Source organism: Theobroma cacao, chromosome 10 (assembly GCF_053813885.1).
Source record: "Theobroma cacao isolate CCN51 chromosome 10, ASM5381388v1, whole genome shotgun sequence".
Lineage (NCBI taxonomy): Eukaryota > Viridiplantae > Streptophyta > Magnoliopsida > Malvales > Malvaceae > Theobroma > Theobroma cacao.
Window position 1 is genome coordinate 22,553,784 of NC_142648.1, and position 66,830 is coordinate 22,620,613.

A 66,830-nucleotide genomic window follows, 5' to 3' on the forward strand; every position below is an offset into this window, starting at 1 on the left:
GTGAACCGTTAAGCACTTTGAACTCAAGAATATAAATTTCAATGTTTAATTTCTTAAAAAATTATGTTTATTTGACTTAATTAACTTGTCACGTTAAATTTTTCACGTTTAAGTCAATATTTTGACATTACTTATTTCACCTTTATAAGTTTTTACTTTAATTCTTACAAGTTTATGTTAAAGTATTTCAACAACTAATTTTCTCTATGATTATTTTTATTTTTACTATTATTCATTTATAAATTAAAGTTTGTAAACTGTTAAACATTTTAAATTCGAGAATATAAATTTAAATGTTTAATTTTAAAAAAATATTTGTTTGACTTAATTGACTTGTTACGGTAAATTTCACAAGTTTATGTCAATATTTTGACATTGCTTATTCCACTTTTATCAGTTTTTAGGTTAATTCTTACATGTTTACATAAAGGTTTTTCAACAACTAATTTTTTTTAAAAATTTTTTTTATCTTTACTATTATTCGTTTATAAATTAATTTTTGTAAACTGTTAAATACTTTAAACTCTAGAATATAAATTTAAATATTTAATTTTTCAAAAAATTATATTTATTTGACTTAATTGACTTGTACGTTAAATCTGAATGTTTATGCCAATATTTTGACATTACTTATTCCACATTTATAAGTTCTTTTATTAATTTTTAAAGGTTTACGCCAAGGCTTTTCAATTACTAATTTTCACTATAATTATTTTTATAATTACTATTATTCGTTTATAATTAAAATTTGTAAATCATTATACACTTTAAACTCGAGAATTTAAATTTAGATGTTTAATTTTCTCAAAAATTATGTTTATTTGACTTAATTAACTTGTTACGTTAAATCTCACATGTTTACGTCAATATTATGACATTGCTTGTTCTACCTTTATATGTTTTTACGTTAATTCTTACAAATTTACATCAAGGTTTTTTAACTACTAATTTTCTCTATAATTATTTTTACCCTTACTATTATTCGTTTATAAATTAAAATTTGTAAATCGTCAAACACTTTAAACTCAAGAATATAAATTTAAATGTTTAATTTCTCAAAAAGTTATATTTATTTGACTTAATTAACTTGTTACGTTAAATCTCATACGTTTACGTCAATATTTTGACATTAATTGTTCATCCTTTATAAAGTTTTATGTTAATCCTTATAGGTTTATGTTAAGATTTTTCAACGACTAATTTTCAGTATAATTATTTTTATTCTTACTATTATTTATTTATAAATTATTATTTACTAAACTGCTAAACATTTTAAACTTGAGAATGAAAAATTAAATGTTTAATTTTTCAAAAAATTATATTTAGTTGACTTAATTGACTTGTTATGATAAATCTAATACGTTTATGTCATTTCACATCTCATTTTCTAAAGGGATCGTGACCAACGCAAGAACCTACGTGGGTATAATGCACTAGGCCCAAGCAAGCCTAAACAAATAATGCATGAGCTAGTCATCCATCACATTCACATACATTTCCATTCATAGTAATGAATATACAAATAATTCATCAAATCCACATTACAAAACTTCTTAACGTAAGGTGTGATTTCTATCACATTTCATATACATATTTACATTGTTATAACAACTGTGGTCCAGCACACATCCCATGCTCATATTATTGTGGTTCACCCACTATAGTCTTAACATTCACATGCATTCATATCTAGGGATTAACATAATGTGCAAAAGCATAAACAAGTATGAATATATCAATATTTATTTACACAACTAGATCATTATCAATATAACATTTCAAAGACTTGACTTGACATAATACGGAGTGTAATGACACTGAAAGGCTAAAAGGGAGGCTTTACCACACCTACTACGAATGAGTTGAGCTACTACTCCATAAGTCACTTAGCTAAGAAAGCTATTGATTTGTGAAACAAAATAAGGGAAAATAACAGGTGAAGCGGAAAAGACTTTATGAGTGGATACGTGGAAGAAGACATGCCAAGGGGAAGAGTTTTTGAAATAAATCATACTTTACAAAAATAACATGATTATCATATACACCCACATTTCAACATTTTTCCATATTTGCATTTGAAATTCAACATGTATAAAAGGACTAAAAAACATTTATACCTCTACTTACAAAATGTTTGCAAAGAGAAAAAATGAGGGAATTTATATCAAGGATACATCCTTATACAACCCATACCTTGGGTATTACTTTCCACTTAGGGATTTAGGAAACGCTATATGAGTTTTCCCACTTGATAGCTCCATATCAACCTTTTAACACATAAATAAACATTTGTTAACATAACATGTCAGCGATATTCAATGAACATTTCCAACAATTTAACTTAGGCATGGATATTACCACCTCAACAATTGACATATCCACCTTGTCATCACAATTATAAACAGTGTGGTATGATGCCCTACATTTGGCTCGAGTGTTTGCAACGAATAACACCGCACATTTGGCCTTTGTTATGTGTGGCACTGATAACTCTATTATATAGAGTTATTTTGTCACATTTTAGGGCCTTAAGTAGCTAAGTCTTTGAGATTTTAGGTTCAAAATTGAGTATTTTATTTATTTTTCTTAATTAAGTCCAATGCATGTTGAGTTGTTTAGTTTAAGTTATTTTAGTTTAATTTTATATTAATTTACTTTAAATTACTTTAAGTTTAATTATTGCTAATCTCTTTATTACTTTTGTAAGAAATTTTATGATAAGGCCTTATTTGGTGATAATCTATGCAAGTATGGTGATAGCTTTATTTGTATATACTATAGTATATTGAGCATAACTCGAGTTACAAAAGTTCAATTGATGTGATTTTTAAACCATTGAAAAGCTAAGAGATAGGACTACCAATTTTATGTTTACCATTTTGCCCAATTCATTTGAAAGAAGGAAAATCGAGTTACAATATGAAGTAGTACAGTAGAGACAGCATAAGAGAAAACATCCCATGCCTTGACTCGAGAGTAGGGCACCACGACGTCAAGGAGACTGAGGCCATGGTGCTAGACGAACTTCCAAAATTGTGTTTTACGAGAATTTTGAAACTAAGGGTTTTAAAGAGTATTTAAAAGGCCCTTTTCAAAGATTTTCAAAAAGAGAAAAGAGCAACTATTATGGAGAAAAAGAACAAAAAACCAAAGCAATAAAACAAGAGAATTTGAAAGAGAATTGGGATAAAAAAGTTGCAAACTATTAGTTTCTCTCTCTACTTTTGTGTTCTCTTATTTTTTTACTTAGATTAATGGCTAATTTTCTTTGAATTATGTTTTTATTAGATATTATGAACTAAATTATTTCACTAGGATCGTGGTGGATTTTAACATGTAATTTGAATATTCGTTTCACTTTTATTTATTATGAATAGGTATGGTTTGGTTTATTCAAATTTGTTCGTATTACTTTTGATTGTCTAGCCAAAAATTGAGTGATCTGTTACTCTAAAAAAGACTTGATAGAGTAATTTTAGATTAGACTGAGATTTGAATAGTTTATGCTCACATCACTAGAAAATAGGTGATCTGATTCGCATGTAGTGTAGACATACATCTAAATGCCATACAAAGCCAAATTAGAACACTATCTTAATTAACCATGTTTAATTGATTACTCTAGACGTATAGTGGCCCGATTAAGTTAGGTATTTGTATAAGTATTTCAACAAAGACTTGTGCATCGATTTGGATTCTAGGTTAGAAAAACCACCCATGAATTTAAATATTGAGAGAAACAGATGTAAGATGAAGTGTTGAATTAACCCATAATCCTAGGTTTTAATTTATTGCTTCTTTAGTGAATTTTTAGTTTTCATTAATTAGTTTAGTGTTTGATTAAATTTAGTTGCAATTGTTTTATTTTCTACAAATTCGAGTTACTTGAATAAAATTAATTTATCATAATTTTAGTGCTTAGTGAAGAATTAAGAGCAAATCCCTGTGGGATACGATTCTAGTCTTACTATTTATATTACTTGTTCGGTACATCTACTTATATGTACTAAACTAACAACAAGTTTTTGGCGTTATTGCCAAGGATCAAACTCGGATTGCCCGCATGACAGGTGAGATACTTACCACTATACTACAATGACAAGTATATGTATACATTTTATGTGATTCACAGAAATCCACTTGATGATGAGTTTGCATTTGATATGAAACATAAACTTGAATAATAATTGTGTGCTACTTAGAGTTGAGAAAATGGATTAACTTATGAGAATATTAAAGGTGATTATTGAGTTGGTGCAATTTATTTTTAGTTAAGTTGTTTTCTTCATTTATGTTACTGCATTTTAGTTTATATTTTGTTTGAAGACTAGCAAAATCTTAAGTTTGGGGGTGTGATAACTCTATTGTATAGAGTTATTTTGACACATTTTAAGGGTTTAAGTAATTAAATCATTAAGATTTAGGTTCGGCTTCTAGTATTTTAGGTGTTTTTCTTAGTTAAGTTTAATTACATGTTGATTAGTTTAATTTAGTTATTTTAGTTTAATTTTATGTTATTTTGTTTTAAATTACTTTAAGTTTAATTATTGTTGATTTCTTTTATTATTTTTATAGGAAATCTTATGAGAGAGGTTTATTTGATGAAAAACCATGTAAGTATGGTGATGGCTTTGTTTATACATGCTGCAACATTTTGAGCATAACTTGAGCTGCAGTAGTCCAATTGACGTGATTTTTGAGCCAATAAAAAGCTAAGAAATAGGCTATAATTTCATTTTACCACTTGGTCCAATTCAGATCATATCGAGGAGAAAATCGCTTTAGAAGAGATTGGATTGTTGTAGTTTTTACACAAGGAAGCATTTAGAAGTGAAGGTTGCGGCCATGAATCACTCAAGGCCCAACCAAAGGGCATCAATGCTCTTATAGTGACTCAAAGACTACAGTGCCACATCACTAAGGAGACTAAGGTTGCGACATTGGTGGAATTAATGTTCCCATACTTCACCTTATAATTCAAGGTCACAGTGCCACAAGGCCAAGGTGCACCATACTACAAACTGTGAGCATGACATCGCAATACCAAGCAAGGTAGGGTTATGGCCCTAGACGAGATTCCAAAAATAAACTTGTAACGAGATTTTAGATATTAGGGATTTTGGAGCCTATTTAAAACGCCCTTTTTAGATGTTTTCAAGGGAAGATGGCAATCAACTATTATAGAGACAAAAAGCCAAAAACAAAGCAAGAAAGCATGATTATTCAAGGGAGAATTGAGATAAAAAATCTTCAAACTATTAGTTTTTCTTTATAATTTTTTTTTAATTTTTTTGATTTGAATTAATGACTAATTTTCTTTGGATGATGTTTTTATTAGTTATCATGAGCTAAACTGTGAGACTTTGACCTTTATAGATTTGTAGATAGAAGTAGACGCGATATCCCTGATCAGGGGTAATTTCGTCATTTTCTTAGTAGGTCCCTCAAAGTAAGATTTTAAATAATATTATGGCCTAAGTAGGCCTAAGGCATAAATGAATGATTAAATAAGGGTAAAATGATGAAGGGAATAAAAAATGATGATGATTTCCATGGTAGGGGTAAAATGGTCATTTTTCACCTTAGGTAAAAATTTTTAAGTTTTCATGAACCCAAGCATTTCTAGACCATTATGGACCTTATCCCAGTGTCAAAGGAGTAAAAAGATTGCATAAAGGATTGGAGGAGAACAAGCTAATTTGTGGAGGGGCATTTTCGTAATTTAAGTGAAGTGGATAAGCATGGGCTATAAATATCATCTTCCAGCAGCTTCTTCTCCCATTTTCTAGCAGTTTCTTCTTCTTCTTTCTTCTTCTCTTTCACGTTGCTTCCAACCTCCATGGTAGCTTGATATGAACCTTCATAACCTCCCTCAAAATAGCTCCACTTTTCATGCTTTTGGTGCACCCTTTCATAAACCCTTGTGCTTTTCCACTTTCTTATTTTAAAATCCTTGAAAAAAAAAAAATCCTACTTCCATATTCTTTCTCACTAGCTAGGTGTTTAGAGAGAGAAAGAGAGAGCTTTTATAATAGCTTGGAGATTTGTTGGAAAGAATTTCAATTTTACAAAGCTATCAAGGCGAGTAGTAAGTTAGAGTTAATTTCTAATGTTGAGAATGATTAGTGTTTAGACTTGGGGGTGATTTGGTTGTTGAGGTTGTTTATTCACTTTAGAGTGATTAGAATAGTGAATATAGATAGCCACTTAAATGACAATTGGAAGCTAGCTAAGAAAAAGCTTTTAGAATTTATAAGTATGTGAATTGACTTAATGGTGATGCTAATGTGATAATAGGTTCCAACAAAGCCCCATTGCCCCATTTGGACCATTAGAGAAGTAGAGTTGACTAAAGGTTTAACAAGATATCGGTGAATGGACTTGCATTTCAAACTTGTTTTGGGAATGTGATTGTATGTGTACAAAATATTCGAATGATTTTATCCAATTTTTCTTTGAAATTGTGTGCTAGGGAACAAGCCTTGATTAAATGTTTTCGATATTATGAGATGTGAGATGCGAATAAGGATAAATCCATGTGTTTTATATTATGCTAGCATGTATGTATATATATTATAAACATGTGCTATGTATTGATAAATAATGTTGGGTGATGATGTTGAAGTGTGCGAGTAGGGATTGCACACATGATCATGATGGAGTGTGCGATTAGTGAGTGCACACGTGATGATAATAAAGTGTGCGAGTAGGGAGTGCACACATGATGACGATGTATGTATATGTAAATGTGTCTGTTATAGAAAGCTCATGTACATGGTTTATGGATGAGATGCATGTGAAATTTTGCATGTTGGACTTTGGAAACTATAGGCAAGTTTAAGTTGAGCTTGTCTTTGCAGCTAAATGGTCTATCCTTGTGAGAATCAAAAGTTGTTGTTGGTATCCTGTTCTCGCTGCAGTGAAAAACTCTCAGGTTTATGAGGGTTGCGTTGGTTTGATTCTCGCTGCAACGAGAAAGCTGTTGAAGCTCCTCGCTGCAGCGAGATTCATTCTCACTGTCGTGAGAAATATTCTGTTTCTGCTGCCTACAACTCGCTACAGCGAGAATCTATTCTCGCTGCAGAGAGAAACTTTCTGTTTTGCAGCACGAATTTTGCTGCAGCGAGAATGGATTCTCGCTGCAGTGAGAAACTTTTTGTCTTGCTATTATCTTGTTCACTTGCTGTCCTATTTTCCACTTCCTTGATACCATAGTTGAACATGAACTTTCAATATTTAAGAATTTATTTAATTAAGTTTGAAATGAAGAGGTTTGGTGAGAAACCCTCAGACGGTTGAGAAACCCTCATTTCACTGATAACTTGAGTCCAAATTTCGTTGCTGCAAAAATTCATTCTTGCTGCAACGTGCCTTTCTACTGCAGCGAGGACCCGTCGTCTTATTTGACTTGACGTGCTTGAATGTTATTGAAGTTTTCACTCTTCAAATCCTTTGTGCTGCATGGACATTTATCGTTAAGTGATTAACTTATTAAGGGTTTAATAAGGGGTTTATTTAAAATGAAACTAAATTGCATTGTTTTGAAGTAAATGCATTATGATTTCTCTAAACTTTCCTTATTGTATACTTGTTCCCTTCTTGTTTACTCATTGGGTTTATACTCACCATTTTCAACTTCATGTTTTCAGATCAAGAGGCAGTCGGTAACTAGGTCGAGATGACCTCGTAGATTTGACTATTGGTAGGTGTCTTGGAATTCAGTAGCTGTACTTTCGCCCGAGTCTCTCCACTAGAAGTCGAGTTTTCTTTTGTTGTGTATAGACAAACCGATGTAAATTATTAAATTATATGTTTAGACAATATATGTACACTTTGATTGATATGCCAATATGAGTTGGAAATGCTTAGTATTATTTTGATTCAAAGTTATGAAATGTGACTTAGTAACTTTGATGGAATGATGAACAGGTCATATTAATAGGCTTGCTTGGGCTTAGTAGACTACGTCCATTGGGCCTATGCGTCGGTCATGGTCCGGAATTCGTGTCATGACATAAACTATTTGGTGGATTTCAATATATAATTTGAATATTTATTTCTCTTTTATTTATTGTGAATGGGTATAGTTTTACTTATTCAAATCTGTTCATAAAGCTTTTAATTGTATGGCCAACAATTGAATGATTTGTTAATTTGAATGAGACTCGACAGAGTAATTTTAGATTAGAGTAAGATTTTAATAGTGTATGTTCACGTCACTTAGATGATCTGATTCTCAATTAAGGTAGACATATGCCTAAATACCATACATAGCCAAATTAGAACACTAGCTTAATGAATCTTATTTAATTGATTACTATAGACATATAGTGAACCAATTAAGTTAAGTATTTGTACAAGCATCTCTATAGAGACTTATACATAGGTTTAGACTCTAGGTTAGAAAATTACCCATGAATGTAAATGTTTAGAGAAACATATGTCAGATGATGTGTTGAATGAACCCATAATCTTATGTTTGAATCTATTATCTTTCTCTAGTGAATTTTTAGTTTTCATTAATTAGTTTAGTTTTTGATTGAATTTAGTTTTAATTGATTGTCTAAAAAATCAAGTTACTTGATTAAGATTGATCTGTCATAACTTTAGTATTTAGTGAACAATTAGGAACAAATTCTTATGGGATACGATTCTAGACTTATTGTCTATATTACTTGTTTAATACATGTACTAAATTGACAATAGCCATCATCACCATGATTCAGAATGCAATTAGTTTGGGGGTTTTCCAAATGATGATCTAATGCCCACATTTCAAACTTTTTAGAGATATGTGACACTTTTAAACATAATGGAGTCACAAATAATGCAATTTGTTTGAAGTTTTTCCCTTTTTCATTGAGGGACAAAGCTAAGGTGTGGTTGAACGTGCTCCTTACTGGATCCTTCACAACATGGTATGACCGTACTTAGAAGTTTTTTGGCAAGGTCTTTCCTCCAACTAAAATAATGAAAATGAGGAATGATATCACATTGTTCATGTAGCTAGATTTTAAATCATTGTAGAAGGCCTAGGATCTATAAGTTTGTGGTACAACGCCCCACATTTTGCCCCTATACACATATGGTACGATGCCCTATCTTTGGCCCTTATACACTCATGGAAATTTCATACATACAACAATTAAAATTTATGATAATCACATTTTATCATTTCCATCCATAACACAATATCATCACTGGGTATTATTCCATTTGCCCAAAACCATCAAATGGTGGAGACTTACTCATCCTTCTTTATAATTTATATTCATGGACATTTTACTATCCATATTTAACAATCAAGCAGTGGAGATTTTCTCATCTACTCTCATAACTATATTTGTGGGCATTTTATCATCCACATCTACCTCCTCATAAAGGCATCTCATTCCACCCACAATAGCACGTAGTCTAGGGTGGTTTGTCTAATATTTCACATTCATACATAAATGGGCGAGTATGCATTCATCTGCCTAGGCTTTTACTGAGCTAAGCACCAATTGTGCAACATACATCCAATCGAGGAGCATTTGAATAAAATCGTTAGAAAAGGCTTGTCCCATCTTATTCAAAACTAATACATATTAGAGATATTTACTATATAGTAGATTGAAAACATAATTGAAAAAAACTTTTTTTCTCATACAATGTGATTTATCGAAACCAAGATAGTATCCATGTCATGCAAGGAAATTCCATCGACAAATCATGCTTAACTTTACTATACAAAGTACTTAAAAAGGTGCACCCACTCACCTTGATAAGAAGCGTATTCTTTTCCTAAGCTTCGAGTCACCAAAATCTTGTTTGTCAAAGGTCTTGAGCTTTAACAATGACTTAACAATACAAATCTTAACATAAGTTCCTAGTTTCTAGAAGAAATCCACTAGTAGATTTATAGAAAAATCCTTCCTTTAAGTTCCAAATAACTTCCGTACTTCGAGCCCAATCCATAAATGAACAACTTTAACTTTCCTTACCTTCAAAAGCTCCTGGAAAAGCAAAACCCCCAAAATCTACAACTCAAAAATGGATCTAAATGAATTGAAATTAGAAAATCATAGTGCTAGGTCATACCCATGAGATTTAAACTCCAAAATGCCAAATCTTATCTTAGATTTAAGTTGAAAAGTTGAATCTTTGTCCAATGGGGTCTTGAGAGGTTGGGAGAGGGTTTGGATGGTGTTGGGGATGAGTTGGAGGTTGGAAAAGTGTAAAATGAATTTTAAGGCTCGAGTTAGGCTTTATATATTTTCCACACTAGAGCCAAAGAATCGATTCTTGACTCCAAAGAATCGATCTTTCATGCACACAGACTTGCAAGAACTGACTTCTTGATTTCTTAGAATCGATTTTTTGGAATTCTAGACTTGCAAGAACTAACTTCTCAATATACAAGAATCAATTCTTTTAATCCAGAAGCTATTCTAACTTGCAAGAATCAATCTTTCCTTGCTTGAGGTCGATTCTTGAAACTTCTAATAGCTATCTAAGGTTCATATAACACCTTGGAATCAACCTTTCTTAGCTTAGAATTAATCCATCAAGCTTAAATTTGTACAAATTGCCTTTCTTTGGTCTTCATTGCATATCATGCTCTTATCCAATCATATTACATCAATTATAATGTCATCATAGCAAGAATTTCACACCATTATAAGTGGGAAAACTCATCCAACATCCTATTGACTCCATATGTTTTTAATGATAATAAAACATTCCTTATTCATTAATATCTAATCTTGTTATTTAAGTGTGCAGTACTTAATTTAATACCCCTAACAAAGTTGTCTATTTGAGGTTTTACTATTTGATTAAAGTTGATTTTAATCGGTTATGGTTGAAGGAAGTATAACTTCAATCAATTATGAGAAAAGCTAACCAATTAGAGAAAGACTTCTATGTAGAGAATAATGAAAATAGAAGGTTTCTAATCGGTTAGAGTTCCTGTAATAGGTTAAAGCAAAGAACTCAATAGCAAGACAATGCAAGGTAGAGAAGCTATAATCGGTTAGAGTTGCTTGGAGCCGATTAGCCAAAGTTTATCTCCCTTTTTGAATTTAAACACTAGGGGACAAAATAACTAAAAGTGTATCAGAGTAGTTTCTAACAGCTAGAAACTATCTCCAACAAAAAAATCTGACTCCTTAGGTATAAAATGAAGCTTCAACGGTTAAAGAAAGTAGATTTGAAGGGAAAATGGCCATTTTAAGCACAGAGCAAACTATCCTTCACCAAAACACTTGTTCTTCATTCTATATCCAAAACAAGTGCTTAAGCTTGATCGTAATCTGTCTAGACTTGTTAAGGTACTTAGTTGTACTTCTTTTTCTTCTTTTTCTTAGAAAATTAGAGTGTGGGAAGAGCTTTTAAGCTCGTTGTAAGGGATTAGAGCTTGGGTTAGAAGCTCATCTTGTAAAAGGTTGATAAAAGCTGTTAGTTCCATTGGTTTAGTGAAGTTTGGTTGAAAATCCTTGATTAGGAGATCAAGGCAGTGGATGTAGGTCAAAAGGGACCCAAATTTCAAGCTATGACCGACGCATGGGCCTAATAGGCATAACCCACTAAGCCCAAGCAAGCCTTTTTTTTTTCACAATCCCAATCATCATTCTTAACCGTCATTTCTAAAACAACATATTGTAATTCTCAATTATAAATATTTCAGTAACGTTTTATAGCAATCCAATATTCACATTTGTATTATGCTAACATAGTATCACTCATTTGCCACCTTATAGTGGCATCAGTAATCAAATATACATATTTGATTTTTAACATGAATCTTAGTGGTCTTCATTACTTATACATGTACACAAGCATAAGACTCTTGACCGTTAGTGGAGTGACTCTAGGTGAAGATACAGCTACTGAGTTGCTATAGTACTTACCTAAAAGACGAGCATACGTGGACAGCTCAATCTAGGTCACAACTGCCTCTGAATTTGAAAACATGAAGTTTAAAAAAATGTGAGTATAAAACTCAGTGAGTGAACATAAGAAGGGAACAAGCAATCGATAGGAAGAATTTAGAAATCATGATGCACTTGTTTCAAAAACAATGCAATTGATTAAATTTCTTACTAAAAACCCCTCATTGCAAACTTTGATTAATAACCTCATAGTGTTTCAAAAACTCATGATCAATCCATGAAGTTAAATGGGTGAAAATATGTCAAAATAAAGCAAGGTAGCAAGCATTGCAGCAGCGAGAAACAGTTTTAGTTTGCATATGTTTCAGTTTTTCTAGTATATTTCCCACTACAAAAGTCCAATTGATCTGTTTTTTAGACCTTTAGAAAGATAAGAGGCAAGGCTATAACTTTGATGTTTACTACTTTTCCCATTTCTAATGAAAAGGTGGTCAAACTCTTTGTTGAATTGAAAGCACTGCATCAGAACCTGAGAGTTTCTCGCTGCAGCGAGATTTATTCTCGCTGCAACGAGAACCAGGCCATTGTGACCCCCAAAACCTGAGAGTTTCTCGTTGCAGTGAAAATGAATCGCACTACAACGAGAAACAGAACATTTTTATTGAAATGGGTTTTATTACATCAAAAGCCATTTTCTTGTTGAAATGAAAAGCAATTTGGGAGCAATTAACAATGCCAACACACAACATAATCACAATTATTTTCATAAACTTTTTATAACATATATATATATATATATTTTTGCATATACATACATCATCATGCATACCATCCCACCACACTCAGCTCATGTGCATCCCCCTACATCGTGCACATAGCTAGAGTCATCGTGTGCATCCCCCCACATCGTGCACAAACAATATCATCATCCATACTCCCATACCCCGTCATCACTAGCATGTGCATCCCCCCACATCGTGCACACGCATGGTTATAATTATCACACAATATCAACTATCAATGCACAACATATATATATATATACCAACACAATGTAGTAGTACAGGAATCCATAACAGCCACATGTCACAACATAGAGACAATTTATCAAGGGCTTGTTCCCATGCATAATTTAATGAAAAGTCAAGTAAAATCATTTAAATGCTTCATCCCAACACATATGTATTCTCAAAAAAACACTTTGATGCAAGTTCACTTACCGGTCTTGTTGATTCTTTTGCTTGACTCTAACCTCAACTAATGCTCCAAATGGACATGTGAGGCATTGTTGGAACCTTGGTGGTTTTTTGTAGTTGAATTCCTTTTCAAAAACTTCCAAGCTATTGTGGACAATCTCCCTCTCTCTCTCTCCACTTGTCTAGCTAGTGAGAAAATATACCAAGGAAAGACCTTTAAGGGCTTTTGAGGTGTAGAAGAGAAAGAGTATGAAAAACCCTATGAAAAGGTGTAGAAAATCACAAGGTTTAGGGTTACGATGGGAGGCTTCCATGGAAGATGAAGAAAACATGAAATGGAGAGAAGAGAGGGGAAGAAGAAGAAGAGTTGCTGGAAGCTGCTGGAAATTTGCTAGAGCTTTAGATATTTATAGCTAAAGTTTATCCATATTTCACATAAATTACCACAATGCCCTTAACATGGTGACTTTGTCTTTCTCCCATCCTTTGTGCAACCTTTTACTCTTTTCACACTAGGGCAAGGTCCATCATAGTCTAAAAATACTCGTGTTCATGAAAACATAAAAATTTAGACCCGTGATGCAAAATGACCATTTTGCCCCTACCATGGAAATTATCATTATTTTTATCTTTTTCATTTATTTACCATCATAAACATCATTCATTCATTCCTTAGGCCTATTTAGACCTTAATAACATAAAAAAAAACTCACTCGTAGGAGCTCACCAAGAGAAATTATGAAATTACCCCTTATCTGCATTATCTCGTTTACTTCTAGTTATGTGTCTATGGAGATCGAGATTTCATAGGTTCACTTCTGAATTACCCTTTTTAACTTGGTAATTAACCTTAATTAGCATCTGTAAACTTTATTAGCTACCACATCAAAATACGAGGTGTCAAACCCTGCTTTGTAAAATAATTATAACGTCATTTACATGCTCGATAGAATGTTTGTATATTTAGGAAGTTCGAGAAATCGTTAAATGATGATATTGCTCCTAATGGTACCATTGAGTCGATTAAGCCTCGAACTAGTTCAAATAGGAATTTTAAGGTGAAATTGAGAGTTTCACAGTTCAGGGATGACTCAAAATGGTAATTCGGAGTTCAAGGATCAATTCAGAGTCAAATCGAAATTTTCACTATCTAGGGGCAAAATCGTAATTTTTCCACCTGTAGACAAAATTTGAGATTTTGAGAGAATTTAGATCACATTTGACAAATTGGAGAATGGTATGAGTATAAGGGATGAAAAATATGTCTATCGGCAATTTTTCAGTTTTTGGGGTAAAAATGTAATTTTTCACTTTACGGGGGCAAAAGTGTAATTTTTAAAAATTTGCTCCACCAAAACTTTGAAAAAGTCTAGAAATTTCATGGAAGACATGGATAAGTGAAGAGGATTGAGTGGTAGAAAAACAAAGTCAAAAAGATGGCTAGAAAAAAATAAAATAATAAAATATTCAAAAGGTAAATAAAATAATAATATTTTATTAAGCCTATTAAAAGGCTTGAAAATTCCAGAATTATTCATTGGGAGGGTCAGCCAAAACCAGCAGGAGAGAGAGAGAAATAAGAACAAACCCTAGAGTGAGAAAATTCAAAGAAAAAGTGTGATTTTTCAAGGAATCAAGTGTTTAAAGGTATGATTTTTCAAGCTTAGCTTAAAATTTATCATTTCCATGCATTTCTCCTTATTTTCCATGGTTAAATTATGTGTTTTGATGATGAATTCAAATCTGATCATATGGGTTTAGAGAGAGAAAGTTGTTAGATTAATTTGATTTTGAACTATGTTACTGTTTAGTGTTAGTTTAGCATGTTTATGAGTAAAACAACAAGAAAAATATTCATTTTCTCCATGAATTTCTCTAGGCCGAATCTAGCCAATGGTGTGTCAGGATGAGGTTGACTTTATTTTAAGAGAATTAGATGGAAAAATGATGAATTATGAGGTTGAAAATTAAATGGGAATTTTTGGTGTAAAAAAAATTGAAATTTTTACCCACTAGGGGTAAAAGCGTAATTTGTGATCCGAACTGATAAATTGGACCACATTCACAGTCATTGAGGTATTGTGGATATAATTGGATAATTGAAATTGAAATGGATGGAATTGGAGTTGAATTGGAGATTTTAGAAATTTACACCGTGTATATGCGAGTTAGGTCGGACACTGTGATTTAGCGATTGTCCAAACATTTCACACCCTATCTAGTGCATACGCATGGATAAGAGCCTGAAATAATTTATATTGATTTGACACAAATTATTGAATTTTTTATGTCATGTATTGTGGATAGGTGGTGAGTTATCTGATACGGGTAAAAGACTACACCCGAAAATCGAGAATAGGAGTATATCTACTCCTATTATAGTGAGTAAACTTACTATCGTCTTAATTATCTAGAGTAGATTTATTTAATTGTGTGATTTTATGAAAAAATGGTGTAATTGGAAAATTATTGTGTTTTATGAGAAAATGAGATTTTATAAAATAATTTTATAAAATTTTTGAAAATTTAATAATGATTTCAAAAATAGAGTAATTGGAGACCTATACTATGATTGTGTTGTTTATCAATGATTTTACATTAAATGGCTTATGATAAATGTGGGTATGACTGGTTATTTTTATGATTTTAAGAATAAGTGAACTACTTTGATTTGCCTTGAATGTGTTAAGTGAGCCATGTCATACTATTGTGATTTTATTGATTGGTGGATTATAAAGTGGGCACTGCAGTGACGGGGGTTCTGTGGGCCAGCCTAATTAGAGGGGCACGGTTCCCAATTATTGAGCTTACCTCGATTGGAGAGGCGTGTAGGATAACTCCCGAGGTAGGATTTGAGTACACTTCACGTTGGCCACCACGTGAAATTGGGACTCAACCAATGCCAAGGAACGACTGTGTTGTTAGAGGTGAAATGTGTTTGTGTGTGTGACAATAAACAGCCTTGGCGGTCTTGGTAAGATGCCTTCGCGGGGTATCCCCGAGAATGGATTTTTGGCAAGGGTCAAGTTTTTGAAAAGTGTATAAGCCATAAGCCATGTTGAGTAATTGAATGAAATCCAATTATTTATATGGGTTGGGATGAATTATTTTAATTATCTTCTATTACTCGGCTTTAGATTATTTTGATGATGTCTGTCTACTCACTGGGATTTTATAATCTCACCCCTTCTTCCTATACATTTTTCAGGCTCAGGACAATTTGTTGATAGTTGATTAAGACGAGAGTTAATCTCGGAGTTGCATCTTAAAAAGTAAAGGTTCGTAGCCCTACATCTTCTTAGTCAGTTGAGGGCCCACGTGTCACTGTAAAAGTAATTTTATTCTTCAGTTATTTAATTTAAAATATGTATGAATATATTTAGCTTTTACACCATGTTTTTGGCGAGTTTTGGTATTTTCAAAGAAAAATGACGAAAATACCCTTATGAGCCAGAAAGTAATATTTTATTGTTTTGATTTGGAAATGACTTATGATTTTTTTTGAAATGTGAGATTTAATAACTGTCGCTCACTAGGGAGATGCAGAAGTTGATGCTAAGCCTTGCGGGGTTTCGATCGACATTCGGAGTAATGAGTGCCTATCGGGACGTCGCGGCGGTTATCACGGGCTCGATGGGAGTTCCGGGTCGTGACAATTCGATTGGTATCAGAGCAAAGGAAAAGATAACCCTATTCCTGGAAACTCTCGCATATGATCTATGGCGAAGTATGACTCTCCGCCCAGGAGCTTGGAAGAGGAATGAAGGGACTACTCCGTAATTCCCTAAGTGGTAGCCGGAGTGAAGTGCACCTCTTGCCGAGTGCTCTGTAAAAGTAATTCATACATCTTCTAGCCGCAATTCATACATCTTCTTAGTCAGTTGAGGGCTCACGTGTCACTGTAAAAGTAATTTTATTCTTCAGTTATTTAATTTAAAATATGTATGAATATATTTAGCTTTTACACCATGTTTTTGGCGAGTTTTGGTATTTTTAAAGAAAAATGACGAAAATGCCCTTGTGAGCCAGAAAGTAATATTTTATTGTTTTGATTTGGAAATGACTTATGATTTTTTTTGAAATGTGAGATTTAATAACTGTCGCTCACTAGGGAGATGCAGAAGTTGATGCTAAGCCTTGCAGGGTTTCGATCGACATTCGGGGTAATGAGTGCCTATCGGGACGTCGCGGCGGTTATCACGGGCTCGATGGGAGTTCCGGGTCGTGACAATTCGATTGGTATCAGAGCAAAGGAAAAGATAACTCTATTCCTGGGAACTCTCGCATATGATCTATGGCGAAGTATGACTCTCCGCCCAGGAGCTTGGAAGAGGAAGGAAGGGACTACTCCGCAATTCCCTAAGTGGTAGCCGGAGTGAAGTGCACCTCTTGCCGAGTGCTCTGATAGGTACCATTTAATGCCATTATGCCTTGAGGGGTTGAGTCGAATTAAGTTGGTATCAGAGCATGGTTTAAAGATCAAAGATTTTGGTTTTAAAGATATGGATTTTAAAGTTTTTGGTTTTAAAGTTGTTTTAAGAAATTCACACTGACACTGCGTGGCCCCGAGTTAAGTTAAGTTGAATAGAATGCATGAGTCTGCATATAGAGACCTATTTATTTTCAGGGTGTATAAGAGATTAAGTGATTGTCGTTAGACATTCTCTCCCAAGCTGTGGGAGCAATGTAAGTAAATGGCAAGAGAAGAAAAATGGAGAACTTGAAACGGACTCGAAAAAGGATCAAGATGATAATGATCATAAAGATGTTTAGTGCCTTGTTAAAGCTTGTAATACTGTAATCCTAGGTAAATGCAGTATAAGAAGGATAATAATCCCCAGTATAAAAGTCTTAAGAGTTGACTTTTGTCTTGTATAATATAAACGGATGATGGAGTAGTTGTTTAAAGGACAGAAGGAGTGTAAAAATCTTTTAGTATCACAAAGGTAGATTAGTAAAATAAGTATTGAAGGTTGAAATAGGAAGCCATTAATGGTTCGAGCAATTATTGGATTTAATAACGATTAAACCTTACAGTACTATGAATTGATCACCAGTTAACGGGGTTAAGTCAAGGATTATAAATTTGAGTATGGAGGGAATTAGAAAGTGATACCGTAAAATTTTAAGATGAGGAATATAATCGGTTACGACTATGAGAATAGTGGGATACTATCAATAATGAATTATTAGGCGTGTGATGAAGTTGTGATCTATTGAACCATATGGGAAAACTGTCCTAAGGTGGGACATAGGACATGAGGATTTTTGGAGATGCTTATAGAGGGAGATATAAATTGTAAAGTATGTTTTTCCCCACAAGTTTTAATTTATTTGAGAAATTATCCTGGTAAAGATATGTGAATATTGGTAATGAAATATGTCCTAAAGGATGACGGTGGCATATCACATAGATAATATAGATATGTTGGGGTCAGTATCCCGATCATGCATCTGTGATAGAAAATTTACTTTGCTAATTGTGGTATGGACTCAAAGATGAGCCAAGCCATTGAGAATGACTAAGGTAGTAACTCTAAAAGTAAAAGATTTGTTTTAATTAAGTAGATTCCAACGGCTACATTGAAATAAATTACCTTGTGGAGTATTAAGATCAATAATGTATTGATCAAAGTCAAATCTTAAGAAATAAAGAGGATGAGAGATTAATGAGAAGGGACATCAATGTTAAGTAACGAATTTGTGAATAAAGGATTACGACGGTGGCATAGAAAATGAGTACTATAAAGGATTACTATGAGGATTTATAATTCTTGTATTAACTCAGTTGAATGAAAAGTGATTAAATGAAGCAACTCTTGTGGTAAACAGCGGAATAGTGGAGTTGATGTAGAGTCTTGTTTATAGTCAGTGACTGCAGCACCGATTATAGACAGGAGGCTGCGTAAACTCTTTATCTTGGGAAACCACTTAGTATAATCCTAAATGACATAAAGACTCATGATCGAGAGGATTATTGCTGATCAAATTCTAAAGGATAATAATAGATATAAATGAAGTATTCAAGTTGAGTTGGAAATAAATACGAGGAGAAACTCAAGATTCCCTATAAAGGAGATAACAGGAGAAGTTAAGCATCGAATAAAAGATAATACCCCACCTTTTCTTTGAGTTGATAAGTGAAATTTTGAGGACAAAATTTTATTTTAAGGGGGGTAGTGTTGTCAAACCCTACTTTGTAAAATAATTATAACGTCATTTACATGCTCGATAGAATGTTTGTATATTTAGGAAGTTCGAGAAATCGTTAAATGATGATATTGCCCCTAATGGTACCATTGAGTCGATTAAGCCTCGAACTAGTTCAAATAGGAATTTTAAGGTGAAATTGAGAGTTTCACAGTTCAGGGATGACTCAAAATGGTAATTCGGAGTTCCAAGGATCAATTCGGAGTCAAATCGAAATTTTCACTATCTAGGGGCAAAATCGTTATTTTTCCACCCGTAGATAAAATTTGAGATTTTGAGAGAATTTAGATCACATTTGACAAATTGGAGAATGGTATGAGTATAAGGGATGAAAAATATGTCTATCAGCAATTTTTCAGTTTTTGGGGTAAAAATGTAATTTTTCACTTTATGGGGGCAAAAGTGTAATTTTTAAAAATTTGCTCCACCAAAACTTTGGAAAAGTCTAGAAATTTCATGGAAGACATGGATAAGTGAAGAGGATTGAGTGGTAGAAAAAGAAAGTCAAAAAGATGGCTAGAAAAAAATAAAAGAATAAAATATTTAAAAGGTAAATAAAATAATAATATTTTATTAAGCCTATTAAAAGGCTTGAAAATTCCAGAATTATTCTTTGGGAGGGTCAGCCAAAACCAGCAGGAGAGAGAGAGAAATAAGAACAAACCCTAGAGTGAGAAAATTCAAAGAAAAAGTGTGATTTTTCAAGGAATCAAGTGTTTAAAGGTATGATTTTTCAAGCTTAGCTTAAAATTTATCATTTCCATGCATTTCTCCTTATTTTCCATGGTTAAATTATGTGTTTTGATGATGGATTCAAATCTGATCATATGGGTTTAGAGAGAGAAAGTTGTTAGATTAATTTGATTTTGAACTATGTTAGTGTTTAGTGTTAGTTTAGCATGTTTATGAGTAAAACAACAAGAAAAATATTCATTTTCTCCATGAATTTCTCTAGGCCGAATCTAGCCAATGGTGTGTGAGGATGAGGTTGACTTTATTTTAAGAGAATTAGATGGAAAAATGATGAATTATGAGGTTGGAAATTAAATGAGAATTTTTGGTGTAAAAAAAATTGAAATTTTTACCCACTAGGGGTAAAAGCGTAATTTGTGATCCGAACTGATAAATTGGACCACATTCACAGTCATTGAGGTATTGTGGATATAATTGGATAATTGAAATTGAAATGGATGGAATTGGAGTTGAATTGGAGATTTTAGAAATTTACACCGTGTATATGCGAGTTAGGTCGGACACTGTGATTAAGCGATTGTCCAAACATTTCACACCCTATCTAGTACATACGCATGGATAAGAGCCTAAAATAATATATATTGATTTGACACAAATTATTGAATTTTTTGTGTCATGTATTGTGGATAGGTGGTGAGTTATCTGATACGGGTAAAAGACTACACCTGAAGACCGAGAATAGGAGTATATCTACTCCTATTATAGTGAGTAAACTTACTATCGTCTTAATTATCTAGAGTAGATTTATTTAATTATGTGATTTTATGAAAAAATGGTGTAATTGGAAAATTGTTGTGTTTTATGAGAAAATGAGATTTTATAAAATAATTTTATAAAATTTTTGAAAATTTAATAATGATTTCAAAAATAGAGTAATTGGAGACCTATACTATGATTGTGTTGTTTATCAATGATTTTACATTAAATGGCTTATGATAAATGTGGGTATGACTGGTTATTTTTATGATTTTAAGAATTAGTGAACTGCTTTGATTTGCCTTGAATGTGTTAAGTGAGCCATGTCATACTATTGTGATTTTATTGGTTGGTGGATTATAAAGTGGGCACTGCAGTGACGGGGGTTTCGTGGGCCAGCCTAATTAGAGGGGCACGGTTCCCAATTATTGAGCTTACCTCGATTGGAGAGGTACGTAGGATAACTCCCGAGGTAGGATTTGAGTACACTTCACGTTGGCCACCACGTGAAATTAGGACTCAGCCAACGCCAAGGAACGACTGTATTGTAAGAGGTGAAATGTGTTTGTGTGTGTGACAATAAACAGCCTTGGAGGTCTTGGTAAGATGCCTTCGCGGGGTATCCTCGAGAATGGATTTTTGGCAAGGGCCAAGTTTTTGAAAAGTGCATAAGCCATAAGCCATGGTGAGTAATTGAATGAAATCCAATTATTTATATGGGTTGGGATGAATTATTTTAATTGTCTCCTATTACTCGGCTTTAGATTATTTTGATGATGTCTGTTTACTCACTGGGATTTTATAATCTCACCCCTTCTTCCTATACATTTTTCAGGCTCAGGACAATTTGTTGATAGTTGATTAAGACGAGAATTAATCTCGGAGTTGCATCTTAAAAAGTAAGGGTTCGTAGCCCTATATCTTCTTAGTCAGTTGAGGGCCCACGTGTCACTGTAAAAGTAATTTTATTCTTCAGTTATTTAATTTAAAATATGTATGAATATATTTAGCTTTTACACCATGTTTTTGGCGAGTTTTGGTATTTTCAAAAAAAAATGACGAAAACGCCCCTGTGAGCCAGAAAGTAATATTTTATTGTTTTGATTTGGAAATGACTTATGATTTTTTTTGAAATGTGAGATTTAATAACTGTCGCTCACTAAGGAGATGCAGAAGCTGATGCTAAGCCTTGCAGGGTTTCGATCGGCATTCGGGGTAATGAGTGCCTATCGGGATGTCGCGGCGGTTGTCACGGGCTCGATGGGAGTTCCGGGTCGTGACACGAGGTACTACAAAACTATTATAAATACTCTTGCATTATCCACTTCTCTTTACCCTTCCTTACTTGGTGTCTTATAATTCTTACAAGTTCTAGTCATTTCCTTCATCTAGTTGATTAAGTTCTTTTCAAGCTCTAAAGGGCTGAACACAAAATTTGTAGCGCTATTCACCCTCTTCTTACATTTTAAAGGGACCAACAATTGGTATTAGAGCTATACTCTCAAATTTAAGGCTTAACATCTTTAGGGAAGAACCACATGGCTTTACAAAAGTTAATTATTGTTGAAGGTCAATCCATAAATAGGTCTCGTCTATTTGATAGATCAAACTATGCTTATTGGAGCATTAAGATATCCATATACATTAAAGTCATTGACTATGAAATATGAGATGTTATCACGGAATGACCCTATATTCTCACCTCACTTAGTTTTGTCACTGGTGAGAAAATGCTTAAACCAAGGGTTGGATGAACTAAAGCTGAAGTTAAAAAGGTCCAAACGAATTTTAAAGCCATTAACACCCTTCATTGTGAATTGACTCCCTTAGAATTCAACAAAATCTCTAGTTGTACTACAACCAAAAAGGTATGGAAAAAACTTAAAGTCATTCATGAGGAGACTTCACAAGTAAAGGAGTCCAAAATTGCCCTGTTTACCCATAATTATGAAATATTTAAAATTGAACTGAGTAAAGATGTCACTACCATATTTGATAGATTCACCAATATTACAAACAACCTCAATCAACTGGAAAAAACCATCCTTGAACATGAGTTAGTTAAAAAGCTACTTAAATGCATCCCAAAAAGTTGAAAACCAAAGGTTACTGTTATCTGAGATGGCAAGGATCTCAATGTGGTCACACTTGATGAAATTTATGGCTTTCTTCTCACACATGAACTTGAAATGAAGGAAAAAGAAAAGGAAGAAAAGAAAGAAGCCAAAGAGAAATGGAAAAACCTTACACTTAAGATTAGTTCACTTGAGGAAGAACTTGAAGAATTATCAAGTGATGATGATGACGAAGAGTTAGCAATAATGGCCAAAAGGTTTAGGAAGCTAATGGGAAAAAAGGGCAGAAGGTTTGAAAAGAAAAATTACCAAAAAGAGCAAGGTCACTCTTAAAAAAATAATCACAAGGTTGTCTCAACAAGAATGATGAAATGATCTGTTTTGAATGTAAGAAACTAGGACATTTCAAATCTAAATGTCTAATGTTGAAAGAAGAATAGTAAAAAAGAATGAAAAAACCAAAGAAAGTAATGGTAACAGTAACTTGGTCCGATAGTGACTTTTCAAGCTCAGAAAAGGCAAAAGAAAAGCTAAAAGAACCTTTAAAGAAAAAAAAGAAAAGCTAGAAAAAACAGCCAATTTCTGCTTAATGGTAAAAAAAAAAAGAAATTGAGGTAATTATTAATTCTTGTGATATCTCCTATGATGATTTGCAAGATGAATATGATTGTCTATATGCTGAATTTGAAAAACTTGCTTTTGAATATAAGACTATGAGGAAAAAGGCTATTACATTGAATGAAGAATTAGAAAAAATCAAGCATAAGTACAACTCTATTTTTGATCAAAGGAACATGCTTCATATTGAAATTGAACAATCCAAAATAGATTTTAAACTTTTAAAGCTTCAATTGGAAAGCAAAAATTTAGAATTACAAAGAGTTGTTGATGAAAATGTTACACTTAAAGTTGATAGAGAAGAAAGATCAAAACTAAAAGTAAAAGATGAAGAAGAGTTTAAAAGGAAAACAAGCTTTAGAAGGAAAATTAATGTTGGTTCATGTCACTGCTATGTGTGTAGTGAAAAAGGTCATTTGTCTTATGAATGTTATCATTATAATGGAAACTTTCCTAAAGCCAAATTGGTTTGGGTTCCAAAAAGATCCCATGTGATTGCTAAGCCCCAAAGACCTATCAAAGTATGGGTATCTTTAAAGAAAAATTGAAAATTTGTTTTGTAGGTTGAGTAAAGACAAAAGAACCAATGTTTTGAAGCTTAACCAAATGAGAGGTAGCCTTGGTACTTGGATAGTGGCTGCTCAAGGCACATGACCAGGAATGAAAACTTGTTTGTCAAACTTGATAGGAAGAAGAGTGGTAGTGTTTCCTTTGGTGATGACTCCAAAGGTATTATCCAAGGAATTGGAACCATTGGCAACACATTTAAAACTTAAATCAAGCATGTCTTATTTGTTAGAGGTTTAAAACATAATTTGCTAAACATTAGTCAGCTTTATGATAGAGGTTTTAGAGTATGCTGTGATTCCCATGCATGTCAAGTGATTGATATTAACACCAACAATGTAACATGCATTGGCAAAACAATTAAGAATATGATGTCATTTTTCTTGATGAAATTAAGTCTAATGTATCTTGTTATTGCCAATAATGTTTGTGATAGTTGGTTGTTGCATAAAAGACTAAGACATGCTAGTATGCACACAATTTCAAAACTTTTGAGAAAAGACTTAATCATTGGACTACCAAAGCTATCATTTGAAAATGACAAGGTTTGTGATACATGTCAATTTGGGAAACAAGTTAGAAGTTCTTTAAGATCTAAGAAAGTCATATCAACTTCTAGGCCACTTGAACTATTGCATATTGACTTGTTTAGACCAATCATTGTTGCTAGTCTAGGAGGAAAGTCATACGGCTTTGTTATTGTTGATGATTACTCTAGATACATGGGTATATTTTCTTACTCATAAAGATGATGCATTGTCAATTTTTGTTAAAACATTGTCAAAGAGTTCAAAATGAAAAATGCCTTACCATTGTTAGTGTTAAAAGTGATTATGGTGGTGAATTTGAAAGTGATAACTTTGAAATATTTTGTAATGAAAATGGTTTTGATCACAATTTTTCTGTTCCTAAAACTTCATAACAAAATGGAGTTACTGAAAGAAAGAATAGGACTTTAAAAGAAATGGCAAGAACAATGCTTTGTGAAAATAACTTGCTAAAATATTTTTGGGCTGAAGTTGAAAACACTGCAGCTTATATTTTAAACAGAGTTTCCATTATAGCCATGATTTTTAAAACTCATTATAAGCTTTACAAAGGAAGAAAACCAAATATTTTCTCACCTAAGGAGTTTTGGATGCAAATGTTTTGTCTTAAATAATGAAAAACACACATTGGGAAAATTTGATGTTAGGAGTGATGAGGTAATCTTCTTAGGTTATGCATTGAACTCTAAAACATATAAAGTATTTAATAAAAAAACTCTAGTCATAGAAGAGTCAATTCATATTTTTTTTATGAGATTAATGCTACCCAAAGAAAGATAGTGCTTGATAATGATGATGTAGATGACATTTAGAAGAAAATGGAAAAGTTGAGTTTAGATAGTAAAGAAAATGATGGAGAAAGCTCAAAGAAGAAAGATGATGGTGAACCATTATAAGAAGACTTGCAAAGAATTGAAGAACAGCACAATGATCTTCCTAGAAGTTGGAGCTTTGTAAGGAATCATCCTCAAGAACTCACCATTGGTGATCCCTTGGAATGTGTCAAAACTAAAAGGAGATTAAAGGAAGCTTGTCAGTTTCTAACATTCATATCACAAGTGGAACCAAGGACTTTCAGGAAGTTGAAAAGGAAGAAAGTTGGATGATTGTTATGCAATAAGAGTTGGGCCAATTTGAAAGGAGCAAGGTTTGGACCTTAGTTCCAAGGACAACCAACCATATAATTGTTGGTACAAAATAGGTATTTAAGAACAAGATGGATGAGTTGTGAAATGTGGTAAGAAATAAAGTAAGGTTAGTTGCTCGAGGTTATAATCAAGAAGAAGATATTAATTATGATGCAACGTTTACTTAAGAAGCTAGATTAGAAGCCATTAGACCTTTACTTGCCTATACATGCTTTATGAATTTTAAATTATTTCAAATGGATGTTAAAAGTGCATTTCTTAATGGCTTTATACAAGAAGAGGTTTATGTTGAATAGTCCCCTGGTTTTGAACTATTTGATAAAATTGATCATGTATATAAATTGCATAAAGCTCTCCATGGAATAAAACAAGCCCTTACAGCTTGTATGAAAGACTTTCTAAGTTTTTAATTGAAAAAAGATACTCTAGGAGAAGTGTAGATAGTATTTTGTTTATTAAGAAAAATGAGTTTGATGTAATTGTTGTTCAAATTTATGTTGATGATATTGTATTTAGTGTTAATAATGAAAGGTTGTGTGAGAATTTTGCTAAGGAAATGTAAGGAGAATTTGAAATGAGTATGATGGGAGAACTAAAGTTCTTCCTTGGTCTACAAATCAAGTAATGTGAGGATGGAATATTCATCAACCAAGAGAAGTATACCAAAGAAATGCTGAAAAAGTTCAATGTGATAAATATGAAATCAATTAGAACTCCTATAAACCCCTCCACAAAGCTTGATAAAGATGATAAAGGGAAAGATGTAGACCAAAAGCTCTACAGAGGTATGATTGGTTTACTTCTTTATCTTACTGCAAGTCAACCTGACATATTATTTTGTGTGTGCCTATGTACAAGATTTCAATCATGTCCCAAGGAATCACATTTGACTGTAGTGAAAAGTTTTTTTAGATATCTCTTGGATACTCAAAGCTTAGGCTTATGGTATCCAAAAGGTTCATCTTTCAACCTTTTTGGCTATTCTAATTTTGATTTTGCTGGTAGCAAAACTGATAAGAAAAGCACTAGTGGTACTTGTCAATTCCTTGGAAACATGCTTGTGTCTTGGTCTTGCAAGAAATCAAATTCTGTTGCTCTATCAACTATTGCAGCTGAGTATATATCACTAAGTAGTTGTTGTGTACAAATCCTTTGGATTAGGCAGCAACTAAATGATTTTGGAATGGCTACGCGTAAACTTCCCATTTATGGTGATAATATGAGTGCCGTAAATATCTCCAAAAATCCTATTCAACACTATAAAACTAAGCACATAGAAATAAGACATCATTTCATTAGAGATCATGTTCTTAAAGGAGATATTGAAATAGATTTTGTAGATACGTTGCATCAATTGGCTGACATTTTCACAAAACCATTGAATGAAAAACAATTTTGTAGAATTACGAGAGATTTAAGAATGATTGATGCCAATGAACTCTATTTTCTGTAGTTTAATCATGTTTTTTATAATAAGTTTTGTGATAATCTTGATCATTTCTTAACATAATTGATTAAAGGATGATTGTGATGAGTTAGAGGAATGGTAAAATAGAAATAAAGATCATTGCAATCAGTTAAGACCACCTTTTAATCGATTAGAACATTTCTGTCATAGGATAACTAAGCAAGTCAGTAAGTTCATAATCAGTTAAAGGTGTTCATAATCAGTTAAAGAAAATCTGACCCTTTAGAAAACCTTAGGTCAGAAATGGAGTAATAGATTAAGACATGATCTAATCAATTAGAAGACCTATGGTAGTTAAAGGACTATGGCACGATAAATTTTGGAAATTAAAAAAAAAAACTGGGCAAGTGGTATGGGAAACCATCCACTCAGAACGAGGGCAATCGATTAATAGCCTCTCATAAAAGACCACCCACGCATTGAAAACCATACCTTGAGAAATCAAAAGTCTTAAGAAGTTCCCAATTCCCTTTTCTCCTTATCCCTTTGAAACCTAAGAAAACTTAGAAAAAGAATCCCATGGCAAAAACCTCTTTTACTCGCAAATTAGCTGAGAAAGGAAAAAGAAAGAGGAAAGTTGATGACTCTTCTACACTTTCCTTTAAGAAAAAAAGAAAAAAGAAAGAACCTTTAGACAAGAAGATGAAGGGAGGCAAAACAAAAATGACAAAGAAAGGGAAAGGATTGGTAGATGCAAAAACCACTACAGGCAAAGGTACTGGTTCCTCTTCTCGATTTCAAAATCACCTGCATGCTGATAAGTTTAGAAAAATTAAGAATGCCACAATCATTTGTGGGAAGTTTTTTGATTAGGATAGTTTTAGTGATTTACTAGCAGTGAAAGAGGATCTGGAAAGGTATTTTGAAATATTGAAGCTAAGGTATATGAGTGCATTTGAAGATAGAATGTTTAGTCCTTCTTTGGTTAAGGAATTGTATTTTAGCACTGCTATTGACAAAATTGAATTGGAAGATCAAGAAGGATTTACGGAGAATAGCTTGAATGTGTCCTATATGGTAGAGATTTTCAAATCAATGCTCAAGATCTAGGAGAATTTCTTAAAACAAAATTTGAAGTAGAAGAGTACAAGATGCTTGAGAAATATAACCCAAGCCATCTTTGGGAGATTGTAACTAAAAAAAGGGAAAAGTTTCCCTCTAGAAGTTATGTTAGTGAGATTAAGAATGCTCAGCTTAGGATCCTACATTATTTCATAATAACCATTTTGCATGGAAGAAGTAGCAGTTTTAGCTACGTTAGTGCACAGGACTTGTGGCTGATGGAAGTTGTTTTCAATGAAATTCCACTAAATGTGGGAAGGTATATGGTAAAAAGAATCAAGGCAACCCTACTATGGGATAAAGCAAACTTGCCTTATGGCAACATTCTTACAGCTTTGGTAAAGAGGAAAGGAATTTGGAATGTAAGATTTCAATCTAATTTTACAAGGAACAAAAATCAAGGGATATTTCTAAGAAATGTACTGAAAAAGGAATACAAGATAGATAGAAATGAATGCATTAAAGTCACAGAAGGTACACCTCTACCCCCTTTAATTGGAAGTCCTTCAACACCTTTCACTAGGGCCAGTCAACCCCCTCTTCAAAGTGACATGATGTTTAATATCTTCATGAGAATCGATGGGAAGACAATTGATCAGGCTGAGAAGATTGAAGAGAAACTTCAACATCTTAAAGCCCTATTACATCCAACCAAAGAAACAAAATCACTTGAAGCCCCAACCACTGTTACAAGTCAGTCTAGTGAGAGAACAACTACAGAACAGTTTGAGATTGCTACTTCAGATCATGAAAGGGAAGCTGAAAAAGAAATACTTGAAAACAAAGATGTGAATCAGAATGAAAATGAGGATTTTGAAAAAGAACTAGCTAAATAAGAAGAAAGGAAAAGGAACCAACTATAAAAGAGAATAAAAAAGAATACAAAGTTAAAGTTGAACTGGCAGATGAACCGGTCAAGTTGAATGAAGAACAATCACTAGCAGAAAAGAGGAAGAATGACTCTCCCATAGATTCAAAAGAAATTGAGGTGTCCAAGTTTATTGATGATATCTTAAAAGAGGCCAACGCTGATCAAGAAAGAAAAAAGGAAAGAATGGAGAAAAAAACTCAATTGGCTCAAAAAAATTTGAAAAGGCTGTCAAGCAAGCATCCAGGATAAAGGGAAAACTATAGTAGCTAGCCAAACCTCTCAAAGACCTATTGGTAAAAGTAGGAAAACTATGGCCACCAAGACTAAAACCTTCAAAAAAAGAAAGTTTGCTAGACTGGCATTGACTTTCACTCAAAAGCCTTCTAACACTACAACCCCCCATCCCATTTCATCCACCTTATCCTCATCATATGACTTTTCATCAATCTCCTTTCCTAAACCCTTTAAAGTACATTTTGGCACTGATGAATCCTCGCCCTTCTCGAACTTAGATTAAGATCTTTTTTGGATGATGCCACAAAAAGGGGAGAAAGATAGAGAGGTAGAATAATAGAAGTTAGGAGAAAAGTCGGTAAGAAAGATAGGAAAGTTAAATCAATTTTTTAAGATATGCTTTTATTGGTTCTGTTTTGGGATATTTTATGGTATGGTTTATGAGACAATGTTTCATGCTTTAAACAATGGTTGAATGCTTATGGTATTATGATGGAATTATATTTATGTTTACATAGTTTATATTGTGTTGAGATTTTATATTTGTATGTTGAAATTATGTTGAATGGTTGGACATTGATGTATATATATATATATATATGTTCTTGTGATTGAATGTCTTTACATTGGATAATTTTGTTAGATAATATATTTAGGGGGACTAATCCCAAATTTGCATATAAATGTTTTTTACAAATATTACATTCTTAATTTAGGAGGGTTTTGTCGTTATCAAAAAAAGGAAAGAATGTTGACTCCATATGTTTTTGTTGATAACAAAACATTTTTCATTCATTAATGTCTAATCTTGTTGTTTAAGTGTGCAGGATTTAATTCAATACCCCTAACAAAGTTGTCCATTAAAGGCAAGTTAAGAAGCTTGCTAAACTTAATGCGAAGTTATCAGTTAAATAGGGAAAGTGCAAGTAGTGAACAAAAGCAGAACCTTAGTAACTGATTAACAAGGGACCTTAATCAATTAAGGCATGGTTGTGTGATAAGCTGAAGCAAAATAAAAATATACTAATCGATTAAGAAGTCTGGTTAATTGGTTAGAGCATTAGGTCTTAGTATATTTAAGCACCAAAAACAAGTTTGAAAATATTATTGACCATTGAAAGGAGTCAAAATAGAGAAGTTCAAAATTCAAAGTTTTTTTAGTTGATTAAAGTTGATTTTAATAGGTTATGGTTGAAGGAAGTATAGCTTCAATCAGTTATGGGAAGAGCTAACCAATTAGAGGAAGACTTCTGTGTAGAGAAGAATGAAAATAGAAAGTTTATAATCAGTTAAAGTCTCCCGTAATTAGTTAGAGCAAAGAACTCAACAGCAAAACAATGCAAGGTAGATAAGCTATAATCAGTTAGAGCTGCTTGTAACCGGTTAGCCGAAGTCTGTCTCCTTTTTGAATTTAAATATTAGAGGACAAAATAACGGCTAAAAGTGCATCAGAGTTGTTTCTAACTTCTAGAAACTGTCTTCAACAGAAAAATCTGACTCCTCAAGTGTAAAAAAAAGCCTTAACGGTCAAAGAAAGTAGATTTGAAGAGAAAAGAGCCATTTTGAGCAAAAGCAAATATCTTTCACTAAAAACACTTGTTCTTCATTTTATATCCAGAAAAAGTGTTTGAACTTGATTGTAATCTATCCAGACTTGTAAAAGTACTTAGTTGTACTTTTTTTTCTTCTCTTTATTGAAAATTTAGAGTGTGAGAAGCACTCTTAAGCTTGTTGTAATGGATTAGAGTTTGGGTTAGAAGCTCACATTGTAAAAGTTTGGTGGAAGCTGTTAATTCCATTAGTTTAGTACTCTTCAAGCTTTAAACAGCTGAATAGAAAGTTTTTAGTGTTATTCACTCCCAATCTAGCACTCTAACGAGACCAAGACATCCAACATGCACTACAACATTTTTTACCTTTAGCTATAGAAAAAATTGCTGCCATAGGTGAACAATAAGCTACCTTAGGTTAAGGCTGTGCTTAGAAAACGTGCAACCTTAACTGATATATGGAAAAGTTTAGTTGCATTTTTAATGGAATTTCACAACAAAATTAATATGCAACCATAGTGTATATGGTTGCAATCTTAAATCATATGGCATCATTTAAAATGTGCAATTAAAAAGTATATGATGGTAATACATATAACCTTCTAATATGTAACAAAAAGGTTTAACTTTTACAGCAATCTAGAGAGTCTAAATCATGCAAATTTTACAAAAATTTATAGCAAATATATATTTTTTTGAATGGCAATCTATTATTGAATAAAAAATAGAGCCAAAGTAACTGACAAAGAAACAAAGACAGCAAAACCTAGAAATAAAGACAACATCCAGAGCACAAAGCTCAACCCCAAGAGATATGAACAAGGTACCAAAAAGCCAAAAAAAAATGAGGAACATAACAGAACAACCATCAAAAGGAAGCACAGATCAAATTCAAAATAAAAACAAAGCAAGAAATCCAAGGGAAGCAAGAGAGGGGATCGAACAAATATCACCAGCTAGAATCACAAAATAGTTTGTTGCCATGTGGATAAGAATATATTGTAGAAGAGGCATTACTTGGTACCCTGCAAGTTACAATATTAGTCTAGTTGGGTGTCTAAAGGAAAGTAAGTATATTGATCATAAGACATTTTAAAAATCCAATATCATAATTGACAAATATAAGTTAACAACTAATAAGAAACTAGTGGCAGTCATCATTATCAAGGCAGCTTCTTTAATCACGAATGCAGTCCAAGCTTTATTTTTCTATACATTTGAATCCCAAATGAAAAGATATAAAGTGACGTTGAAATCTAGATTTGTCTTTTGGATGCTAACCTTTGTTTAAAAACCATGATTTGAGAAGGAGCATGGGGGTTTGGTGATGGTGTGATCCTAGGAATGGTTTGTTTTATTTAGAAAGCTAAATAAAACAAACCATTTCTATCTCCATCCAACCTAATTTTTTTTTATATGTAACTACACCCAAAATAAAAAAATAACCAACAGAAAAATAGAAAAAAATGCCCATTCGTGCTCAATGTAAAATGTGTACTTTATTATATAATACTATTTCACAACTATTAACATACTGATTCACCCACTTATATTATAATAAATTAATAATATAGCTAGCATTAGAAGCTCAAGTTGTAGAAAACAAAGAGTAATTACCTTTGGAAGTTCTTTTAAAACAGCTTCCTTTGCAGTAGCCTTAGCTCTTAGAAATGTTGATGGAGATGACAGAGAGGACCCTAAGAAAGAAACTTTAATAAATTTCATGATACTTATATTCACAACATAACTTATTTTCAATTTTCACTTACTATAATTATTTTCTACAAAAGAATAAAACGTGCCTTGTGTTGTAAGGTATGGTAAAATGAATTTATGTTATAAGTTAAGATTTTGATTAAGTATTGTTGGCAAAGATAAACGTAAATCACACAAGCATAAACAATTTACTTGGTTCAGGGGGACAGTGAACTAATACTAGTATCCTCAGAAGGTATTTATTAAATTTGGAAAACAAGCACAGTAAAGAAATATAGTAGCAACAAACAAATGATCTCCTTGCAATAAAAGAAAAATCCAAATCCTCTATGAGAAATGAATCAATGAATTATAAAGCAAGAAAAAATTAAACTCGGCAACTTAATGCAAAAGTTAAATTATTTTCAACCTAATTAAGCAGAAAAGAAAAGGAAAAAGAATAGAAACATGAATTAAAGAAAATTATTAAAAGCATGTCATAGAACAAAGGGCCAAAATAATTATGGTGAGGGCAAGATGATGAATTTATAAAAAGAAGTACTTGGCTCACTAAGGCAATGAGATGATACTTCATCTTTACAAGGTCTTTGTGCAATTTGGGAAGCAAGCACACTCAAGAAATATAACAACAACAAGCAGATGATCTCTGTGAGAAGAGAATAAATGAATTTGACAAATGTCCTACATTAAGATTTTCACAACATTAATAAAAGTTTATAATTTAAGAAGTGAATTAGTCCAACCAAAAATTGAGCAATTATTTTCCTTTTGTTGATAACAAAAGTTTGATTATGCACATAATGAAATAAGTTATGATCTCCTAAATGTAGTACAACTTATAGGTGCTTGAATATATATATATATATATATTTAAGTCCCCAGTCTTGAATTCTTTTCTTGTTGCTGATAATAAAGGTTTGATTATGTTCAGAATGAAATGGATTTTGATTATAGCATACAAGGCAATAGGGGAACTAAGTGACTGCTGGTATTTGGTGCCTTTAATAAACCTTAGCAAATGATACAAATGATATAATTACGTGGAAAGAAAGCTGATAAATTTATGTTAAACAGTAAATACAAGGTCAAGTGAGGCAAATGAGCTGGTACTTGTATCCTTAGAGGGCCTTAAGTTGGTGAAAGCAAGAAACTAATATCTCTTTCAAAATTTGTCAAGAAAAGAGCAACAAGCAAATCTCTTCCCAAACTATTTTCTAGGAGACTGAGAGAAAGTGAACATCCACTTCCAAAGTTAAAGTGGCATAACTAACTTGTGAACTCTAAAAGGTTTTATAAAAGTTGAAATCAACAAAAATGCTTGAAAAGAACGTATAAATTAAAATTGGTGTTGATTGGAAAAATATAAATATTTCACAAGTAAATGCAAACCAGAAAAGTAAGAAAATACAGTTAACCAAAATTCACCTTGAGGTGGGTCTTTCTCATATTTTGTCTTATTTGATGTGTCAAAAACTCCCTTACATATTTGATATCACTAAGAAAGGGGAAACAATAACAATCAAAGTGCAGGATGAGGCTAAATAGAAACGACTACCTAAAGTTCAGACAATGGAAAGAAATGTGCTAGAAACTATAGGATTCGCCCACAAAATACCACATCATTTGCCTATAATGTCAACTTTCGGTAAATTAGAAAAATAGATAAAATCTACATTTCAAGATAGGCATATCCAAATCAAAATAAATCTTGTATAATGCCATTAATTACATCAATAATTAGCATTAAAAAATATTTTCAAGAATTATAGAAAAATTATGTAATTATCATAATTAATGTAATACCAATAACAAAAAATTTGCAAATTATACTTGTAAATCTTTTTAAAATATAATTCAACCTCAACTGCTGACAATTGTTAAGATGGATTGCTTCTGCATATTTCTAGAAACAAAAGGATCAATATTATTCAGATTCCAAGAGATAGAAAACCTTACAACATGAAAAAGCAAAGGCATCAACTAGACTATTATAGCTCCTTTGATTGGTTTTCCACTAAATAGTCATATCAGATTACTATGTATAGCCACTAAGTCAAGTGAAGTAATGATTTCCGAGCAAGAAAATAACCATAAGCACATCTCCTTGCAAAATCCTATATAAAAACTAAAAATTAGCTACATATCATATTAGTTGCAAAATCCACAAGTAAATATATCTAGGCACATTAGCTATAGCCCTTTCATACACCTCCTTAACCCTCTCTTTACTCACGTGGTAGAAAAAGAAAAATAAACCTAGTTGACTTGTCATTCCATTATATCTCCATATACATAATAACTTTTGTTCATTTAGACTCTTTGATATTCCATTATATCTCCCTAAAATCAAATTGTTTCTATTTGAATCTTTCCATCTTATGATAGAAATTTATTAAAAAAATAGGATAAAATTAATCTATTAAGGATAATTAAAAGCCTACATTATCATAAAAATTAAAAAAATAATAGAGAAAAATAAAACAGAATCGAAGAAGTTACACACATATCACTTGAATGGAAGAAGTAATCAAATCTATTGGGGTAATCAAACCTTCAAAATTGAAGAGGAACACAGAACCGAACCTTCAAAATCTGAATACAAAATCTCAAAGGGAAAAACCGTGAAAGGGAATAAAAAAGAGGAAATGGGAAAAAAGAAAAGAAAACTGAAGGATTTTGAAAATAAACTCTGTGGGAAGAAGGAAAAAGAAAATTGATGAATTGGGAAAAAGAGATTTACTTGTCTTAGAAAAATTGAAAGTAGTAAAATTTTAAAAAATTTGGAAGATAGTCTATTTAAGCAACTGGAGAAAGAGAAAGGGTGATTTTCCAAGAAAAAAGCATTGAACGTCAAAGGTAAAGGGCTTTTGTTTTTAATACTATTTCATGGGCCATTGGTTGCTTTTATTTTGTGGGTTTCTCTCCTCTTAATTTATTTTATGTGATTACATAATGTAATTAAATGTAATGTATTAAGTGTAATATGATGAATTTAGTTACATTAAAATAAATGCAGCTAAAATTATGTAGTAAAAGAGTAAAAATGTTGTAGTGATGGAATTAAATCATAATTCATTCATATAATCTACAAGCTACCATATTAAATCCAAATCAATATCTATGAGTTCTTTTTTCACCCATTCTTGCAACCATCATTTTCCCACAACTGATACTCACAATATGAATAGATTGAACACCAAATGACAAGAAATTTTCATTAATAATCATCACAAATGTATAATACATAAAAGTTCAAATCTTTATCAATTTTCATCATAAGAAAAATCGAGGTTTCACACATCAATATTGACGTAAACTTGTAAGAATTAACATAAAAATTATAAAGATGTAACATACAATATCAAAATATTGACGTAAACTTGAGAGACTTGATGTAACAAGTCGATTATGTCAAATGAATATAACTTTTTGGGCAATTAAACATATAAATTTATCTTGTCAAGTTTAAAGTGTATAACAATTTACAAATTTCAATTAATAAACGAATAATAGTAAGGATAAAAATAATTATAGAAAAAATTAGTAGTTGAAAATCTTGACGTAAACCTATAAGAATTAATGTAAAGATTTATAAAGGGGAATAAGTAATGTCAAAATATTGACACAAACATGTGAGATTTAACGTAACAAGAAAATTATATCAAATAAATATACTTTTTTTTTAAAATTAATTATTTAAATTTATATTCTCAAGTTTAAAGCATTTAACGATTTACAAATTTAAATTAATAATGAATAATAAGAAGGATAAAAATAATTATAGTGAAAATTAGTAGTTGAAAAGTTTTGACGTAAATTTATAAGAATTAACATAAAAAATTATATAGATGGAAAATACAATGTCAAAATATTGATGTCAACGTGTGAGATTTGATTTAATAAGTCAATTATTTCATATAAACATAGTTTTTTGAAAAATTCAATTTTAAATTTATATTCTCCATTTTAAAGTGTTTAATGGTTTACAAATTTTAATTTATAAGTTAATAATAGTAAGGATAAAAATAATTATAGAAAAAATTAGTTATTAAAAAATTTAGGCGTAAACCTAAAAGAATTAACATAAAAAATTATAAAAATAAAAAAAGCGATATCAGAATATTGATGTAAACGTGTAAGATTTGACATAATAAGTCAACATAATGTTTTAAAAAATTAAATATTTAAATTTATATTCTTGATTTTAAAGTGTTTAGTAGTTTAAAAATTTTAATTTATAAATGAATAATAGTAAAGATAAAAATAATTATAGTGAAAATTAGTAGTTAAAAAAACTTTGACATAAACTTGTAAGAATTATCGTAAAAAGTTATAAAAATGAAATAAGAAATGTCAAAATGTTGGCGTAAACGTATAAGATTTGACATAACAAATCAATTATGTAGAATAAATATAATTTTTTAGAAAATTAAACATATAAATTTATATTCTCAAGTTTAAAGTATATAACAGTTTGTAAATTTTAATTTATAAATGAAAAATAGTAATTATAAGAAAAATTATAGTGAAAATTAGTAGTTAACAAACTTTAAAGTGAACCTGTAAAAATTAACGTAAAAACTTACAAAGGTGGAATAAGCAATGTCGAAATATTGACATAAACGTGTGACATTTAATGTAACAAGTCAATTAAGTGAAATAAACATAATTTTTTGAAAAATTAAACATTTAAATTTATATTCTCAAGTTGAAATTGTATAACGGCTGACAAATTTTAATTCATAAATGAATAATAATAAGGATAAAAATAATTATAGAGAAAATTAGTAGTTAAAAAATCTTGAAACAAACTTATAAAAATTAACATAAAAACTTATAAAGATGAAACAAGCAATGTCAAAATATTAACATAAATGTGTGAGATTTAACATAACAAGTCAATTATGTCACATAAATATTATTTTTTAAAAAATTAAACATTTAAATTTATATTCTTGAGTTTAAAGTATTTAACGGTTTGTAAATTTTAATTTATAAACAAATAATAATAAGGATAAAAATAATTATAGTGAAAATTAATAGTTAAAAAGCCTTGACGTAAAATAGTAAGACTTACATAAAAAAATTATAAAAGTGAAACAAGCAATGTCAAAATATTGACATAAATATGTGAGATTTAACGTAACAAGTCAATTAAGTCAAATAAATACAATTTTTAAAAAAATAAATATTTAAATTTATATTTTTGAGTTTGAAGTGTTTAGTTAACAACTTCAACCTACTTGTTTATATTTAAACATGCCTTTGCAAGTTCCATTGAAATCATCTCATGATTATTCCATGTAAGGTGGTAGCACACCCTCTTGCCCATACCAAAATATATTCTCGGTGTGAACTGTATTTTGAGCAGCAGCAGTCTTTTCAGTGGTGTTCTGCTCCACCAGTCCTTGTGTCTTTTTAAAAAATTGATGTAGTGAAATGTAAAACAAAAGTATTAATATCTCATGTAATTATGAGGGCAAAAGGTCATTAATTTATAAGCAGTGAAAAATAGGCACATCATAATTTATAAGCATTTTAGGCCAAATTTATTAAAGGTCATGGAATCATTTACTAAAGGTGATCAAAAGGCCTTCAATGAGAAAAATGTTCAGCTTCTGTGAAGCACACTTGACAAGTATATTTGAAGCACATGCTCTGTTTTCATGATGTTAAAGATGAAGTGGTCCTTAATTTGTCTTGAATGTTAAGGTTGTCTTTCTATTAAAAGCGAGAGTGATAATGGGAGAGAAAGCGATGATTCATGAAGGAATTAATGGCAAGCGTTGGCTTGACAACCTCCGCTCTATTTTTGCAGACAAGCTAAGAAAAATACTTTCATGGGCAAAAGGTGCATTTAAGGAGTATGGCCATGTGGTGGACGTGATCATTCCAAGGACAAGCTCATAGAACAAAGCAAGAGCAACAAACATCATTTTCATTAGGTATAAGGAGAAGGTAGAGATGGAAAACACTTTGCAATGAAGGGATCACCAATTGATAGACCAAAAGAGAATTTTGGTCAAGAGAGTTGTTCCATTACCTTTGTCAACCTTCGAAGTCGACGTGGGAAAAAGAAAAGTTAATGCTAAAGACAGAAAGTTGGATTGAAAAACCCTCAAAGAGGTTGTCAAAAATGTTGCTAAGAATCACAAAGTAAGAGAGCAAAAAGAGAAACGGGTTGAGTTGGAGGCTCAAATGAGAAATAAGAAGGGAAATAGAAGCTGTATAGATGAGGGATAAAAGCTAGAGCAAGGGGTTAAAAAGATTGAGACTATTGCAAAACAAGTGTTAGATGTTATTTCAGAGTCAATCAAGATGACCATTCTTGAAGTTGATATGGATAGGTTGAACCGTAGTATTGTAGGGCACCTTAGAGCAAAGGTGGCTATAAGTTGCATTGAATTGAGGCTGTTTAAGGAGGGCATAATAGCTTAGGTTTAAGTTGTTCTGAATATGTTGGTCACCTTTGGGGAAATGAAAGTGTTATTGGAGTATTACTAGGTTTTATTTTTAACATGGTTTTAGGAGCTGAACCCATACTCTAAGGCCCTAAGAGTGAGGAATATAGAGCTATGGATTAGACTCAGTGAAGTCCCATAACATTTTTGGCACCTCAATACATTTAAATTGATTGGTCAATGCTAGGGTGAGTTATTGGACTTGATAGTAGCATACAAAAGCATGAAAGGTTTGATCATGTTTTTATGATAGTGAAGGTCAAGAGTAGTGCAGTTATACCCAATCAGATGTCTATTGAAGCCAATGGGGAGATTTTTATCATCAATGGGAGGGTTGTGTGGGAATAAAAGTATTACGATGCTCAAATTATCTTTAAAAGAGAAAGATGCTTTGTGTTCAAAAATAGAAACAATGTCCAAAGAGAAGAGCTGCAATGCTCAGGGAGGCGAGATAGCTACAGAGATGAAGGGCCATGATGGTGATAATTGTGCAACATCGGGGAACATAAGAACAAGAATTGAGATAGCAAGAAAGTATGAAGTGTTAGAAGATTTCAAATTAAAGCTAAGCCAACTTAGTGTTGTGTGTAGTGGAAAAAATGAAGAAGGATGACAACATAAGGTGTCCAAAAATGTGAGAGTTAGTGGTTGATGGGACAGGGCAAGGACATGCTAGAGAAGAAAGAAAGAGAAAAGTTAGAAAAAAAGTTTGACTAAAGATTGAAAAAGGATGTGGATAGTGAACAAGAGGAAGAAATGAAGGAGAATTTGGAAAGAAAAAAGATTAGGTTGAAAGTCTTTCAATTGGAAACAGGCTCATGGTAGTTGAAGTGAAGTTGAGCTCTCGGGAAAAGGTGAGTGACAGTGGCCCCAAAGGATCAATCAGTTGGAAAGAAATTATAGAGAAAAGAACCCAAGAAAGGAAGAAAGAGTTGAAGTTGAAATTAGAAATGCAAGCCCAAAGGAAAACTCTAATGAGTCAGGATGGATTAAAACAACAGGCCTTGAAAGTTACAGAAAGGCATTGAGACAATTAAAACCAATAAAGGTAGGTAAGGGAAGTGATATGATTGATGCTAAGGACAATAGAAATGAAATTAATGGGAAAGTTGAGCAACAAGTATAGATACATGAGCAGGAAACAACAAGTTCTTTGAGATGAAAATCTATGGCAAAAATTGAAGAGAGGCAGGTAGATAAAATGGTTAATCGGGAGAGAAGTACTCAAGGTGCGAGATCCTCACCATTGGTCTTAAGAAGAGAGAGAGGGAAACTAAAGAGATAAAGTTGGAGTCTGCCTCTGATAAAGATTCAAATTATGCAAATTAGGGGAAAGTTTATCTTAAAAAAAGCACTACATGGTGACATATAAGTAAGAGATTTTCACGTAAAATTAGAGAGGGATCGAAAAGCTCAAGTAGAGGAAGGGAAAGTTCAAAGAAGAAGAAAGTTAGGAAAGGAAGTAAATTTTGACTTCAAAAATGGAATCATTTAGTACAAGGAGGAAGGTTAAGGACCAATTGGAAAAAGAAAGAAAATTTGGGAATTTAGACAATAAACTGTAGGAAGGGGACTCGGTGTCAAATACAGATAGCATAAAGAAGAATGCCCCAATTAAACTAGAAGTAGTATAGACATGGGAGCTTACTAAGGCATTGGGGCTTTTGTTCAAGGAAGAAAAAGAAGAGGTAAGTCGAAAGATTATAGAATTGAAAGTAGTAAACAGAGAGCCAAGCTCTAAGAGCTAATTTAATAAACCCTAATAGGTTTGACTAGTGATTGATGGCTTGTGTGTTATTTTTGGGTCGTTATGAAAATTATTACTTTGAATATTAAAGGACTAGGAAGTAAGGAAAAAAAGAGAACAACAAGGTAGTTGGTAAAAAATGAAAAATTAGGTGTGTTGTTTTTGTAGGAAATAAAATTAGATAGAATTGATAGAAAAATTATTAGAACAGTTTAAGGGTAGAGGAAGTGTTTGAGCATGAAGATGATGGTCGAGGGGACGTAGGGTGGTCTGATGACTCTGTGGGATAAAAAAGTCTTTTAGATGGATTAACAACTTGAGTCGAGATGGCATTTATTGGTTGTAGGAAAAATAAAAGATCAAAATTGTAGGTGTGACTTAGGTAACATTTATATGCCAAACATTGATAAGGATAGAAAGACTTTATGTGGTATGCTTAAAAAAGTGATGAGAAAGGTTCAAGTACCATGGTGTCTAATGGGAGATTTTAACATCACCAATAGTGAAGAAGAAAGAATAGGTATGTCAATCAATCTTAGGGTTATGGTGATCTTTAAAGAGTTCATTAACGAAATGGGGTTGATTCATATGCCATTAGTGGGAAGGATGCTTACATATCAAAATTTTAGGGAGGAAGAAGCTTTTAGTATATTAGATGGATTCTCAGTTAATGATGAGTACATTAAAATTTTCACCACACTAGTTCAAAAAAGACTTCTAGCATCCTTGTCTGACCACAACCCTATAATGTTAGAAAAAAGTGATTAAGATTGAGAATTAAAGCCATTTACGTTCTTTAATCACTAGCTCAAGGAAAAGTCTTTTAATGATATGTTCACAAAATCTTAGGAGGAAACTTAGATGAAAGGGGCATAAAAGGGGACTATAGAGTAGACTTGGGAAGTTAAATGAATAATTAAGGATTGGCAACATAATAACCTTGGAAATACATAGCAGAGATTAGAAGCAATTGAAAAAGAGATAGATTAGGCTAAAGAGATTATTAAAAGAGGAAATATGGAGCAAAATTGAAGAAGTGTGGCTGCAATGAAGAAGAGTGAGCTTTGAAAGATCTAAAAATAGGAAGAAAGATAGTGGCACTAGAAATTAAGACTGAAATAGGTGTCGGAGAGGGATAAGAATACTAAGTTTTTTCACTCCATAGCATCCTCAAGATCGAGAAAGAATTATATTATTGAAGTTAGAGTAAGGAGTCAAGTGGTTGATGAACCAGTGAAGGTCAAGGAAAAGGTGGCAGAATACTTTGAGTCAATTTACAAAGAAGAGAATGTGGCAAGTGTAAGGAGTTTAGGAGGAGAGTTTAAAACCTTGAGCTATGAGAGTAGAGAAGGTCTTGATAAGAGGTTCAAGGAAGGTAAGGTATGAGAGGCGATATAGTTGTGTGATGGGAGTAAGGCACTACGCTTTGATGGATTTAATTGAAATTTTTTCAAAAAATAATGGAATAGCTTATGCAATTTATTGAGAGGTTTTTTTACAAATACAATATAGAAGGGCATTTAATTACATCCTTTATCACATTGATCCCTAGGTGCTTGTCCCTTTAGAGTATAAGGGATTACAGGCCAATTAGCTTGGTAAGAAGTGTATACAAGATCATTGCTCAAGCTTTGGCTAATAGGTTGAAAAAGCTTATGAGTAAGGTAATAGGGAATTAACAATTTGCATTCATAGCTGGAAAGTAGTTGGTTGACTATGTGGTAATTACGAATGAAGTGATTGATGCTATGAGAAGAGAAGGTAAAAGATGGGTATTTTTTAAAGTTGACTTTGAAAAAGCATATGACACTGTGAACTAGGATATTTTATATGTTGTTATGAATAAAATGGGTTTTCGAGATAGGTTAGAGCTTGTATATTTATAGCTAAAGTGTCAGTTTTAGTCAATGGGGTCCCCATTAAGCAATTTAAGATAAGGAGAGGACTTAACAAGGATGTTCGCTGTCACTATTTCTTTTTAATAATGTAACAGAAGGATTAAGTGCCATGATGAGTGAGGCGATGAAAATTGGTGTGTGTGTTAAAGGATTGAGATAAGAAATAGAGTTCTAGTTTTATCGCATTTTCAATATGCCAATGATATAGCTATGTGCAAACCTTAGTGGGAGTCGATGATGGCGGCTAGGAGAGTGCTTAGGTGTTTCCAGTTAGTTTCAGGCTTTCAAATTAACTTTTAGAAAAGTTTTATGTTTAATGTGGGGGTATAGGATAGTGTGATTCAGGAATAGGTAGATTAGGATGCAGAGTTGACAAATTTTTGACAAAATACTTAAGTTTACAGTTATGGGGAAGAAGTAACTCAAAAGAAATACGAAAGCTAGTAATTGAGAAATTTGAGAGAAGATTAGCAAGGTGGAAAGGTTGAATGCTTTCGAAAAAGGGCCAAGTGACTCTCATTAAGTTAGTGTTAGGAAGCTTACCTAGTTTTTTTATGTCACTTTTTAGGATGCTAGTGAGAGAATGAGACAAGAAATAGAAAAAATTCAAAAGAGATTTTTGTGGGGAGGAATAGTGAAGGAAAGAAAGAATCATTATGTGGATTGGGGATTTATATGCACATACAATGAGTATAGGGGTTTTTGATGGGTAAACCTTGAATTAAAAAAAAACTACTATATTCAATAAATGGATTTAGAGATTTGGGTAAGAAAAGGAAAATATGTGGAAACAAATGGTAGTTGAAAAGGGAAGAGGGGACCATAACGCTTTGGTTCCTAGCACTAGTAGGTTGAGAAGAAGGTCGATGATGTGGCAAAACTTGAAATGGGTGTGATGGGGAATAGATGGGTGAAATTAGGTTTTAATTTAAGTGATGGGAAAAGCTTAAATTTCTGTTCTAATGAGTGGATTAAAGTTATGGTTTTATAGTTTCATTTTCTAAGGATTTTTTCCTTGTCTAATAAGAAAGTTGGAAAAGTAAAGGAGCTCTGTGACTAGAGAAAAGATGAGTGGTAGTGGAAGATAGACTTAAGGAGAAGTTTATTAGATTGAGAGAAAGATTAGTAGGACAACTTGATGAGTTTATTGGCAAATAACTCAATGGTTGAAGATTATGAGGACAAAATTGTTTAGAAATGGACACCTAACGGTGAATACTCAATCAAATCTTTTTGTAAGGTAATGGCAGAAGAAGTAAAGGTCCATAGTGAGCATTGGAGGAGGTGTAAAATGGGGCAACCCCACTTAAAGTTGAAGTGTTTTGTTAGAGAGTGCTACGAGGTAGAATAGTAGTCAATGCTGAGTTAGTTTAAAAAGAGCTTCTCAAGGAAGATATGGTTGTGTGTGTAGTGTGTAGGGAGGGTGTGGAGATGGTGGATCATTTTTTCTTAGAGTGCAAGGAAAGTTGAAAATTGTGAAAGGGATGGGGTAGTCTGTGATGAGTGCAATGGGCTGCCAATGCTAGAGCAATGTCTTTTTTCTAACATTGAATGATTTATTAAAAGTTAGGGATTAAAAAATGTGGAGATTGGCTTTCTTTGCCATTGTTTGGACTAGTTGGCTTATGTGTAATGAGATGGTTTTTCAAGGGAAAATTTGGGATGGTAAAGAATGCTTAGAATTGATAAAGGTTAAAATGGCCTAGTGGACTAAGGCCACATGGTCGAACGAGAATAAACAGGTTGAGGAGATGGTGAGATGTTTCTTTATAGGTATGATTACAAAGGAAAAAGCACGAGTCAAATTGGATAAGCCCACTAAAAAAACCCTTAAATTCAATGTTGATAAAGTTGCTAGGGGGAACCCAGGAGAATTACCATTAGAGAGGCATTTAAGGATGAGCACAGTGTGGTTAAAATGATGTTCTTTAAGGCGTTGGGTGTGGGGAGTGTAAATAAGGATGAAGTTAAGGCAATTAAAGAGGTGTTTCTTTTTTTAAGTGTGTCTAAGTGGGCGGAGAAGTACAAATTGGTGGATGAGAATGACTTTAGCAATGTTGTCATGTGGGTGATCTAGCCAGAGAAAGCACCTTAGAAATTAAAAAGATTGGTTGTTGACATTGAGGGGATCAAGAAACGAGTGAAGGAATGGTGAGTTAGAAAAATTCCTATGAAATGTAACGAGGTCGAAAATAAACTAGCCAAGAAAGGGCTTAAAAAAGATGAAGAACTCTTAATTTTGCTGGAATATAAAGGAATTTAAGTAGGTGAAGTAATAGGGTATAGGGAGTATGGGCTTAGTCTAACCTTGTCCTCTTTTATCTCTTGTTCAATTAAGAGTTTTGATTGATTTTTTTCATGTTCAATGCTTTATGAAAGGTGGTGGAAAGTTGTGCCTAAATTGGAAGAGTCTTGATTGGTTTTAAGGTCAGTATGGGTGATGACTCAATCCTTACTAGATTCGGAATTTTTATGTGGGTCTCAAGTGTTGGGAGTTTGTGTGGTTCATTTTTTTATCTCTTCATATGGTTGGTTTTGAGTTTGTATTTGGGGGTTTTGGTTTTTGGGTCTAGGTGGAAGGGATGGGGATGTTTTGTTTTTAGATTTCTTATGTGCTTTTTACCATTGGATGGGCCGGACTCATGGGAATTTTGATTAAGTTCTTCTTTCTGGAAAAGTTGGGCTTGAATTTTTTTTTTCTTTCAAATTTTTTGGGCGTTTTTATTATTTTTGCATTTTAAGGTGCTGATGTTTACTGCGGAGTCATAACCTCAAGCTTTCTAAGGGAGGTTTTCTTGCCATTTTTCTTTGCATTTTTACTATTGATCTATGGTTTGGGTTAGGATCTTAGGAATGTATGTTAAGTTCTCCTTTTTGGAAGGTTTGGAAATGGGATTGAATCATTTTGTTTTCTTTGAGAAATCTTAAGTGCTTTTGCTGCTTCATGTGGTTTATGTTACTTATGTTTCGTGCAAGGTCAAAGCCTTAAGTGTTCTAAAGGAGGCTTTCCTGATTTTTTTGTACATGTCATTAAAAAGAGAAAAAGATTAAAAATAAAACACGAGAAAAACAACAAGAAAAAAAGATAGCAAAAATAATAAAAAAAAGAAAAAAATAAGAGAAAAAAAATATATATATATATAAAAGAAAGGAAAAGATAATTTTTATCTTTATTTCTTTGCTTCATGTTTTGGTGAGGGGCATGGGATTACTTTAGTCTAGTGCTCTTTTGAACTTTTTTTGTGGATGGGTTTATCGGGTTAAATGTTTAAGGAGGTTAAGGGTTGTGGAGGTGTTTTACTAATAGGGAAGGAAGTAGGAGTGGGAGTGGTTTCTCAAGGGAGGCAATGGGTTAAAGGTTAGTTATTGTTGGTTTTGTTTCACTTTAGAGGGTGAGGACGATGATTTAGGGGTGGTTGTGTTGGGGGAAGGGATGGTTTGCAGGGATGAGTGATGATTCCTTAGGGAGTGTTCTTCAAGCAATGTTTGGTTCTAAGGTGTTGTTGTTGTTCGTTTTCTTTCTGAATGAAAGCTTGGTGGAGCGTCTCAAGGTGTTGCTTTCTTGGCTCCTCTCTATGTTGATCAGAGGTCTTTTTAAAGTTGCCTTTGTCTTAGATCTGGCTTTTGCCACTGGTGATTGTGTGGTGGGTGGTTTGCTTCCTGATTGCAGCTTTAAGGTTGGTAATGTCGCTAATTTTGAGGATTTAACAAATGGACCTTTATGCTTTTTTTTTTTTTTGCATTTGGTTGAATGATAGGAGCCTCCCTATTTCTGACAATTCTTGGACATCTTGTTGGGAGGTCTATCAGAACAATTTTGTGCCTAGGTTCTTGTTTGCTCTTTGTTTCTCTTTGTTATTTGCATTGGATCAAGTTTTTTAAGGATCTTTGTTGCAATTAGGGGTGTGCAAATAGTTATTTCGGTTAATTTGATTTTGGATATCTAATAATTGAACTCATATTTAAAAATTACCGAAACTGAACCGAACTATACAAATAATCAAACTAACCAAAAACAAACTAATTCGGTTAGTTCCGTTCGGTTTCCAAAAACCGAACTTCACAAAAAAAATTTTGTTTGTATATATTTATTTATGCTGTATTTTTTTAATAAATCAATACTACAAAAATATTAAGAATGATAATAAAAAATTATAATAAATAAGATAAATATTCATATAATTAAAGAGAAACTAAATAGGAGAAGAGATTAGGTTTAGGATTTATTTTTCATGCAAAATCCCTATAATGCCCTTACTTAAGTTCAGTCAGTTCGGTTAGAAATTTTCTTAACTGAAATCGAACCGAATTAATTTTAACAACCAAACTATCCTAACCAAACTATCCAAAGAACCGAACTAACCGAACCGAAAAAATCAAACTCATTTCTATTCGATTCGGTTATTCGGTTCAGTTTACATTTGCTCACCCCTAGTTGCAAACATTGGCCAAGTGTAGTTTGTCTTGTTTAGGGTGCAGGTTTAGGTGCTTTCTTTGATGGCCTACCTAGTTGTTGTTAAGAATAACACTTGCAGTGTATGGTATTTTGTAAGGCATATATGTTAACAGCCTACTACAATATATCTTTTAGTAAGTGTGCATGATGCTTATCACTTGTCTTCCTTCTTAATCTTTTTTGCTTCGTTGTACTTGTATTTTGAGAATATGTTAGCTGTTTCCCTTCATGATATATGTGTAGTCTTGCATGTGTTAAGACAGCTTTAAGCTAAACACTTGTTTTAGATATGTTTACAAGTGTAAGCTTTGTTTGCTATGTATATAAACAAATAATTAAGATGAATGCAATATATGAAAGAGAAAACTCTCATAGCTTTCCTTCTTCTTTGGTTGTTATCTTAAAGCCTCTGTTTTGTATGCTTAAACTAGAGGCTATAACAGTAGCCCTGCTGAATGCCTTGATTTTGCTTAAACTAGAGGCTGTTACAGTAGCCTTGTTGTAATTAAGATGAATGTAAAAGACTTGGTATGACATAATGACAATGGATGAATAAATTTTTAATTTTTTAAAAAAAGGGTGATATTCTAGACCAATGTTTTGGTTGCAATGTATTACTCAATCATTTAAGTAAAGACTTTGAAGATTACGTCTTATAATATCATTAAAAGACTCCCTAGAGCTACATAGAATTAAGGTTTTCAAAGTGTATACCTCTGCTTTGGCGTGCACAGAATACTCTGAATCAATGAAGAAACATGTAGTCATCTTGGGACATTTTGTTACCATCAAACATTTCAAATCCGGTAATACGAAATGATATCCACTTGGACAAAAGTCAATGAGGCTTGGTTGTTCTTGAAGTGATAATTCTTCTAACTGGTCAAACTTTATCTCCTTTTTAATTATCACTTCTGCTTCATCTTCTAATTCAAATACTTGCTCCAATTCAGAGTTCCTTTCAACTATTAACTTTTCAAGTTTTGGAAGACAACGAACAGATCCAAGAGGAAATAGACTTTTCAATTTTTTGCAAAATCCAACAGAAATTGTGGTCAAATTAGGAAAGCTTATAGGTTGGAGATCAGCATTTGATGATGAACAAACTTGATCCTCAGCAATGATTCGGTCCAATTTATCACATTTTTGTATATTTAAACAGACCAACTGTGATAAACCTCGAGCAGTCGTAGGTGAAAATATATAACTTAGCCTTTTGCAATCAATCACATTCAGAGTTGTAAGGTTTTCGAGGGTTACAACTTGAGGGACATCCTTCCATATAAGCCGCACTTCAGATAAATCCTCCAGGTGCAATACATTTAAACTTGAGAATGAATACTCACCTTGAACCTGAAATACCTCTTCATGATTCCCAACTGCTATATAGTCTTGACTGCAATTGGTTGAGATGCACAATTGACTACTATTTCCTAACTTAGAAAGAGATAATTCCTGCAAATACAGACACCACTAAATGTCATTAAATACTTTCGTTTTCTATTAGATTGAGATTACTTGAGCAAATTTTACTCAATTTCATACTTTTAGATGCCAATTCACAAAAATTCCTACATTTTTAACAGTAGCACTTATGTTTCAAAATTTAAATAAAAAATTTTCATCAAATTGTTTGAAAGAGGAAAACAATGGCGTAGGCCATTGCTTTTACATTTTTAGTTAAGAGAAAATAGTGGGTGCAAACCTAACTACAGAAGGTGTTTATTAGATGGCATAAACAATTGAATTTAAACCATAAAAAAAAAAAGACAAATGATAAAAAGAAATACCTTGATCTGATCCTGGACAATGAAGCATGTCAACTGGGGACAATTTTCCACGGATAACTCCTGCAATGCCAGCAACTTGAGTGGAATGTTATTTCCATCCCTTTCTTTTGCGGGGCTGAACACTTGTTTTAATTGTGCCAAATCTTTTAAGCAAAGCACTTCTAGTCGTGGAAGACATTCAGACACGAAGGTCGGAAACACATATCTTAATCTTGGACAATTAGATATGTCAAGAGTTCTCAATTTTGGCCAACACAGAGGATGGAGGTGCGTGTTTGATACTATTTCATTGTTATCAGTTTCTGCTTCTGTGATGATATGTTCCAACTCACTGCAATCGTGTATATGGAGTTCTTCTAGATGCACCAAACTTTGAGCAATGGTAGCAGGAAAGAGAGATGCCAGTTTATCGCAAGACACTATTCTGATAACCTCCAGACTTTGGAGTTTAACAAGATGAGGAGGTCCTTTCCATATGTGCTTCAATTCTGGTAATGAATCTAACTCCAAATTAGTTAAACTTGATAGCATTGACGTCTGATTTTCTTCACTGGCATGAAGAAGCCCATTTATTTGGAATACCACTTCCAACCCTGCACAATCTTCAACACTCACTTCTTTTATATTTGGCAGGTCCGGAATTGCAACGATGAGATTATTGCATTCCAATATGGTCAATATTTCTAACTTCTGCAAGAACCCATTCGGAAACCGACCATGGCACAACTCTTTCAAGCAAATCATGTTGGTCAAAGTTAATATCACCAAATTGCAGAATGCAGCAGCAGAGTGTGGCCCTTGCTCTTGTGTTGTATCAATCAAGTATTCCAAATCCTTGCAATCTCTAATATTGAAAGAAGTTAATTCATTCAGTCCCCCTTGATCTGCACTGGGGACAATATTTTTGTAATCCATGACGTTATCAAGAGTAAGCTCTTCCACATTCCAAAACAACTTCTTGAATGCATTCAATGAGAATCCACTGATTGCCAAGATTCTTCTTGAGGTCAAATACCCAACAGAATTAGTTTCATACACATTATAAACATCTTCTGCTACCAAGTTTACAATTATAATGAAGCTTTGTAATCTAGGGAAAGCAAAACTCTTTGGAATACGTCTAGAAGAAACCGTCAGTGTTAGCGAGGTCAAGTGGGGTGATGAACACAGCTTTAATAAGCTAATGACTCGCCTTTGTATATACGGATAAAGGTGTAGCTCTTCTAGTCGCTCCAACCTGACATTAAACAAAAATATAGGCTAATTAAGAAACCAGAAGCAACTAATAACAACAAGTGAAGTGAATAATACAAATAGATATATAATGAAGTAAATTCCCATGAGAAGAAAAGTTATGAAAATATGATATACAATATGAATATTTAGTTGTACTATCAATGATATAACCAAGTTATAAAACATACAAATAATAAAAATCATTAATAACCCTAGCAAATCACTTAAGACAAAAGATTGAAAACCAAAATATAGAAAAAAGAAATATGAACATGAATATGCTTCAATGTCTTATGATTATACTTTAATGATAATGATTTACAATATAAAGTTACTAAACATTGCAATTGTTTTTACAACAATTAAAGAAATAAACTCCATGTAATTGCCTCACCTTTGAAGGCTCAAACAGAGTAGGCTAAAGCATGAGATCAAACCGTGAGAATAAGACCTTGGGTGACTAAAATTTCTTGGCTAAGGGGGCACCTATTTGGTTTGAGATCTACGTGAACTAATTTCTTTCCATCAATTAGAAAAAGTGGATTTAGTAAGGCATCCAGATAAAGAATGTGGGAATTTTGAGGGAAGAATAAAAAATGGGTAGATTTGCATAAAATATAATAGTAGGAAAATTAATAAGATTAATAATAAATAATATTTAAAAGCAAGATTATAATTAAAAGTCACATCTACTACTCACCTTGGTTGCAAATTTTGGGGAATCAAAACTGGTGAATAGTTCCATATAACTAGCAATCTTAGAGTAGTCAATTCCCATAATTCGGGTAGCTTATTGATATCAGAATAACGAATAACAAGAATTTCAAGTTCTTTCAAATTTCCCAATGCAGAAGCATTCTCCAAATGACAACCTTCCAAGTGTAGAGTTCGAAGGTTTGTTAAGAATTGAAGTTCTTCTAATGATAAGAAGACCCTTCTAAGAACTAAAACGTTGAGGACTTTCAATTCTTTGAAAAACATACTCGGAACTCTTGTTAAACCCTCGTTATCGTTGTCATAATCACAATCTAACAAGAGAGTTTTGAGATTTGGAAACTCCAATTTGTAAGGAAAAATATTTATTTTACTGAATGAGATTGCTGTGTAGCATCTATTCTTAGGCCATTCCTTTAACCCACTTGTCACCATGAATGCGTTTTCCCCTTCTGATGTCATCCAATGAACAAAATCACAAACCACATCATGCATTTTCACAAGCCTTTCATCATTAGCTTTCAACAACAAACCTGACTTTTGGAGGTTTGTTATTGTTACACGCATTTCCCTCCTTGCATCTTCAATTAAGTTAACACCATCGAAAATTCCTTGTCCAATTCCATAAACAATTAATTCCTCGATTCTAATCTCATGATCTTCTGGAAAAAGCGAACACAATAGCAAACATGAACGACTGCTATCTGTTTTTAAATAATCATAACTAATCTTAAGACTAATATAAATACCTCCGCAAACATCTTGATTCTCTATATGCCTAGAGTCTTTCAATCGCTGATATACTACTTTCCACCCCTCTAGAGTTTCATCTTTCAAAGCTCTTCCCACAGTAACAATTGCAAGAGGCAAACCCTTACATTCTTCGGCTACCTTCTTGGCTACATCATTCAAGGGGGAAGAGACATCTTTTAGCCCAGCATTATCTTTGAATAAAGCCCATGCTTCATGTTCAAATAAGACATTGAGCTGAACGTCCTTTTGACAGTTCATTCGAGTGCAAACTTGTTGAAGACGCGTGGTTAGAAAAATTTTACAACCGTTGTGATCATCACCGAATGGAATTCCTATAGCCTTCAAGTCAAGTTCTTCCCAAACATCATCAAGGATTATAAGGATTTTCTTCACGTCTTTTATTCTCAACCACAATTGTTCTGCTTTTCCTTCTATAGTCTTCTTTTCAAAAACTAAATCTAGGAAGTCTGCAATTTTGTCTTGAATATTGTGGACATTTGGAGCTTGGGACACGGTAACAATCACAACTTTATCAAAAAGTTGTTTGGCTTGCTTTCCCACTTCTTTTGCCAAAGTGGTTTTACCCACTCCTCCCATCCCATATAGTCCAATCATGTTCACATCACCCTTTTTCAAAGCATCCATGATCTCTTTTAAAGCAGAATTAGAAGATTCAGAAGACATGAAATCCTTAGATGGAATGAACTCTAAACCTGGAAGAATAGCTCGGTGACCTACTCGTTGAAAATTACAAGTCTTTGAGAGTTGAGAGATACAAAGTGTCTTCTTCGCTACTCTTTTACTTAAGCGGTATCGCCAACCCCAACTAGGACACCAACTAAAACACTTATTACGTTCTAGTTCAGTTTCCAAATTCTGAGCTTCTCCCAATGCTTTCTCTGTTCTTGTTAGCCAGTCCTCAACGTCTTTCTCAATTACCTCAGTTTGCCTTATAGCCTCATCGACATCATTTTTCACCCTATGCCTTTTCAATTCAAGTTCGTTTCGACAATTCTTGAAATCTTCAACAATTTTGCCAAAATGGAAAAAGTAACTGAGATAAGGTGATGCGTATTCAGTTGCCAGGTTCCCAATGGTACCGGCAGTAGCAGCAGCAACAAATTCAGCAGCCATTCTTTGATGATCTAAGGCTTAAAAACAACTTCAATGAGTATAAAGTACTTTTACATAGAGACAAAAGCAATTACCAAATGTTTGCACAGTACTTTACTTTCGGAGTAATACCTCACTGATAATATGTGAATTACAAGAGAATAAATTGTCGATCGACTAACTTGAAAATGGAAAATGCTTTCCTAGTAATGTGTATATTACTTAGAAATATATCATCATACATGTTAATGTAAAAGCATGGCATTGTCATTCTATAAATTACTTACTCAAAGTTTAAATATCTATTTATTTCAAATTTTTTCCTAATTACTACAACTTTTATTTAACCATCGTTGCCAAGGGCTGAGAAAGAAGTGAAGTAAAAATTAAGTAATTTTATTTGCCAACTGAGAGAAATCAAGAAGTCAATTGCATACGTGATAAGAGAAAATGAGCATATAAAAAAAATTATATATGAAGAATATAATATGTTTTATTGAAGCTTACCTCAATTCAGATGGATCTTTATTCTAAAGCTGCACGGATTTACCTCATCAACTCCAAAGGTCGGGAAACCAATATTAAGGAAAGGAAAAGGAGCTAGCAGGGATCAAACAACAGTAATTTAAGAGAACAATTTTTTTTTTTTTTGGAGTTGAACAACAGAGATGCTTTCCTTCTTTGAGTTAAGAGAAAAATGGGAAAAGCAAGGAAATAAAATGGAATACTAGCTTCTGTTGAGTTAAAAGAGGAACAAAGGCAAAAATCAAAGTCGGCCCATGTGAGTAGGTATAGGAAAATATAGGCAACTTGGGTCAAAGTCGTCCCATTTGAGTTTCCCACTATTTTCTTTTCTTTTTTTTTTTTTTTTTGAGAGGCTAAGAAATTGATTATATTGCTGTATCAAAGGAAAGGGATAAGTAGTTTCCCCACTAATTAATAAACAAATATTATTCTTCTGGATAAAAGACAAGGGACCAAACATCATTTATTTCATGGAGCTTCACTTGTTTCTTCTGGATAAAAGACTTTTTTTTTTGGAAAGGCATATTTTGTATGTTCATTCTCCATGAGATACAATCATGCTGCAACAAGTCTTTTATTAAGGATTGGACGAAGACTTATGACAGCAAAGTACAACTCTCAGATGAATCGAAAGAGGTCAAAGGAAAGCCCGAGCAGTAACATAGATATTTTCTTCTTTCTGTCTTCCTTGGAGTTAAAAGAAAAGGAAAATGAAGATAAATCCTTCTTGTTTTGGAAACTCTTGGAAAGAGGGTACGGGGATGTATAGAACAGACCACCTTCAACTTGAATACTTTTGAAATACTTGTGTAACGTAGTAAAATGACCCAATCCCTTTTTATAATATTTTTGTAAGCATTACTTGCTCAAATTTTCTTTTACTAATGAGTAATTATATAATTTTAAATGATTTTTGTTAAATTGCTCCCATGACGAGATCTTATAGGTTGGAGTAGCAATCAAACTCTTGGTATATCAATAAATCACTTAGAACCTTCACAGAATAAAAATCTGCCTAGTTTTTAATTTTTCGTGCCTTGATTCCTACATAATATACTTGCACAACTTCTTCACTAAGGATTTAAAATACGAAAATAAAGATTAGAAATAGATGAATTTCACTCTTATTTTTCTACTTATTGTACATATAGAATGCAGTAAAAGGTGCAATAGAGAGTAATATAACATTAATTGGTAAATTATTCAAAACAAGGGATCCCTTTACCTGACAACTCATTAAGCAAGCACCTTCACCAGTGAAAAGCACATATATTCAACCTACTGTTTTTTTAAGTAAATAATAAAGGTTAGCACAAATAAACCACCCAAACTTGATTAAGACTAAGCAAACAAAGAAATAAATGAAAATGGAAAATAGCCTTTGTTTTACCTATGTCTAGTTGACAGCATGAACCTACTAGATTATGTTTAAACATTCCTTTGCAATTTCCCCTTCCGTAATATGGTAGTTCATACACCATCTGCCAATTCCAAATTATGGACTTGGTGTGAACTACATATTTAGTGGCAAACCCTTCGGTGGCATCTTCCTCAATCAGTTGCAGTGTCTTTTGAAACAATAGAAGTAGTGAAATGTAAAATAAAAGTATTATTGTCTCATGTTATGAGGGCAAAGGAAGAGATAGGAATATTATAATTTGTAAGCATTTTAAACCAAATTCATTAAAGGAGATAAAATCATTCACTAAAGGTTAATATTGCTCAATCATTTAAGTAATTTAAGTCAAGACTTTTGTTTTATAACGTCATAGTGAAATTCTTTGAATCAATTAAGAAAGTGTTGGGATGAGCCCTACAGCCAATTGAGATTGGTTAAAACTTGGTTTCAATCATGTAATGATATCACTCATATTGAATGAATAGATGTTTTCCTTTATCAATAAGACATTAATTATAATGAATTATAAGTCTAATTAGATGAAGTCCATGAGATTAATATGCCTTGCAAAGGAACTATAATAGGTTACATTATGAGATCCTTATGCATCAAAGCATAATCTCAAAATGTTCTTGGTCAATATATCATTGAGACTGGGCATCAAAGATGCTTAAAGACTAGCACATTCTATGTTCCTTATTTTGGAAGTAAGCATCGATCTCATAAATTGAAGTATAGAGATACTTGGAACTAGTATGTAGGTGTTTGCTTAGGAGAGCAAGTTCACTAAACATGAGCCGCCATGGGAAGTGCATTTGGTAATACACTTTAATGTCTATGCAACACTTCTCACGTGTCAATTGTGTAAATTCTCCCTAGACTTGAAACACTAGGTTGTCTTATATGTGAAGTGATACACTTTCATTCCATTCATATGAGTGCCTAACAAAGGATGCCTAACAGGATGCTTTGAGGTGTAGTATGAAGCATGTGCAAGCAAATGAGTGGTCAAGATTCGAACAATCATTTCAAGTGTTTTAGAAGACATATTCCATCAGCTCTTGGTTAACATTAGCTTATTAAAGTCCTTGGTGAAGATGACTTGGAGATTACGAAAAAGGTTTCATAAGTCTTTATACAGCTAATGCTATAATTGCAGGAACAAATATGGAGGTCAATAAGAGTAGACATTATACCAAGCTCTTATCATTTCTGGGATTTATGATGAGTAAAATGAATTACATTTATAGACTGTACACTAAAAGTTTGTCAAAGAACCCTTTGACTCTCCTAACAATTGGGTGGCCATGATGCATTGCTAGATGTCAATTTTGATTTATGGAATTGATTATAAATTAATTGATTGAAATTTATATTAATCAATTAAGTCATTAATCAATTCTATTGTCAACATGTTGGGAACCTAATGGGTCACACACAATAATTGCATTTGAATTAAATTGAGAGAGTGATGACTTAAGTTAGACTTATATCACATGCTAGGTAATTGACTTCTATAAACTCAATTAAAAAGAGTTTAATTGAGCTTTGGGCATAATATATAAATAGTTATAATTATAATGCCGAAATTTTAATAATATAAAGGAAATTATTTTAATTTAATTTCCTTTGGGCTTAATTAAAATAGTTTAATTAAGTCTGGGCCTATATTGTAATGTGTTATAATTTGGTGGGCCTTATTGTAAAATCAAAGTTAATTTTAACCTAGCTATATAAATCACATTTAACTATTTTTCCACAGATGAAGGTAAAGAGTTGTCAGAAAAGAAAAGAAGGGGATTTTTTCCTTATGTGCCATCACCTACTTTGTAAAGAAACAAAATGTTTTTGAAGAAAATTTTCAAGTGTATGATTCTACCATCCTTGTAAGAAGTGGAAAGGACAAACGTTGTCCCCTTTTGCTAGCACAAAAGTATAGTTAAAATCTCCCTCTTTTGTTGAAAGGTTCAAGTAAAATCGTGTGTACTACTTTTACAAGTCAAGAGCTTGATTGGCTAGGGTTCTTATTTCTTATGGTGTTGTGGGTTGCATTAAGGAGATTGTTATTCCAATAAAAAGAACGTTGCCAAGGTTAGCTCCTGATTTGATGATTTTATTTGTCATTTTATGTATTAAAATATTACCATGGTGATCCATGGGTGGAGGTATATTTTGTTTTTAAAATTTTAATTTTCTTTCTGTTGCTATTTTCAAGCATGCCATCCATAGTCAAACCCAACTGTGGTATTAGAGCTATCCATGGTTTGATTTGAATGCATTAAGGTATCGAACAATTATTGATGCCTTGTTTGTAATGGTTATGTGGTGTACGAGTTTTATAGGAAACAAAGAAGTAAGTTTTAAAATTTACAATGTATTCAAGTTATTTTGATATCTGGGCATATTTTAGGGCAGATTTTATTGTTAATTTTTAAATCTTACTTCTCGCCATACTAATCTTATTTTAATATCAAATTTCTAAAGATTAGTTAGAGCATAAGATGCACAAATTAATTCTACAATTAAAGTGGTAATTTGATGACATTGTTTAGTGTTATATATGGGAGAATTCAATTCTACCCAGCTTTTGTAAAGGTCTAATTTTTAGCTTTTAAATAAAGCTTAAGTGTCTTATAAAATGTTAAAAAATTAAGGGATCAATACACATTGGAAATGTTCCAAGATTATATGTGGTGACGGTGGAGGTAAAGTTACCAAAATGTGGCTGAAATAACTATTGTTTGCAGTAGTGACAATCACGGTTTTGTTTAGCTTGGCAACCAAGAAAGGCTTATATTTGTGTAATTAGTTGCACCAATTAACTGAAAATTTTTTAATGGAAAGGTTCTATAGATTTTTCAAATTGTTGTCGATAATTTTAAGGATGTAAATCCCTAGAATTAAGCTTTCATAAAACTGAGTTGGTGGAGTCAAAACCGTTGCTGCCTCTACAGTAGTAAGCCATAGTTTTTGAATTTTTTGATAGTTAAAAACGTTTCCTAAAATCCTATAAAATTACTATGGAGTTATTCCATAAGTTGTCCATTGAGAACAATTTTATTAGGAATTAAATTCCTAAGTTTAAGTCACAAAGAATTTCAAAAGGACTCAAAAACTAACTCTACCACTTATAGATAATGGTCTCCATTTTTGAATTTTTTGAATGGCCAAATCACCTCTTAAAATCCTGAAAATTTATTTGGAATAGTTACATGAGTTATCTATCAAGATAAATTTTATTATAAATTAAATTCCTAATTTTAAGTTACAAAGAATTTCAAAAGGACTCAAAAGTCGATTCTGCCACCTATAGATAGTGGTCATGGTTTTTGAATGGCCAAATTACCTCCTAAAATCCTGAAAATTTATTTTGGAATAGTTCCATGAGTTATCTATTAGGATAAATTTTATTTTAAATGAAATTCTTAAGTTTAAGTTTCAAAGAATTTCAAAAGGACTCAAAAACTGATTTTGCCACCTGTAGCTAATTTTAATCTAGCTATATAAATCACATTTAACTATTTTTCCATATATGAAGAAAAAGAGTTATCGAAAAAGAAAAGAAAGGGTTTTCTCCTTGTGTGCCGTTACCTACTTTGTGAAGAAAAAAATCATTTTTGAAGCAAGTTTTCAAGTGTGTGATTTAGTCATCCTTGTAAGAAGTGAAAAAGGACAAATGTTGTCCTCTTTTGCTAGTACAAAAGCATAGTTAAATTTCCCTCCTTTGCTAAAAGGTTGAAGGGAAATCGTATTACTACTGTTAGAGGCCAAGAGCCTGATTGACTAAGGTTTTTGCTTCTTGTAGTGTTCACAGGTTGCATTGAGGAGATTTCTAGTCCAATTAGAAGAACGTTGCCAAGGTTAGCTTTTGATTTTATGGTTTTATATGTCATTCTATGTGTTAAAATATCACCATGGTGATCCATGAGTGGAGATATGTTTTGGTTTTAATGTTTTAATTTTCTTTTCGCTGTGTATTTTTTAACATGCCATCCATAACCAAACCCAACAAAAAGCTATAGTTGTCTTGGAACTTTCTCATATTGTCAAATATATATCTCAAAGCAAATAATTTAAAAAATGATTAGTTTATAAATAAGAAATCTTAGTATGTAGATTAAAGGAATAACAAAAGAGAAAAAAACACTAAAATAAGATGCAAGGGTAAACATACTAGTCTAAACATGTTTAATTTACATACTAAACTAATAAAATTACTCAAATATGATTACAGATAACAGTTGGATTTGCATAATCTTTTTCTTTTATCAATGTTTGAAGATTTAGAAAAAAAAAAGGCTCAGTAATTTTCAATATTTGTGGATTTTGGAAAGACAATATTCATAAAAAAAAACTTGAGTAAAAGTAATGTTGTAGTGTAATTCTCTATATTCCAATTAGTTTTCGCACTTATTTAATATAATAAAAGTATGTTGTCAAAATAAATGTTTTATGATGAAACAATAGCAAACTATTAAGAATTGACTTTGTTCTTTCCATCAACTATCAACCTTGTAAACCAAGTCTAAAACCAAAGCAACTTAAGGCTGCACAATCAGAGAACAAGGAATGGACACTATGGTTCTCAAGAAGAGTTGCATTCATTGAAATAATGGAAAAATTTTGTAAGAGTAGGTAAACTATTATAAGTGAAAACTTAAACTCAAGTTCTTCAATTGCTAGAAAATTTGATATTGGGATTAAAGAAGTATAGACTTTTGTTTCCATCATGTATGTTTCATTATTAGTATTATCAATCATCATCAAGGAAAACAAATTAAGCATAACATAAGAAAAAGTTAGGTGGGTACCTCTGTTATGGCATGCACAACACCTTTTGAATCAACGTTGAAACTTGTACTCAAGTTGGGGCATCGTTCTAGTTGAAGCTCAAACAAACAAGGGAATTGAAAATGGTAATCCATTGGAGCAAAACTCTTTAGGAACTTGTACTCAAAATGAACAACATGCTACCTATTACTCTGGTTAAGGAAAAACAGATGGTAACATAACAACTCAACATTTTCCACCACCTTTGCCAAGCTTGGGACCTTTTTGAATGTTACCCTTGCCACTTGTCTTCTGTTGCTTTGATACATACTCAAGGTTACTGAAATCATGAAACTTTCAATAGATCTTTCATTTTGAAAGTAATATAACTATGAAGAAATTTGAGAACAGTATGTTTTACTTAGCTAATTATAGGTATAGTTTCCATAAAAAAGTGAAAAATCATTATGCTTTAGATTGATATAAGTTATTATCATTTTTAAATATAAATTTTATTGACTTAACAAAAAATATAAAATTTATTGTCTTACATTATTGAAACTTTTTCAAGAAGACTTGGTCAAACATCAACAGCTAAAATGCACTTATCTCATACTTGTGTAGTCTTTGATAAGATTATCTATGTATTGTTATCTTTAAATAAAAGATTTTAAAGGGTTCTTTTCACTAATGCTTCATGGCATACTTGAAAAAGTTTGACAAGTTCATTACAACAATTATCGGTGACAATTGTTGTTTTGAATATGCTTGCGAAAACATCAATAGCAAAATGCTAGTTCATCTTGATCTTGCTTTTGCAATTATTTTCCCCTTGATTGGATCAATATCTAGAGCTATGATGGTTCTGCTTGCCACAATGACCAAAATTTCTAAAATAACTTAATCATTCAAACTTGCCACTGCAACATTAATGAATGAACAATGGTTTCTCTTATTTTGGTTGGCAGAAGACTTTGATATTGCTATGGATTTCACTTACAACAAAATTGCTTATTTATACTTTATAGGTTATAGGAATAAGAAGGTGACATGCATTTAGGGCTCTTAAAAGACATCAATTGCATTTTAGCTTCAATAACATAAAGTACATTTAAATCTTAGTTTATATTTTGGCATAAAGTAAAACTACTTGTATTTCTTAGTTAATTAGTCTAGTATTTATTGAGATTTCTGTTTTCTTAATTGCTTCACTTGATATGCCATATATAGTTATAAATATGTAGAGTAATGAGAAATATTATCTTTTCTTTATTTTTTTATATTTTTTCTACTATTTATTAAAAATATAATTAAAATACCTAAAAAGCCTCTAAATTATTTAGATAAATTCAAACAAGTTCTTATTTTTTATTGACTTAATTAAGCCCTTTTAAGTCAAATAAGTTTTTACAATAACTAAAGGCTAATTAATTGTTATTAGTTAAAATGTCATTTGTTATTTGAAATTGTCACATGTTTGCAATGGAATGTAGTAGTCTTCTTGTGTAATATTTGCAACTTGATTGGGATTTACTAGTGATTTTGATGTTTGCTTGAACTGTTCTATCGCATGCTTATTCTAGTTTCACCTTCACATAGTAATCGAGTATATGGCTAATTGTACTTGGTATTAATGCAGGCAATTAATAATTGTTAATGGTGTTGTTTTGCCATGGCTACTTCGCTTTGTTTATGGCGTTGCTCTGTCTTAGTTGTCATGTAGATATGTTTATAATTGTATAACAATTGGCATCATTTTTGTTTCAGTGGTGATGTTGTAATGTTATCATTGTAATACAAGTGTGGCAACATCTGCTGATACTTGATATATGGTATTAGTGGATGGTATGTTCTACCCAGTAACTCATTAGGAGCTAAGCATTTGTTCAATGTAAGATCCAACTACTGGTCTTGATTTGAAGTTAGATTTTGGCTGTTTTTGGTTTATTCAAATTCGACTCTTGCTGGATAATTAATTAAATGAATTATATTTTTAGTAAGAAAAAAGAAGTCAAATCCATGAAATTACTTGATCACTCAATTTCAACATTGGGTTCTTGGTATAAGATAAGCAGAAAAGCAAAGACAACACGACCAACAAGGCCATTCAGTCATAATGCTTTTAAAATGAACATACTACCTATTACTTTGGCTAGGGAAAAACAAATGATAACATAGCAACTCAATGTTTTCCACTGTTGCTGCCAAGCTTGGGAACTTTTTGGTGCAAAACCATTAGAAATGTTACCCTTTTTACTTGTTTTCTGTTGCTTTGATGCTAGTTCTACTTTCTTAGCCTTCTTTTCATCCTCTAGTTTTCTTGATCCTTTCCTTGAAATCTTGGAGAGTAGCTTACTTGGCAACATCATGAACTTCAGGTTTTTCACTCCTCATCTTAATTACCTTTAAGATGGCACCCATAATGGATTTAAAGTAAGGTTTCTAAGTGGCACATCTCCTCTTCTTCATAGCTTCTTGGGTAATGTCCTTTTTATGTTGCTTCTTAATGGTTGGCACACTAACGTGATATGCTGATACGTCATAATAGATGATGACATTGCATGATAACATGGGTGTGTAACAATTTTACTCTCCATATCAACATTATGTGGACATAAAGTGACAAGTAACATTTGAGTTACGGTAATTAGTAAACTTTTAATTATAAAAGTGTATTTGATACAAAATAAAAAAAGTACAAAGACTTAATTAAACAAAATAGAAAAAAAAGATATATTTGAACTTTCATATGTAATTTAGAAATTAAAGTATAGATATAATAATTGGATATAGAGAAAATGAAAATTTTATAATTTAATACTAATTGTAAGTGATGTTATTGGAAGGGATTTAAATCATGCTAAGGTGGATCATACGCAGCATAATATTATTAAAATTTTAATCTCTTAAGCCATGGATCACTTTAATTAAAATTAATCTAGAAAAACCACAAGAGAAAGATTTCGACATACATGAAAGTTTAATGTATGTTTTCTTTGGTGGAGCCCTTCTTGGCTTTTCGTTTTTAACTTTTGTACACCAACTAGGACTTATTAAACCATAGTAGCACAACTGTCCTACCTCTAATGGTGATCCACATAGTGATTTGCTAAAATCTCTTCACTAAGAATGTGTGAATCCTTAAGCCAAAGTTTGTGTGAGCAAACTCTCAACTTTGAGCTTTTTGGAGTTACTCTCTTTTTGGCTGTGATCTTATCTCAACACATGAGAAAATAAAATAGAACTCTTTTGTACATGCAAGAGCCAGCCAAAGGATTCTTTTATAGAGTGAATTGACTTATTTCATATCCAATAAGGATTAAAAAATGTCTTAGGCTAATTGGGCCTTTCTTTAATACTCCATCGAATCATATTTGATTTAACCTAATATTTAATTGGATTAAGCCTTTATAAAATCAATTTTATCACATGCAATTGAACTCAAATTAAATTCAACAATTTACCTTATGTGTGTGACCCATTAGGTGCCTAACATGTTGACAATAAATATAAATTAATTCAATTAAGAGTTTATCTTTATATTTATAGAAGTGGCAACTAGCAATACATCATGACCACCAAAATATCATTAGAGTTAATATGGTTTGACTAACCTTTCAAGGTATAGTATCTCAGTGTAATTCGATTCTTTCATCATATATCCTAGATAGATAGAAAGCCTGGCTTGATCTTTACTTTCTAACATATCCATATTAGTCCTGCAACTTTCATATTGACCTATCAAGATTGCCTTGGCCAAGAACTTTTAGTTAATAGAAGCCAAGAGCAAATGAGATATGTACCCTTCAAATCACTTAGGGTGATGAATCCTCTCTAAAGTACTCTTTCATCTTTGCATGCTTCATGTCACACCCAAAAGCACCCTATTAAAGAATTGGTCTCCTCTATACCTGTAGAGGTGAAATCAAAACATGACAATTCATAAACAAGATGACCTAGTATCACAAGTCTAAGGATTACTTACCTTATTGGCACGTGAGAGTATTTCCATAGACACTTGAGTGAAATACAAAATGGAACTCTCATAACGGTTCATATTCAATGAACTTGTTCTTTAACAGGCACTCGCATACTATCTCCAAGTATCTCACATATTCTAACCTATGAGATTAGTTGCTTACTTCCAAAGTAAGAAGTCTTAGCATGTATTAACCTTTGAGCATTGTTAATGTCCTTATTCTTGACAATACAATGACCATGAACATATTTAGGAACAAGACTTTGATGTATAAAAATCTCATAATTATAACCTTTATAATTTCTTTGCAAAGTCATTATGTTTCAAAGACTTTATCTACATAAGCCTCTCATAACTCTTTATAAATAAACTCAAAGATAAAGCAATACCTCATACATTATAAAAAAGAATTCACAAAGTATTTAACATGGAAACATGACTAATTAATGTAGTGTTTTAGAAGAACAAAATCAATTGGCTTGCAAGGCTTACACAAACAATCTCCCACTAGCACTAAAGTCAATCGCCCATGTATTTAATGCCAGAGCCTTCTAAGTGGCAATCATGTTTCTTCTGGATTAGAACTTCAATGAGAGGGTCAACTAAGTTGTCCTCCATGGGTACTCTCTCTATATTAATATCACCTTTTCTACGATCTCCCTCATTAGGTGATAACACCACTATACATGTTTGGACCGTTGATGAGACCTTGATTCATTTGCTTGAGCAATGGATCCATTGTTGTCACAGTACAAAGTTACAAGATCAACAATACTAGGAACCACACCAAGTTCAGTTATGAACTTTTTGATCCAAACTCCCTCATACGCTGCCTCAGAAGTAAAGATGTATTTAGCCTCGATTGTAAAATCTGCAATCATTGCTTGCTTAGAACTTTTCTAGCTAATAGAACTGCCATTTAAGGTAAACATAAACCCACTTTGCGATTTGTAGTCATCCTTATCAGATTGGAATGCAACATCTCCATATCCATTAACTTGGAGTTTAGCTTTTTCATAGACCAAGAAAACGTCCTTAGTTCTTTGTAAGTACTTAAGGATATTTTTTATAGTAATCTAGTGACTCTTACCTGGATTCGATTGGTATTTACTCTTGACACTCAGAGCACACGCCACATTTGGTCTAGTATATAACGCAAACATGATGGACCCAATAGCTGAAGCATATGGTATTCTATCCATTTCATCCTCTGCTTTTGTGTTTGCGAACTCATATCCTTTGAAAGATGAATGCCATGTGACATAGGCAAGTGTCCCTTCTTTGACTTGGTCATGCTAAATCTTTTTAGCACCTTCTCTATGTAAGTGGATTGAGATAATCCTAGCAGCCTCTTTGATTTATCTCCAAAGATCTTTATTCCCAAAATATAAGTCATTTTTCCCAAATCCTTCATGGCGAATTGTTTAGATAACCAGATCTTGAAAGTCTAGAGCATTGGTATATCATTTCCTATTAGTAGTATGTCATCAACATAAAGTACTAAGAATACAACTGCTTGTCCATTTACCTTTTTCTAAACACATGGATCATCAAGATTTTTGATGAAATCATATTCTTTAATAGTTTCATTAAATTTGATGTTCTAGCTCATAGATAACTATTTTAGCCCATAAATGGACTTTCGGAGTTTGCATACTTTATGCTGATTTTCCTTGGATGTAAAACTTTCAAGTTGGGTCATATACACTTCTTTTTTCAAATTTTCATTAAGGAATGCTATTTTTACATCCATCTACCATATCTCATAGTCATGATATGCAGCAATAGCAACCAAAATCCGAATGGATTTAATCATGGCTATAGGTGAGATGGTTTCTTCATAATCAATTCCTTCAACTTGGTTATAACCTTTAGCAACCAACCTAGCTTTGTACATTTGTATATTACCATCCATGTTAGTCTTTCTCTTAAAGACCCATTTGTATCCTATGGGTTTTACCTTTACAGGTGCATCAACCGAAGTCCATACTTGGTTGACATGCATGGTGTCATGAGCCAGTCCTGTCTTGAACTATGACAAGATAGAGTTGTTTAAGAGATTTGAGTCTTATGTACTTATGAAGGAAATGTTCTCTTTTCAAACATTGTGATAGCTCATGGTGACATCTTTAGAAATACTTGTTAAGTCCTTAAGGGGAAAAAAACCCTTTTCTTAAAGGAATGTCCTCATTTCAAGCATTGTAATGGCTATTAGTAGAATACTTGCAAAATCTCGTAAAATCTTTATATGGGGTGAGCAGTTGACGGATTGTTGGGTTGTCTCAGTAGTAAAGGTATGTTTATAGCGAATCATCTAGGGCTGCCCCTGTGGCCCGATGATGGTGTGTCTTGGGCCTTTTGTACTCATTTTCATATTAATAAAATATTTTTCTATTATTTGGTGTCAATGGTTACATATATGGCATTCGATATGCCTTATGATTTCGATGTGCATTGCCTTAGTCTAATTTATGGCTATTGTTGATGTTTGCTTAGATATAAACGAGTTATTGACTAGTTTGCATGGAAGCTTTCACTCAAACGCTGCATAAACTATTGCATACTTAAGCAAAGGATCATAATTCGTGATAGTTGGTTTCAAAGCTAGGTTGAGATGTGCCGGGCTAAAGAATAAACATGGTGACCACACAGAGTTCACCAAAAGATCATTAGAGGATTGATGAGCTAGAGGCCATGGTGGCCGTAATGAAAGCTCAAATGGTCCTGCGTGAGCGAATAGATGAAATTGAAACAGTTCAGCGAGAATTGTCTGAGATATTTAGTACCTTGAGTGATGAAATCAAGGATACGTTGAGCACTCTCCAAGGCAAGATTGGAGAATTAAAATCTCAGGTAAATCTTTTTGGTTATTTTTGCAGGTAATGCTAGTGCAAACTCAAGAGATCGAGGTAAAAGGCCAAAATATCGGAGCCCAAGCAATACGAAAGGGCCAAAGATGCTAAGGAGTTGGAGAACTTCCTTTTTGATATGGAGTAGTATTTTCAAGCTGTGCGCATGGAGTCGGAGTAGGACAAAATGGCAATGGCTTCAATGTATCTTGCTGGGTATGCGAAGTTATAGTGGTGTTCCAAATTCATTGATGGTAAATGTCGCATCAACACTTGGGAGGAACTCAAGCAAGAATTAAAGAACCAGTTTTTCTTTGTGAATGTTTAATATGTGGATCGACTGAAGTTGTTGGAGTTGTCACAAACGGGATCAGCGCCGGGGTTCATGAGGAACTTCTCCACTCTAATGCTAAATATTAAGGATATGGCTAAAAAAATTGACTATTCTATTTCCTCGAGGGTCTAAAACCATGGGCAAGGACGGAGTTACAATAATAGAAGGTATAGGATGTGACTTCGACAATGGTGGCTACCAAATGTCTTACTAATTATAGT

General features: G+C 32.5%; 1 protein-coding gene across 3 annotated transcripts; it reads right to left on the reverse strand.

Annotated features, from left to right (window-relative positions):
* Positions 1–31,583: 31,583 nt before the first annotated feature.
* On the reverse strand, positions 31,584–53,495 carry LOC18586945 (putative disease resistance protein At4g27220). Of its 3 annotated transcripts, XM_018129695.2 has the most exons (6): positions 53,261–53,495; positions 50,874–52,785; positions 48,938–50,174; positions 47,862–48,602; positions 32,487–32,566; positions 31,584–31,894 (listed from the first exon to the last, which is right to left on the reverse strand). In XM_018129695.2, exons 2-5 carry the CDS (start codon positions 52,772–52,774, stop codon positions 32,534–32,536), a joined length of 3,912 nt encoding a protein of 1,303 aa, XP_017985184.2. In that variant the 5' UTR covers positions 52,775–52,785; positions 53,261–53,495; the 3' UTR covers positions 31,584–31,894; positions 32,487–32,533. The 3 variants fall into 3 exon arrangements, with proteins under 3 accessions (XP_017985184.2, XP_088658934.1, XP_007010617.3); XM_088802808.1 differs by lacking the exons at positions 31,584–31,894; positions 32,487–32,566 and adding an exon at positions 37,686–37,999; XM_007010555.3 differs by lacking the exons at positions 31,584–31,894; positions 32,487–32,566 and adding an exon at positions 37,686–37,999 and having other exon boundaries at positions 50,874–52,791.
* Positions 53,496–66,830: the final 13,335 nt, after the last annotated feature.

Bases quoted from the DNA above. Each gene is read 5' to 3' on its own strand.
- LOC18586945 (XM_088802808.1), bottom strand. From the start codon at position 52,774: ATGGCTGCTGAATTTGTTGCTGCTGCTACTGCCGGTACCATTGGGAAC. The intron at 48,603-48,937 runs GTATTTCTTTTT...CTGTATTTGCAG, and splicing joins TTGTCCAGGATCAGATCAAG to GAATTATCTCTTTCTAAGTT. The intron at 38,000-47,861 runs GTATACACTTTG...TTTTTTAAAAAG, and splicing joins CTGTGCACGCCAAAGCAGAG to ACACAAGGACTGGTGGAGCA.